Source organism: Lycium ferocissimum, unplaced genomic scaffold (assembly GCF_029784015.1).
Source record: "Lycium ferocissimum isolate CSIRO_LF1 unplaced genomic scaffold, AGI_CSIRO_Lferr_CH_V1 ctg7827, whole genome shotgun sequence".
NCBI classification, from domain to species: Eukaryota; Viridiplantae; Streptophyta; class Magnoliopsida; order Solanales; family Solanaceae; genus Lycium; species Lycium ferocissimum.
The window spans coordinates 61,245-133,333 of record NW_026726966.1 but is presented as its reverse complement, the minus strand read 5'-3'; the positions used below and the strand labels follow the sequence as shown (position 1 = coordinate 133,333).

At 38.2% G+C, this 72,089-nt stretch overlaps 1 protein-coding gene and 1 long non-coding RNA gene across 2 annotated transcripts; both read left to right on the top strand.

Annotated features, from left to right (window-relative positions):
• The first annotated feature begins 39,049 nt into the window (after positions 1-39,049).
• Positions 39,050-61,774, top strand: LOC132045757 (uncharacterized protein At5g03900, chloroplastic-like). Its single transcript, XM_059436342.1, has 13 exons — positions 39,050-39,522; positions 43,084-43,191; positions 43,288-43,388; positions 44,678-44,758; positions 47,956-48,028; positions 48,113-48,178; positions 50,168-50,254; positions 50,567-50,632; positions 51,869-52,011; positions 52,094-52,180; positions 57,652-57,715; positions 58,298-58,441; positions 61,268-61,774. Exons 1-13 carry the CDS (start codon positions 39,181-39,183, stop codon positions 61,409-61,411), a joined length of 1,506 nt encoding a protein of 501 aa, XP_059292325.1. The 5' UTR covers positions 39,050-39,180; the 3' UTR covers positions 61,412-61,774.
• Positions 52,190-53,092, top strand: LOC132045758 (uncharacterized). Its single transcript, XR_009412522.1, has 2 exons — positions 52,190-52,567; positions 52,648-53,092. It is a non-coding gene; the product is annotated as an uncharacterized LOC132045758 (long non-coding RNA).
• Positions 61,775-72,089: the final 10,315 nt, after the last annotated feature.

Genomic DNA, 72,089 nt, shown 5'->3' with positions numbered 1-72,089 from the left:
CAACCGAGGCAATCGCGCATAATATGGCCTGGCCGACCACATGCATAGCAAACCTCTGAACCTAGTTGACACTGACCCCAATGTAACTTCCCACACTGGAAACATCGTGGCCTGGGTGGCCTTGCCTGACCCGAATCACCCCTGAACTGAGAATCTGAAGCCCTGAAACTCTGACTCGGCCTGGAATAAGTAGATCTATCAAATATATGGCCTGTAAATCGTAGAGGCGCACTAGTCATAGCATGGCCTGAATGCCTAAAAAACTGTTGTCTCGGCCTGCCTCTAAACTCACTCGTCGGACCCGAACGTCTAGCCCTCTTGTTATACCCTCTATCATGCTCACGCTCACTTCTTTACTATTGTTCGCTTTCTCCCAAATTCTAGGCGTGGGCTTGAATGCGTGAGCTATCCATGTTGTCCTGAGGGACGCAGTTAGGCACCTATCCATCAAATGTGACCCTAGGCCTCTCACAAATCAGTGCACTCGGTCACTCATCTGTGCTACCATGGCCGAAGCATACCTAGCCAAAGAATTAAAGCTTTTGAGACTATACTCTAAAGCACTCATACCTCCTTGCCAAAGATTCAAGAATTTATCGACTCAAATTTCCGCCGAACCTACGGAGGCAAGTAATGTCGGAGGAAGGCATCCACAAATTCTTGGCATACCGGGGAGGTGCATTGACTCCCCGTGAAGCCATCCAACCGTATACCAATGAACCGCGACATCCCTCCACCCGATCATGGGATGCTAACTCCACCGATTCAACGTCTAAAGCATGATTAACAATCGAAGTGTCCTCAACATCTCATCAATGAAATTTTGAAGGTCCTCATCCGGCTTTGACCCGAAGAATTTTGGAGGGTTCAAGATAATAAAATCACGGGCCCTTGCACTAACATCCCTATCACCTTGCCCTGTACCTTGCCGTCGAGTCTACGGGCGGCAACCAACCGAGTAATTAAATGAATGGCCTCTTTACATCTTGGCTGGCATTGTCAGAGGAGCCGGAAGGTGTTGGAGCTCGGGCCGAGGCTCCTCATGCTCCTCGAAATAGGCACCGAGTGGGAGAACCGAGATCGAGCCGCATTCTCCGGGGACTCACCCTCCTCAATATCCGTCGCGGTGCTCTTTCACCCCCACTTTCTACGCCCACTCTGCCTTTTCCCTTTTGGGTCGTCGTAGATTTTCTTTTTACAAACATCTCTCGAAAATACACAATACACAGTTAAGGAAAAGAGAAATCCTTATATTATGGCTCTATCACACGATCTTATAAAGAAAGAAGTTCATTCATTCCTAAAATGCCCGCAGCCATTTATAAGTGTGGCGCGCAACACACCCATAAACAAGACTCTACAGGACACGGCTCGTAGACACACCCTAGGACAGAACTGCTCTGATATCACTTTTATCAGGACCCAATCGGAGGGCCACGACGGGTACCCGGTGCTAACCCACCCGGGCACCTCTTATCGTACATTCACATTTACGTCTAGGTGAGCCACATAGCTTAATCATACTTTCTATCCATCATTCATGCTAATCTCATTGGGCAACAATACATTTATATCATTATCAACACAATGCCCATATCCATGTACACTAGCCGACGAGGCTATCAAAAAAATATACAAAATATGTTTGACAAGGCTAAAGACATCTAATCATACACAACCGTTCACGAGCATCTAAGAAGAGTATGTAACATCATATAAGTGGACAAAGATCCCGCCGTGCCCATGTATGTACACAAAAGAATAATACCAAAGCCGTAGCTCCGATAAAAATGGAGCTCCTCTATGTAGTCCCCGAATAAGAAAGCGTGGATCGGGCTCGTCTCCGGTCCTGCGGGGCATGACACGTCTACAAACAAAAGGACGCGCACGAATAATGTACTAAGTATGTAAACCATAATTAACATCATAATAGGAGTATAAGAGACAGCATGAGAAATAACATAAGATGGGAGAATCGGGAGATAGTAAAGCCGTCATCACAATTACTTACTTGTCTTTCATAGGGACCTTCCATTTCTAATGTGTGCGCGTGTACATACATACAAACATATACATATTTTCTAAATCGCTTGGGCTAGTGCTACAGATCAGAAAGAAAGCAATGTAAACCCTAGTTCCATGCAAAACCCTAAATTCTAAACCTTTACCGCCGGTAGTATGGCCGTCGTGGCCTTTGGTCGATTATCTCGCGGTGGTGGCGCGACCCTCATCATCTACCCTAACACCTACAATAACCATGAAAGACTCCCATAATGAACCTACAACATCTAAGATGGATTATAGACATATACTTCAGCCGCAAAACCCTAATCTTATGCAAAATGGTACGTCGAAAATCTCTGTTAGAAAGGTGGAATGCCGTAATGGTGTTCATGTATTGCGATGGACTGAGAGGGAGGTGGATCAGATGGAGCAATTGGAAGATTTGAAGCATGCAGTCGTTGGAAAGTTTTCATATGGATGGCCATCATTGGAGGAACTAAGATCTATCATCCCTGTTCAATGTGGGATGAAAGGGAAATGCACTATAGGCTTGTTTCGTGATAGACATGTGCTTATTAGACTTTCAACAAAGGAGGACTTTGTTAATCTTTGTTCAAAAGGTGTGTATTACTTACAATCTAGAGATGGATACTCATACCAAATGAGACCTTTGATATGTGATTCTAAGTTTAAAGTTGATCAAGAAACATCAAAGGTTATTTCTTAGATCTCCTTTCCATACTTGCTGCCTACTTTATTTGTCAATGAGGCATTATTTTCACTTGCATCTGCTGTTGGTATACCTCTTCACGTGGATCTTGCCACTGTTAATCGCACAAGGCCAAGTTGTGCAAGAGTCAAAGTGTCACACCCCGATCTCACTAGGGTGTGATGGGCACCCGACCCCGTAACCGGAACCGAGCGAACCCACTGACTCTTTCTACGTTCTAATTTTTTTTGAAAACTCTACGTCAAGTATACATAACAAAGGCTCGAAATATTCCTTTGTTGCTTTAAAGTCAAATAAAATATGTAACTATACGAACTTGTATCGTAGTACAACCGACTCCATTTCGAAACCCACGACTGTCGTCCGCAAAGTCTCTAACTTCAAACAAGACATCATGGCATAGCACGCTAACTCGGCGACACCCCGTAACAAATGGAGTTTGCCAACTTCGCCGGAACATCTTCTATCCCGGCGTCTATCCGTCCGGGTGTACCGCGTGGTACGAACGCACCCCCCCCCGAAGAAGAGGGGTCGGTACGAGCAATGTACCGAGTATGTAAGACATGATAAGTAACAACATAATAAGAGGCATGTAGAAAGATATCATGAGAAGAAGCCGTATCGTACATATGGAACATATCACGTGTAAAACGGTAACTGTGCGAAGTAATAACTTTATGGAAACATAGACGGTATCATAGGATAAAGGGAGTAACTCGTACATGTGAGTGCCACTCGGTATGAGGCCATGCATGCCTAGTTTTTCCTTTTCGAATACGGTGTTTTTATTCTTGTACATAGAAAACGTATACTTTTCGGAAAACGGTACTTTTACTCACAGATTACGACGCCGAATTCATCGGCTCTCTCCACCCCCCTCCTCAACAAAGGTCCCAAATATGTCACATTATATATATATATATATATATCACATAAACGTACGCCGCGCACGGCTCTCCCATATCCGCGCGTCCGGCATCCCGCGCGTCCCGGATGATAAGCCACCGAATCGGGGACACGGTTGCCCTCCCATTCCCCACATATATATGCACATTCATCAATACCATGAATCATATACATTATTATATAGAACGTATGCATGGGAGCCCAAGGAAAGTCAGCGTGTTTATCGGGGTGACGTAAGGTCGTAACCTCCGATTGTATTATGGAATAACCATGGGCGCTTTGTCTCACCTTGAAGGAACAATTAATAAGGCGAGGCTGTCAATGGAGAATAACTTCATGAGAAATCATAGGACGGGATCATAAGGCATCATTTCGTTTACTTAAAACCTTTGAAGATAGTCGTGATTCAAAAATAGCTTGGCATTTCGTGTCGTCATTCGTAGTAAGAACATTTCTTTGACATATTCATCATAGCACCATAGTCGTCGTTTTAGTCATTAAGACTTTCAATATTGTAAAACTTGGTTTTTGAAGAAAAATGAATATTTTAGAAAGCACTTGTAAACTTTTAGTAAGGAAAATCATGCCTCGGGGTCAGGGGTTTAGTTAAAACAGCTATTATTTGGTAGTCGAATGATAACAAGAACTCACATTAACTTTAGTGCGGAAACAAGCTTAATGGGACAATAGGAAGGAATTCGGGAATAGTGGGCCCACCTCGAGTCAAATGAGGCGGCGTATACAATTTACGTATAATACGTTTCATGACATGACTTATGAGAGTTTTAGGGTGCACGGATCCTATTTATGCAAGTTCTAGATGTTTAGACCTTTCTTTCAACCATTCATGGACATTTACTTCAATCTTCTTTGAATAAATAGTAGCAAATTTTCAATCTCGGATTTCTTGGAAAGGGATTTTCCCCGAGGCCCGTGTTCAAGCCTACTACATCTAAGACATGCCAAAGAAGAAAGGTGAAGTCTCACATACCTCTTTAGTTCCTTGCAACACTCCGAATCCACGTTGCAAATTCGCCGGAATCCTACATTTTTGGTCATGTTCACCAATCCTTGATTAGTGCATTTAGAATTGGATTCTTAAAACGACACTTGGCTACCGAAATTTCGGCAGCATTTCCCTAATAAATATACCATGCCACCAAGTTTAACTTGGCCGATTTCAATCAACAACAATCCGGGAATACAACTTGACCAAACTAACAACATTACAACAATTATACTAACAATTTCAATCAACATTCTACTTCCTTCAAGACTTTTCATCTTCAATAAAAACAATAACAACCGGTGATTTATATTCCAACAACACCATACTAACATCATTGTATTCCATATATATGCAAGAACATTTTATTCCACCAACATAAGCCCTTAACATAAATCCACAATCAACTTTCAATTCATCCTACCCATACCGTTGCCCATGCACACACATGTATATTTTTCATGAATTTTCATCCTTTTCCTTTCATTACAACAACAACAACCAAAACACTAGATAAAATCGTTGGATCATTGTTCCATCAACCATACATGCATGCGGCCACAACAACAATATTCATATTCCATACACTTTCATTTATTTCTATACATTACAACAACTTTCTATATGAAATTGATTCATCAATTTTTCATACAACAACACACATACACACACGGCCTACACCATGCACCACACGGCCACAACCACAACTTCCATATTTCCATAAACTTTCATCCGTTTCTATACACTACAACATGTACCAAACATCACAACACATAAATAAAGATTGAATACATACCTTTCTTACTTAACTTTCCTTGCTTGGTTAGGCTCCCAACTTTGCGCAACAAGGGTTCTACTTCCTCCAACAATTACTCCATGTTAAAGGGGACGTGTCAATTAGTAGAGAAGCTCGGGAAAATAATTTTTTTCTCTCCAATTTCCATGAGCAGTCCGGCCAACCCCTTTGGCCGTGACTCTCTCTCTCTTTTCTTTTTCTTTCTTTCTTTCTTTCTTTCTTTCTCTCCTTCTTAAAATATGATCACCCCTTCATATATATATATATGCATATTGCATGCATGTGAGGGGCACATGCCCCTCTCTAGATTTTTCTTTCTTTCTTTTATTTTCTAGAATTCTCCTCCATTTTTTTCTTGAAATTTCCTTAAGTAAAAGATGACTTCTTTGTCATCATTTTCATCCCCTTTTTTTCGGCCACATGGCCTTTTCAAGACATTTCTTGAACACTCGTGAAATGACCATTTTGCCCCTAGACTTTCCACATTATTCCCATTTTACCCTTAGTCCTCCGCAATATTTTCCATGAACCCTTTTCCGAATTTTCCTTTTTTACCCTTAACCCTTCTCATTATTTCCATACTATCAACGTCCATAATTAATGCTCATAACCTACCAATGCATTAAAATAATTTTAGAACATAGTCTTGTCCTTAACTTCTCGCCATTAACTCGGGATATTCAAATGTACAAAAACGCGAGGTGTAACACAAAGTGCTTATGGACTTACTGGCAGATCTACCTAATTTTGTTAATATGGAAATTGAATATGAGGATTCTAAGGAGGTTAGAGTTGAAAAAGTGAAGATACAGTATGATTATCTTCCAAAATATTGTAAAGCATGCAAGTTACAAGGGCATAATAAGGCTGAATGCAGGACACTTCATCCAGAACTAGTAATATTTGAGAAGGACAAGGAGAAGGAGGATGAACCTGTAGTGAATGAGCCTGAGAAAGTGGTAAATGAGTCTGTTAACAAAGGGAAGCTATTATGATTGATGAGATGAAACATGATGGGGGTAACAACTAGTAAATCAGTTGATGCACATCAGCAAAGGAATCAATTTTTTCAGAATAGGAGGAGATTTAATGCTAGGAGATTGGGCAGTGGGAAACTACTTGGTGATCCTGGGAATTGGAATGTTGTTAAAGATAATAGGGATTTCTCGACTGCCAAACAAGATAACTTACAGTCAAAGTTGTCACAGATCACCTCAACTGAGATTAATCATACAAAGGTGATGGTACAAAACAAGTTTGAGGTGTTACAAAACCAGAATCATGGAGATGATCTTGAGGTAGAAGTGGTAAATAAAAATACAAATGAAGACCAGGAGCAGGTGTTAATTATCTCTGAAGAGCAAAAAAGGAATGGTGATCAAAATCAAAATTTATTAATGAAGGAGGACTCAGAAAAGAAATCAGATGTTAAAGTGCAGAACAAGTTGGAGGATTCACAAAGTCAAACGGTCTCAAATAACTATGATAAAAGTGCAGAAGTGGAGCTTATCAGTGTTGAAGGGCATGATGATATAGTCAATTCTCCTCAGGTGTTGGTACAAAGAAATGACATGCAATCTGATGATCTGGAGGCTAAGCCAAAAAGTGTAACTGATACTTTAAAAGTTATGGATGATCATGTTGTTCAACTCAAGGTGAACATAAGGAAATAGAGCAAGATAAGGTCCTAGATAAAGAAGAGGAGGTTGTCATGGGATCAGAGATGATTCCTAATAACAAGAGTGTTGATTCTGATAACATGCTCGAGAATGATAGCAAAATGGAATCTTCTTTGGATAAGGAACAGGTTTCTCAAGGTTTATTAACAAATGTAAGCATGAATGATGACGATGATGGGGATATGAGCATACGGGTTGATGCGGATAGGAGACCGAAGAGATTTCTAATGAGGAAGTAGATAATTCTAGTAGTAACTTGCAGTTGGTTGGTTATTATCCTGAAAAAGGTGCAGAAGAAAGGAATTTAGCTTTGGCTATTATTCCTGATGTGAAGGATGCACAGCCTCTGAAAGTTGTTGTAAGGATGTCACCTAATAAAGCTTTGCATGATGTAGTTTCTCATAATCTACAGGATGAAAAAGAAAAGTTGACTTTGGTTAAAAATAAGACAGAAGATGCTGATGGTGATGCTATTGATATGAATCTTCAAAAGATATGCACAGAAGCAGGTTTATCTCTAAGATCACAAAGTAAATGGCCAAGAAAAGGAAGAAAGCTAAATTCTGCTGATGTTCCACAAACACTGAGGTACTCAACAAGGAATAGCTCTAAGAAATCTGTTAAATGATTGTCAAATCCTTATTTTGGAACATAAGATCAGTGAAGTCACAACAAGCACTTTATAGAGTTCAAATGTTAAATAGGCATCACAAGTTCTTTTTGCTGGCTCTGATGGAACCTTTTCAGCATCAGAGACAGATTCAGAAATATAGAAGGAGACTTGGAATGCCTTATGCTAATTTCAACTGTAATGGTAAAATTTGGTTTTTTGTTCAACATAATGTAGAGGTGGAGGTACTTTTGGATACTAAACAATCCATTACTGTAAAGCTGAAGTTTCAAGAATGGAATAGAGATATGGTGGTTACAATGGTCTATGGTAAATGTTCAGAAGTGGAAAGATTGCAGTTATGGGATAGTTTATACTTCTTGGCTAGTACCATGACATCTCCTTGGCTGATTGGTGGAGATTTTGATGTTATATTGAATGAAGAAGAGAAAATAGAAGGTTTACCAGTTTTGCCACAAGAATATGAAGATTTTGCCTTTTGTCTGAATTCTTGTGAGTTGCATGAGATGCCTTTCAAAGCGAGTCCTTTCACTTGGTGGAATGGAAGTCTGCTAATGACTGTATTTTTAAGAGATTGGATAGAGTTGTGCATAATGATACATTCCAGAGTTGGTTTGGGCAGCTTCAAGTGGAACATTTGTCAAAAGATCGGTTCGATCATGCACCATTACTTATATCTTGTGGAGATCAAGTGGAGAATTTTATCAAACCATTGATTTCTCCAAATTCGGGTGGAGCATGATACCTTTCTTGATTTTATTAGGCGGCAATGGGAAGCGGAGACTTATCGATGATGTTTTCTTTCCTTTAAACTTAAGATGAAGAAACTGAAAGTTGCTTTAAGTTCATGGAGTAAGGCTACTTTTGGGGACATTTTTAAACAGCTGGTCATCAGAGAGGATATTGTTAAGATGAAAGAGCACTTGTTTGAGGAGATCCCATCTGAAGAAAATAAACTGTATCTTCACTAGTTAAGAAGAAAATAGAATGCTCATGCAAAGGGCCCAAACAGAACTTAAACTGTATCTTCACTATGAGGAAGAATTCTAAAGGCAAAAAGCTGGGATGGACTGATTCTCATATGGTGATGAAAATACAAGATATTTTCATAGTCTGGTAAAAGGGAGAAGGAAAAAAATCCAGATTAAGAGGATTCAGGATGCTTCTGGAAATTGGCTAGAGGATCTTTGATAGAGTTCTTTGGTGAAGCAATTAATTTCTTTCATAAGTAATTTACTCAGGAGGAGGTTAGTGAAGACTCTCCAATTCTTAATCATTTTCCTGAACTGATTGGAGAGGAGGATAATATGCTACTTGCTGAACAACCTACTATAGAGGAAGTGCAGAAGGCAGTGTTTGAATTAAATGGGGATAGTGTGTTATATCCCGTATTTTGGTACATTGGGATAATCCGAGTTAGTCGTGATAAGTCAAGGACAAGGTTGTAATTTCTTTCGATTTTTTTAAAAGTGAATAAGTTACACAGACTGTATGTAGTTTTGGACATATCCAGGTATGCAAATAAAGAGATCGGTGTATAAAAGTTTTAGGTCTCGAAATAATTTCGCGGATGAACGATGTTGCTACGATAAGTCGGCGCTACGAAGACATGAACGATGCGCTACGGTGACTTCGGAGCAGCTATAAAAAGGGGCTTAACCCCTCATTTTCAGCCAAAAAAATCAGACCAAAAACATTCCAAATATTCTAGAAAATTCCCCAACCTTCCACCACCAACTTTTAGCCCGAAACTAGGTATAATTCCCAAATTCCGGTTCGTACGAGCGTATAGTTGCGACTTCAAACTCGCGTATTGAGGCTTTGTGGCTTAAGTTCAAGGTGGAGAGTAAATATATAGCATTATTATCGAGGGAAAGGTATGAATCTCTTTCTATTTGTGTTAATATTGGTTTATTTACGGAGAAGGAGGCGTAAAATCGTTATAAAATGGTTCTGTGATGGAAATATGGGACAAACACCATATGGAATGTTTATGAAGTATTTTGAAGTTGGAAATATTATGGTTAATGTTGGTATTGTTGGAATTGTTGTTGGTATAGTTTATGAATTTGGAAGAAAGAAATGTATTGTTGTTGTTTCCATTGAAATTGGAAGGGTTCGGGTAGTGTTGCATAATGGTTTGGTTGTTTTGAATTAATTGTTGATGTTGTTAGTATGGTTGTTGGTATTGTTGTTGATGATTTGGCCGAGTTGAATTCTCGGGGTTGTTGAATTTATAGGGGAAATGCTGCCCAAATTTCTGTAAATAAAATGTCAGCCTAGAATTGAATTCCTAAGTGTCGATGACTAATGTTTGGTGTCTCATGACGTTATTGTAGATTTTGAGAAGCCGAGACTTGAGTTTGGATTAGCTTAGGAAGCAATCAAGGTATGTAAAGCTTACCTTTCCTTCTTTTGGCATGTCTTAGATATGACTAAGTTATGATATGTTATGAGCTTCGGGGGTAATTCTATTCTTAAAAATCCGAGCACGTTTGTGAGTCGTATTTGCTTTTGATGTTGGCATCCTTATGTGGACAAGCTATGGTTTATATGCCTTTGTATGATTGATTTTCAAAAAGTTGCATAAAAGTTTGGTTTTTAAAAGAGTTTTGTTCCTAAATAATTTCGAAAACTACGAACGTCCGTAACTTTCACAGACAGAACCGGATTGCTTCGATATGCTCAAAAATGATTCTATGACGTATGATGACTTAAATTTTTATGGGCGGGCCCGACTTGAGTCGACACCCCTCCGTGGGCCCCGCGACTTTCCTTATGTACTTCTGACGATTTTTGAAAGGATATGATATGACTACTATTCTGATTTCAAGTACGATCAATTTACTTATCTTTTGAGTTTATAATAATGATTTGGTAACATATGATGACTATGATTTTCGTAGGCGGGCCCGGATGGGGCTGACGCTCGTCCGTGGGTCCCGCGATCTTCTTCTGTACAGTTCTAGTGGCTTTTTGAAAGAACTTAATATGCTTATCATCCCGACCCCCGAGTATGATTACTTATTTATCTGTCGAGTTTGAAATGAGGATTTTATGCATATGATTTTGATACGTAACTATGGTTTCTAAAGCTCTATTTGATATGTTCCCGAGCGATCTTCAGAGGGAACTTGATTTGACTATTGTTTGGCTTTTAAATGAGAGTTCGACTAATGGTTAGCTTTACACGAAGGTTCAATTTGATTATTCTGTTGAATTGGTAAGGATGATTATGTGTGTGTGGCTTCTCACTACTCTGTTCGTGCGTATGATTATTGCCTCTTACACCGAGTCCCTCGATAGAGGGCCGGGACACGCTATACACCGAGTCCCTCATTAGAGGGTCGGGACACGCTATACACCGAGTCCCTCATTAGAGGGCCGGGACACGCTATACACCGAGTCCCTCACTAGAGGGCCGGGACACGCTATATGTATATATATGATGATGATATGATGATTCTATACACCGAGTTCCTCACTAGAGGGCCGAGACACGCTATATGTATGTATATGGTGATGATATGATGATTCTGTTCACCAAGCCCCTCACTGGAGGGCCGGGACACGTTATATATTATATGTGTGTATTCTGAAGTATGAGGTGTATTCTGAAGTATGATATGTATCCCGAAATATGATGTGACACGAGGTATGATGTGACACGAAGTCTGATATGATATATGATAACATGATGGTATGATGATTATTTACTCATATTCTAAGTCCCATGATGATTCGGATATGATATGGATATGCGAATTAAGGTTTTAAAAGTAAGTCTTGTGGGTTCGATTATTGCACTATTTTTTGTACTACTTACTTCGGTTATGATCCCGTTTTTACGTATGCCATGCTTTACATGCTCGGTACATATTAAAATCGACCCCTTTCTTTCGGGCTGCGTTTCATGCCGCGCGGTACCCGCGGATGAGTAGATGATGTTAGCGGGAGATGTTAAATTTGGATTGGCGAGCTCCATTTCCTCCGGAGTGCTGCCGATGTCAGAATGCTTTTGTATGGTATCTGAAATTATGGTAGAGACTTTGCATACAGTGTCGTGTGTATGATATGTCAGTTTTGTGAGCGGCTATGTAAGCCGATGTATTATTATGCATTATGTTACGAACTTCATATGTTTGTAGATTTCATACGATGCTAGTTTTATTTGATTTGGCAAAGATGAAAGGCATGTTCGTTTTCTGGAGAAAAAATTTTCATTATGTACTTGTGTCATGTTTTGCGGGCCCAGTATGATTATGAGTTTTCCGAAAGTCAGCGGGTTCGCTCGGCCCTAGGTAAGGGTCGGGTGCCCATCACACCCTATCGGATTAAGGGTGTGACATAGTGCCTGTGGCCCTGATGGCTTTTCTGGGATCTTTTATCAGAAGTGTTGGGAGGTGATCAAGGCTGATGTATTTAGTGTTGTTAAAGCTTTTTTTGAAGGACAGACTCTTCCCAAGTCAATCACTCACACTAATCTAGTTTTGCTGCCAAAGAAGAATGTTGTTGAATTTTTCTCTGATATGAGACCTATAAGTCTTAGCAACTTTATCAATAAGGTAATATCAAGAGTAGTTCATGATATATTGGACAAGCTACTTACAAGGGTGATTTCTCTAAATCAATCAGGCTTTGTCAAGGGCAGGAATATATTTGAAAATGTATTGTTGACACAAGAAATTGTAACTGATATAAGAAAAAGAGGAAAACCAGCAAATGTTGTGATTAAGTTGGATATGGCAAAATCATATGACAGGGTCTCATGGTTATATCTATGTAAGGTGATGAAGAAGATGGGATTTTCTGAAGCTTTCACTGATCTTATATGGAGGCTGTTGGCAAATAATTGGTATTCTGTACTTCTAAATGGTCAGGCACATGGTTTCTTTCATTCTACAAGGGGTGTCAAGCAAGGGGATCCACTCTCTCCTGCTCTTTTCATTATAGCTGCAGAAGTTCTGTCAAGAGCATTAAACTCTTTGTTTGATCAGCCTGGTTTTGTTGGTTATGGGATGCCAAAGTGGAGTGCTGAGCTGAATCATCTGGCATATGCAGATGATACAATCATCTTTTCTATGAACAAGACAACTACTTATTACGGATGATCATGGATACTCTTCAAGAATATGAGAAAATATCCGGACAAATCGATAAATAAGAGGAAAAGTTCTTTTTATATGTTCGACAAAGTTTCAAATAAGTTAAGTCGGCGGGTTGCTGTGATGAGGATTTGAGAGAGGGCAATTTCCTTTTACATATCTTGGAGTACCAATTACTCATGCCAGGAAAAAGAAAGTGGATTATACTCAGTTGCTGAAGAAGGTAAAAGACAAGTTGCAAACCTGGAAAGGAAAGTTACTGTCTTATGGGGGAAAATCAGTGTTGATTACCAGTGTCCTTCAAAGTATCCCAATTCATGTTCTATCTGCTATTAGGCCTCCTAAATGTGTTATAAAAGAATTACACAGGATCTTTGCAAGGTTCTTTTGGAATAATAAGGAGGAAGGAAGATGCAGACACTGGTCATCTTGGCTTAACATGTGCCTCCCTAAACATGAAGGAGGTTTGGGTTTCAGGTCTATTTATGACATGTCCAAAGCTTTATGTGCTAAACTTTGGTGGAAGTTTAGAACCACTAGTTCACTTTGGGCCAATTTCATGTGGAACAAATACTGTAAAAAGCAAATTCCTTAGGTGGTTCAATGGAAGGGAGGGGCACAAGTCTGGAAGATGATGTTGGAAGCAAGGGAAAGTATTGAGCAGGAAATCTGGTGGGAGCCAAAGATTGGAAGTTCAAATATCTGGTTTGATAATTGGACTAAGTTAGGAGCTCTCAGCTATGTAGTTCCCCAGTCCTGGCAAATCAATGATCATGCAGAAGATGTTTCTGAGCTTATCTCAAATGGAAGATGGGACATTAACAAACTCATGCAGCTGTTTCCTGAAGATATAGTGCAGCACATAGCATAGGAAATTGATATTAAACATGCATCAAATGAATGGGACAGACCTTGGTGGATGATGACAAGTACATGAAGGTTTACAGTAAGTAGTGCATGGGAGTTGTTGAGACAAAAAGCTAATGTAACAGTGCCATTTCAGAATATGTGGATTAAAGGTGTGCCTTTTAAAATTTCATTTTTCTTGTGGAGATTGTGGAAGTTTAAAGTGCCAATTGATGAAGTGGTGGCAAGTATTGGCATTCCTATGGTTTCAAAATGCTGTTGTTATCATTCTGCTCAGATTGAGACCATTAATCATCTGTTTTTATATGGAGATTTGGCTACTCAGGTATGGAGAATCTTTAATGCAGGGGCTGGATTGAGCATGAATTGTATTCAGGTGAAACATGCCATAAGGAGTTGGTGGGAAGCAAAATGCCATTTCAAGCTGAAGAGAATATACAAAGCAGTTCCTGCTTTCATTGTGTGGCAAATATGGAAGTGGAGAAACAATAGGCTACATGATGGCAACATGAATCTGACTAGAGTGATATATGAAATAAATCTGAACATTTCTAGGCTATGTAAAGTTCAGTTTCCTGGGCTAAATATTCCAACTAGATGGCATCAGATTGTTCAATTCTTTGAAGGATATAAACCAACTACTACATGCAGAATTATTAAATGGATGAGACCTGCATCTGGATTCTACAAATGTAATACTGATGGAGCTGCTAAAGGAAATCCAGGGCCAAGTTCTGCTACATTTTGTATCAGAAATGAAGAGGGGGATTTAGTGCATGCAGCTGCAAAAACTCTGAGTGATGGGTCAAATATAGTTGCTGAGGCTGAGGCTATTAGAATGGGTCTGCTGTACTGTGTGGAAAAGCAACTCTTTCCATTAATCATAGAGACTGATTCCATGACCATGAAGATGATCATCAATGCTGAATAGAGGATCCCTTGGTGCATTTCAATATTGATGGATGATATCACAAGGATGATGGAAGATCAAAGAGTGACTGTGGAGCATATACACAGAGAAGGAAATGGACTTGCAGATTTTTTAACTAACTTTGTTTTTGATTTTGCAGGTACAGTTCAGTTTCATAATTTTCAAGAATTACCAAGTCAAGCTAAGAAGATTCTGAATTTGGAAAAAATAGGAATTCCTAACTTGAGAATCAGAACTCTTCAAGACAAAGCACTCGATTAAAATCTTTGATCCCGTAACTATAAGCCATTGCTAAGTTCGCTTTTCAACGTATTGTGAGCTATTGTAAAGATATATGTATTGGTGGTATCAGTGTGCTTGTCATGCTCATTCCTTAATACAAATGTTGTAATGATCATGATCTAAGTAGCAGACTGTACTAGCTATGGATCAAGCATCATAGTGACCTGGTTTCCATGCAGAAAGTGATATACACAGCAATATACAACTACTTTCATGCTTGCCTGAAGAATGATTCATTTGACTTAAAGCTTTCCACCTGTGAGACTATGAGGTGTGATAGAAGTTATCAAGTCAAGGCTCTTGGATTCTAGTTGGTGTAATCAGGCATGTCTACTTTCGGCCATAAGTCACTAGATTTTTCTGTGTTCTCTTTCATTTCTGGATCAATCTTGTTGGATTGATCTTTCTTTTTTTCTTTTCCTTGTATTTTCTGGATCAATCTCTTCTGGATTGATGTGTACATATTTTCTTTATCAATAAAATTCCACCTTTATGGTGGCCTTTAATTAAAAAAAATACAAACATATACATATATCTATATCCGTATCCATATTCGTATCCGTATTCATATACATATTCATATCCATAGCATACCCGACCATGAAGTTTCGGTGGTTTCACATACCCGGCCATGACACGGCTCGGTGATTATACATACCTAGCCCTACCAAGGCTCAGTGTTATCCGTACCCAACTGTAGTGGTGTGCGCGCAAAAGGTATCATACCCGGCCATATAAGCTTGGTGTTACGTAATAGTCATACATACTTAGTCATGTATACCTAAGAGCCCATAAGTATCGTCAACATCATTACTATCATCGTTTCATTACATCTATCCTTAGAGGATCAACCATCATATAAGGAAAGTAGTAGAATCGTAAAAGTATCGAGAATCATGAGCTTTAGTAGCTTTAGAGATAGACTCATTTGGAGGACATTATAGAACTCATGAAAGGATATATATAGCCAAGGAACCATGCCTTATTGAAAGAAGGATTAGCCTTACATACCTCTTCGACTTCTTAATTATCTAGCGTTCACCGTCGAAGCTCGAATAATCTACATTTAAAAGAATTCATACCATGGTTAAACCTTAATGATACTATTAAACTCAAACTAGGATCATTCATGATCTAATGAAAATTGGACAGCATTTTCCCTATTTCTTCAACTTCCACCATTTAACAAAACAACTCCCAACAACCACTATAACATCCATAATACACTCATAATATCATAATCAAGTAATCACACTACATTAGCCTTCAACAATTCATCATTATGTTCAACTCATGCGAATAACTTCACACCCATTTAGCACATTTTCATATAATACTTCTTCATCACCATTATTACCTCCCATAACATGATTATATCCGTATCATACTAAGAATCATGACTCATTTTAGTTTACTACTCACAAACATCACAAAAGCTACATTTAGACTTCATTTTCTACTTTCTTCTTTTACCCAAGTTTTGTTACAACCAAACATTCTCATTAACCTGAAATAAGCATGGAAACTAGCCTTTTTATCCCATAGAAACAAGCTTTGGAGCAGCTATCAATTTGTGCAAAAACCCTAGCCACAATGCTCAAGTTTCCGTGAAATCTACCAACCCTAGGAAAACTTCTAACACATGAACACTTGATTTCTTGCTATTTGATCTTTGTAATCTCTTGGGTTTGGGTAAAATATGTTTGGAGAAGGGTTTTGGAGCTTTGGAGAGTTTGGATGAAATGTGGGAAATGAAATGAAGAGAGGGTCGTCCGTTCTTTATAAAATAAAATGTGACCCGACCCGACTTATAAGGCCTACTATACGGGCCGTACAACTTATACAGTCCATGTATCCGGCCGTATAATACCACCAAGCTGCACCTCTTTTCTAGAACAAACCTACGGACTATTACACGGTCCGTACAAATGGTCGTATAACTGGGAATATCCCGATTTTCATTCTCGTCGACTCGTTTGGCCTCCAATCCTTGAGGAAGCTTCTTGACACTCATATAACACTTCATTAACCATACAATAGGCCCTATAGCAGCCCCTTAAGAAATTTCTAAATAAACATTAACTCAATTATAGCGGAAACCTTTCCGAACATGACTTACATTTCGTTCCCTTCAACAACTAAACTTTACATATTTGTATGACTTCGAAATCTTATCGTATGCACCTTAAGCTATCTAATACTTCCCTTAATCTCATAAGAGTTTCATAATCACCTTAAGCTCACATTAGCCTATCCACAAGGCAACACAAAATCTGAAATTTCTGAGGTGTAACAGCTCTATAATCAACATTAGCATAACAAGAAGCCAACCAGTCCATGCCCATAATAACATCAAAATCAATCATATCTAACTCGATCAGATCTGCTATAGTATGGCGGTCACAAACTATAAAAACACAATTCCGGTATACTCGCCTAGCTATAACCGGATCACCAACTAGCGCAGACACCTCAAAAGGTTTAATCAACTCGGGCTCTATCCCAAACTTGCCGGCAACAAAGGGCGTAACATATGATAAAGTGGAACCTGGATCAATCAGTGCATAAACATCATGGGAGGAAACTGATAATATACTTGTAACAACATCAGGAGACGTCTCGCAGTCCTGTCTACCAGCCAATGCATACACGCGGTGCTGAGGACCGCTCGAGCTGGATGCTCCACTCCTCCCTCTACCTCACCCTGCTGGCGTCTGAAAAACTTGCCCTGAAGGGCGCACTGCAGAAGAAGAACCAACCACAGACCCTGTAGGCTGAACCATACCTGTACCAACCCCATCGGGCACTCCCTCATCCTGTGGCCTGACTGACCACAAGCATAGCAACCATCTGAGCCCAATCGACACTGACCTGCGTGTAACTTGCCACACTGGGTACACCGCGGCAAAGGGGGTCTCATCTGGCCTGAATCCGGTCTGTACTGAGAGCCTGATGCTCTAGAACTTTGGCCCGCTCCGGAATAAAAAGGTCGAACAAACCTCGGACCTAAAAACTGCGGAGGTGCGCTCCCTGCCAAATGGAATGGATATCGGGGATACTACGGTCTCTGTCCCCCCCTAGACTCACCCCCGATCTCTAAAATCCTGGCTCTCTTGCCATGGCCCCGGTCACGGTCACGATCTGTCCTTCTCTGATGCTTGCGATCTTCCAGATTCTGTGCATATGCCTGTATACGTGAGATATCCATGTCTGGCTGTAATGCAGCAATCGTACAAGAACCTATCAAATGTGGCCCTCGACCAGCCACAAAGCGATGAAACTCTATCCTCCATCTCAGCCACCATGGCTGGGGCACATCTAGCCAAGGAATCGAAGTACACGACTATATCGACAACCCGTCGACGATGACTGGTGTCTGCAGATTTTTCTGATTCGCTTTTAGATCGCGTCGATTCGATTCGTTCAACTTCTAACTCTATAAATTGCCAGGAATATCTGTTGGTACCCTTGTACACGAGGTAAGACACTTTTTATCTCCAAAACTCAAACACGAGTCTCAATTCCAAGGGCATACCCGACTAGGAAACCATAGGTTCTACTACTACGAAAGCGAGGGGTGTAACATAATATACCTGGAGATATACCCCTCCAAAGTTCACCCAAAATTCTATCCAGAATTCTGCCAACTTTTTTTCAAATTTTCGACAAACTTATTTTCTTCTATTTGCTTGGTCCCAGAATCTTCCGAAACTCTCCATACATGATATTTATCATTAATTATAATTTATAATGTTCATGTCCTTTAGTTTTAAGGTTGTACTTCCCTACACGACTTACGAGATCGTAATTCATCCTTTACTTCATTATTACGAACTTCCCATGGCTTGTACCTTCCAAAACTTCATGGGATGTCTCCGATACTCCATTAATACGGTGAAGTACGTGGCATGCTCATACTCTGAAAATGCGAGGAGTAACACTTACTCTAGGAAGAAAATGGCCTTCTAGAGCTCCAAGTCGCCTCCAATATTGCTCTCAACGAATATAGAACTTATGAGAAAGACTAAGGGTTTTATTTAATAAAACCCTACTGGTTCAGTGGCACCGCTGCAGCGGTCGCGTCACCGCTGCAGCGCTATCGCTCTAGTGCTCATATTGACCGCCTCAGCGGCTAAGGAAATTTTGCAGGATCTCCGCTCCAGAGGTACCTTCACTGCCCTAACGGTGCCGCTACAGTGGTATTGGTGCCGCTGCAGTGGACACCAGTAACCGAATTTCTGTTTTCGCTATTTCAACCCCGAAACTCGACTATCATACGGAATCCAAATTATACAAACGAAATATGTAGATATACATAAAAACTTGCTACGGACTCACTCGTGGCCTCAGAATTCCCATTGGAGGTCTCGTTGACCGAGTCAATCCCTGATACCTCAAAACTAACTTTCCAACCCAAGTCTCAAAATGCACCCGAGTACGTTGGGAACCGAACCAAATATGCACACAAGTTCTAAAAGACCATCCGGACCTCTCGGAATCGACAGATTTCCGAAAAAGTTCTGTTTACCCAAAAGTCAACTTTGAGTCAACTATTTTTCGCTTTAAGCCCAATTCTCACCAAAGAGTTACCCGTATCAAATCTAAACACCTCGGGAAGCGTGTCAATGGTCCTCTCGGGTCAAAAGTGAGCTAACCAAGCTTGGGAAAGGGTCAAAAGTGTTGGAGATACAATAACGACCAAACGGATCATTACACGTACTTTCGTACGTTACAATTCGTCGAGTGTTGATTATCTTAGTATTGGTATGGGGGTTTTGTTTTCAGGATTCATGATAGTAACCATGCCTATTCTACGTACGTGAAAGTTTAAGGCTTTGATTAGTAGGTGTTGGAGAGGTTAGGGAGTTAAATGAATCGGAAAGAATATGTTTCGTTGGAAAAATCGCATAAGGTGACAAGTTGATGGTTGCTTGGACAAACCTTCAAAAAATAACGGCCCGTCGTTGCACACTGTAGAACCACCCTAGGGGCAGTTTTGATATGCACTTTGACGGTGCAACTCGACGGCTCGTCCAGAAACTCAGCAGACCGTCGAGTGAACCGTCGAAGTAAGGCGGTGCCACCTCTGGATCCTATATAATTTTGATCCTTTGATCTTTTTACTCATTTTTTTCAACCCATCTAGTCCCTAGACATCCTCTCCAAACCGTCCCCTTAATATCTACATGACCCTTTGATTAAAACAAAGAAAGAAAGTATAATTCTAGTGATAAAAGTTCTCGGGTTCCTCGTTAGTTCTTAATTTCCTTTCTTGCGGTGGCTTTTGGAGGAAGCTTCTGTCACACCCCGACCTTACTAGGGTGTGATGGGCACCCGACTCTCCTCAGAGTCGAGCGAACCCTTAGACATTCGCGTAATAAAACCTGCCATTTCGAAAACTTCTTAAAAACATGGAACTTTTCAAACAACAATCATTATCTGAAAATACATACTCTTTTAACATTTACAAATTATTCGCACTTCCCGACGCACTATCCACAGGACACTGTCTGCAAAGTCTCTAGGATCTACAAATACCATGACATAAGTACTCGACCGGCAACACTCCGAACCGAGATGGAGCTCGCCAATCCCACCGGAACAAACTCTCCTAGCAAAGTCTTTTACTCGTTCGGTGTACCGCGTGGCATGAAACGTGCCCTGAAGAAAGGGGGTCGTACGAAGAATGTACCGAATATGTAAGGCGTAAGACAAATAATAACCGCAACTTAATTTAAGAGAGAAGAAATCGCAAATCAAATTAATACACTGGCGCACTTTCGCCGGAAGAAGCATAAATATATATATATACGGGTCTCATGTAATCCCTAATGAATAATGCAAATGAACACACACATCTTAAGTAAAGGATGCAATCTAACCCGTGCGTCGCTTCCGACATTCAATGAAATAGTCCCTTCGACGGCCGCTCGGCGTAGTAATAAAGATGGCCCCTTCGGCATTGCCGCTTCCGGCTTAATAACAACGATAGCCCCTTCGGGCATTGCCGCTTCCGGCATAATAATAAAGACGGCCCCTTCGGGCATTGCCGCTTCCGGCATAACAATAAAGATGGCCCCTTCGGGCATGCCGCTTCCGGCATAATAATAATCACGGCCCCCCTTCGGGCATTTTAGTAATGATAATGTAAACATAAGTAGTAAGTGAAATGAAATAGTAAAATCTCGCACCCCTTTCGGAGTGGTTTTGAAAAGAATAGCTCACTCGACACATAAGCCGAGGCCATAGTGCTCCCGCACGCGAGCCGAGGCCATAGCACACTCGGTGATCGGCCGAGGCCACGCTCGCTCGTACGTACCGAGGCATATAGCACACTGCATAAGTCGAGGCCACCGCACCCTCTTCGGAGTGGTTTTAGAAAGTCTAAATATTAAAACCTCACACCCCGTCTGAGTGGTTTTAGAAAATCAATTTTGTGTTCCTTTGTACAAAACTAGTTCTTTAAAATCATCGGAACCACAACCGCGTTTTCGAAGCCATTTTTGGAAAACCGAGGTAATAATCATATTAGGAACATTGTCACACCACCACGTACATTATAGAACATAATGAGGTAGCTAAACAACCGCCTTTGGTAGTCGGGTCCTACTCATGCAAGTTCTAAATGTTTAGGGAGCTCTTCCATCATTTCACACAATTTCTAATTCAATTCTATCGAATGAATAGTAGTTAATTTCAATCTCGAATTTCTAAGAAAGGAATTGTCCCCGAGGCACATATTCAAGCTTACTACGTCTAAGACATGCCAAAGAAAGAAAGTTAAGCCTTACATACCTTTTCCGCCTCTTACGCTACTCCAAATCCCAGTTCCAAGTTCGCCAAAATCTGCAATTTGGTCGCATTTACCAGCTTACTATTCACGAGACTTAAAATTTCAATCTTGCCTCAATACTTGTTCACCGAAATTTCGGCAAAGATTTCCCCCGTAAACACACCATCCCGAGGATATAACTCGGCCAATTTAACAACAACAAACCCGAGAATTCAACTCGGCCAAACTATCAACAACAATGCCAACCATCATATCTCCAACTTCAACAATTTATTCAAAATACATTCCAACGGTAGTAGCTCCTTTTACATAATCAAACAACATTTCATTTATATCCAATTCACAATTGTTCACACATTCAAATACTAATCCGAAACCATTCAACAATATTCTAGAACACTTCGACAACCCGCACAATATTTCAAACGGTTCAACCAACCCATACACTACCCAAATTCTTTCAAATCCAACAAGAATAATTACAACACATTTTCTTTCTTCCAAATTCATAAACTACACCAACATTCTACATATTAGCAACATTATTCCTACAATTATAAGAAACCATACTAATGTCATATTAACTTCTTCCATAATCCGCAAACGATTACAACTTTATTTCAAGCCATTAAATCTTCATTTAACAACATGAAATCCACAACACAACAACAATCAAAATACTAAATAAAATTAGCTCATCATACCCCACCAAAACAGCCCCCTATACGGCTACCACATCAACACCGACAAACGAATTTATATCGCTATTTCTTCCGTCCTAATCCGTTAAATCTTTAAATAAACTTGTTAACAATGGAAAGGAACCTTCATATTACCTTAAGTAGGCAGCCACCATGTTATCACTCTCCTCCTTGGTTGATTTTTAGCTCAAATTGAAGACAACGCAACAGACAACACTTTTCCTTCATGGGCTTCTGGATTCGGCCACGGATTTTGGTCAAAATTGGTTTTTCTTCTCCAAGGCCTTTTTTTCTCTATCTCTCCAGAATTTTCTGGTTGTTCCAGATCTTAAAAATGAGGAGGGAAGGGATGAAATATCACTTAAATAACATGGGTCATGGGCCTAACCCGGTTGGGCCCGAGTTGGGCCTAGCCCACTGACCTTTCGACCTTAAAACGTCCATATCTCCTTGTACCGACGTCACCTGGGAACCCACAACCTATGGTTGGAAAGCTAATTCAATTATCTAAAACTTTATCTCTTGGTATTTTTCCAAATTCCAAACTTATAATACCGTTTTTGCCCCTCGAAGTCAGGTCACCCGAAAATGTTACTTAAAAATATTCGTTTCATGGCTTCCACTTTGATTTGGCCCAAGGGTCCTTCATGAGTAGTGTTTAACTTTACATATGTGATTCATATAACTTGTCACATGTTCCAAAAAAAAAAATCTTAACGTGTGGGCCCCACCTCAGCTTACAAATAATCCGACGTTCAAAAATACGGGATATAACAGCTTCGTGGTGGAGTAACATTGTAAGCAGGCTGTCCCAAGTGTATTAAGGTAAGATTAAGTCTTTTCCTTCCTTACTTAAGTTATAAGAGTTGTAATCTTATCAAGAAAGCTAGAAATCACTAGTCTCGCAGTTATTGTTGTTGTTGTTGCTGTTGGTACGTCCATAGTGGACTGTTTTTAGAGCTTTATTGTAGATTAACTTGTCGATTATTGTTATTAAGAGTTGATTTAAGTTGTTAAAAGTGTTCTAGATAATTTGTTAAAGAAAGAATTAAAGAGGCTAGTCGAGAATCGATTCAAGAGAGAGTTTGTTATTCACTAGGTGGTTGTTGAGTATTATTGTTATTTTTTATTGGTTGTATTATGTCTTGGAGGTTTGAGGGATTAAGAAGATTAGGGGAAATGTTGTCCGTTTCATTCTTGGACAGGGTAACTTCCGTTTGTCACGACCCAACCCGCCATGACTGGCACCCACACTAATTCATATTGGGCAAACCAATACGCCTAACCATCTACTCATTCAAGTCCATTTTTAGTTTAACCAATTCATAACAGTTAAGCACAAGAATAATCAATAAATAGTCATGCCATAAAATAATAATGTAAATGCGGAAGTCCTAACTATTACAACCCCAAAATCCGAAAAGTCACCGTACAAGGACTCTAATGCAAAACATGTCTAAGGAATGTAGACCGTCTGAAATAAATAACCATCAATGTCTGGAATGGAAATAGACATTAGATAAAGAAGATCTTCGAGCGGCCTGGCATGGATAGAAGCTCACCATCAGTCTGTCAACAAACGGCCTCAACACTAAATATGAGGTCGGGTAATAGTCTCTGGATCACAATTTGCACTCAAAAGAATGCAGCAAGGTAGTATCAGTACAAACACTAGGTACCGGTAGATATCATAGGCCGACTAAGATTAGTATTATTCATGAATCACAAAATCAATAAAATAGACAGACCAGTCAACAACACATAATCAAATAACCCAACAATAAGTCAACCAATGATATTAGAAATCAATTCACCCAATGATGTGAAGAATCAAGTTAACGGAAGCAAACAACGGAAATAAGTCTACCTACAACATTCTCAATACTCAATCACTGACCACTCGTGTACACACATGCTAATTGGTGTCATTGCCCAATAGTCATGACCTGCAGGGGAACCATGGTGTCCATGTACCACTCGTTCCGGATTCACTCCTCAGACCCGAGCTCACAACTAGGCCACATCCTCACCCCCGGTCAAATGTGCCTGTTCATATCTAGGTCCCATCCTCACCCCCGGTCAAATGAGCCTTTTCATATATATACATATTTATTGCCACATCGCTTTCAATAATCGATTTATCATTTTGTACCTCAATTTCACCAAGAAGATCATATTAACTCCTCACCACAACATCATCAACCTCTAGGTCCCAACATATCGAATAGTGGCATTAAGCCCACATAGTCACTCAATCAATAGCAAATAGGAATTTCAACTACACACATTATGCTTGAAGACTAAACATGCTTTCTCCTATCAATTTCACAACGCATATAAGCAACTGGAAAAAGTCTAACTCAAGTAGACCGTAACCTATCTCAACTGTAGAGCAGGAACAATGCAGATCACTCCGCTATAGCCTTTCCCTTCCGTAAAGCCTCGGAACGCTCAAGATCTAGCAATTAAGATGCTAAATAAGTCACAATCACTCTAGTCAACTGTATCAATACAAAGAACACCCTTCCCTTTTACCCCATTCTAATGGGTAAATGATTACTAGGCGTAAATCATCCTAACATTGGTCTTAGCAACTACAAATTATCAATTTATCATATTATTCAATCAATTTATCACTTACAAGCAGTTTCTATGGTCAAGCTACCATTTTTATTAAACCCTAAGTCTCAATTCACTTAGTTCATGCCTCTAATGGTTCAATTCTTGATTAGAAAGTGATAACCCAAGCCATTAGATGATAAACACACAATAACAATCATAACCCACCAACTATTGAAAGTCTATTAAGTTCTAGGGTTACTATTCCCAATTCACCATTGTAGACCCACAAAAGGGATGATAATCATAGAGATGAGAGCGTAAATATGAAAGGAATGGTTGAGACTTACCTCACAAGGATATTCTTACCATAGCTTAGAATTTCGCCCAAGATGCTTGTTGGGAACTGTTTTGGAGTTTTATCAATAAAAAATTCCGAACTAAGTGTTTAAAACACAGCTACTGTTTTTCGTCGACCGCTGCAGCGGTGGTTCTACCGCTCCGGCGGTCCCACTATAGCGGGCAAGTGCCCGCCGTAGCGGACTACACCAAAACCGTCCCTCAGTTGTGGCGAGCCTGGCCCCGCTGCAGCGGCCCCGCTACAGCGGTCCAGTGCCCGCCATAGCAGACATCTCATTTCCCAACTGACTGTGGCGGCGAGATGACCGCCGCTATAACAGTCCCAACGCAGCGATATTTCGCGCTACAGCAGCCTCACAAACAAAAACAAAACATGCATTAATGTAAAACTACCATACAGGCTCACCCGTGGCCTCAGAATCCCCAAAGAGGTCTAATTTCCTACGTCACCCCCCAATGGACTCAATAACATCAACAATAATCACAAACAAACCAATTTCCCAACTCTTAAGCTTCTACATTTGAGTTTCTATTAGGTCCTTCTACCATTGGAAGGGTTCTATTTGGTAGGGTGATTCTAGATTTCCCATAATGATTGGGAGGGTCGTTACACCGTTATACGCTTAAAAAGTCATTTGTACATTAATGATAGTGTTATTCTTATATTCGAATAGGTTAAAGGGCAACCGAGGCAAGCTTGTATATAGTTGAGCAACGACAGGTATGTGAAGGCTATCCCTTTTCCTTCTTTTAGCATATCTTTAATGTAAATGAAGCGTAGTGAATGTCTTGCTCATAGTTCCATTCATGATAGCTGAGAATGTCCTTGATTCTTATTCACTTCTTGACAATAGAACTTTTAAGAGTATGGTACAGTTATTCCTCATATCTATGGTACAGTTATTCCTCATATCCCATGTACTCCGGATGAGTTGTTGGTATACTTCGTGATAGTGTAATATATATGACGATAGTGGAACATAGAGCTACCTTATATTATTCCAGTAAACCCAGACACTTGCTTTTAATAAGAGGATGAAGCTAATGAGATGAATATGGATAGTAGACTTCCTGACAAGGTGTAGTTTTTTAAATGTTTAAGTTACACTTCCCAGGGAACTCTTATGTACTTATTAGTTACTCTATATTGGGAGAACTAATGGTAATCGTAGTGCTACTTGTGTGAATTGAAATATGGATCGGGTTGCACATTCCGCAACACATGCATTGAATATGGATCGGGTTGCACATTCTGCAACACATGCATTGCACATGGATCGGGTTGCACGTTCCGCAACACATGCATTGCACATGGATCGGGTTGCGCATTTCGCAACACATGCATTGCATATGGATCGGGTTGCGCGCCGCAACACATGTATTGAGACTTGGGTCGGGCTGCACACCGCAACATAAGTTTGGATAGCGCTATATTAGTAAGCTAATCAATGCCACGATATTCTACATAGATATACATGAGGTTACGAGAGTATAAAGAGGTACATGAGTATATGCGTTAAGACTTATATTAATAGGTCGGGAGTGCTAGGTTACACTCTCACCTTTCCTCTTTACACTATATGGTTGTTGTATTATATTTCTCCCTTACATACACAGTACATTCTTTGTACTGACCGCCCCTTTGCCTGGGGGCGCTATGTTTCATGCCACGTAGGTTTAGACAGACGAGGTGAGGACCATCACGATGAGGATCGCCTTCGCAGTATAGTTGTTTGGTTGGTGAGCTCCATCTCTTCCTGGAGCATTGCCGAGTCAGGGTTGTATATTATATTTTGTATTAGGGGTATATCGGGGGCCCTGTCCCAATTTACATACTTTGGTTATGTCCTTAGAGGCCTTTGCAGACAGATCCTGTGTACAGTCTAGTTATGTCTTGTCAGTTGTGATGTTGGCCTCGTAGGCCCATATATATATATATATATATATATATATATATATATATATAAGGGAAGTAGGTGTTATTATTTGTTATTACCGAGACGTAGGTTGACCAGGTGGCCAAGTCTTTATTTATGCATGATGTCATATTTACAGGTTGGCCTCGTTGGCCTTACTTATCTTTCGGGACATAGATGATGCGAGTTACAATTTGGTTTGCTCGACCATAACCAGGTGCCGGGTGCTAATCATACCTCACCAAGGTTGGGGTGTGACAGGGATAAGTTATTTGTGATAGAGGGTGGAATAACAATTCGAAGATTAGTTATCCCAGGATAAAATAATGAAAATGACAAAATAGCCCTGAGGTCCCTCAAATCTTTTTTTCTACTAAATAAGATAGAGGATACTTTTGTAAACAAATAACTTTTTCTTAGAAATTTTGTAATGCATGGTACTTTTATAACGACAAACCAAACGATCAATAAAAAATAATACCAAGACTAATCCCAAAGTAACTTTATCTTTCAAACCAAACGACCCCTAAGTAAGGTGTATCAAGGGCTAATTAATTAAGGGTGACAAAAAAGTCCGAAAATTGAGTTGGGATAACTCTAGTTTTTTTTTATTGAGTAGGGGTGATAAAATTTGGATTAGTGATAAGAGAGTTTTGAACTTGCCCCAAAGTTATATTTTTAACACTTTGACCCTAAGCTTTGTTTTTTGCACTTTGCCCCCAGGTTTTGTTTTTAACACTTCGACCCAACCCATATAAACCCTAAAATACCCAAATTGAAGAAGAAAAAGATGCGCCAAAGGTTCCCGGTTCCCCCCCCGCCATTTTCACCATTTTTGCCTCTTTTTTTTGCTTCTTTTCTTCTTCTTCTTGCTTCTTCTTATTCTGCTGCTTTCTTCTTCGTCGTCGTCATCCATTGTTCTGCTTTTTTATTCTTCGTCCACCATTGTTGCTCAAGAAAGAAAAAAATGAGACCACCCGATTTTGCAATTTTTTGACTGGATTTCGCTCGTGTACCATTGGGAATTACTTCATAAGTGTTTTCCGCTCATTCCATTGCTCTACTTTCTTCTTCTTCTTCTTCGTTCGCCACTGTTACTCAAGAAAGAAAAAAACGAGACCACCCGATTTTGTAATTTTTTAAATGGATTTCATTCATGTAGCACTGGGAGTTACTTCATAAGTGTTTTCCGTTCATTTGGTAAGTAAAGCAATGCTGTTTTATTTCAATGTTTCATCAGGGTATAAATCTACTGATTTTCCAACAACTTACAGTAGATGTTGTAGTTATTGCAACAGATAATGGGGTTGTTGCAACTTCTACAACAGATTATGTAGTTGTTGTAATTGTTGCAACCGTTGCTAAATACGTTCTATAAATAACCTGCAACAGCTGATTGAGTTGTTGCAACAGGTAGTCCACTTGTTGCAACAACTCAATGATCTGTTGGAGTCGCCTTCGCTTTTGTCTAAAACGAACCCAAAAATCGAAGTCGCTTGCACGCATTATTTACTTGCCGCAACAAGTGGACTACTTGTTGCAATGTGTAATACACGTTGCAACAACTCAATAACTGGTTGGACATCTTCAACGATGCGAAACGAACCCAAAAATCGAAGTGCTTCCAACAGATTATTGACTTGCTGCAACAAGTGGACTACTTGTTGTAACAGGTCATACACCTGTTGCAACAACTCACTAATCTTTTGGACATCTTTAACAGTCTGAAAGTACCCCAAAAAACTGAAGCTGATTCTAACAGATTAGTGACCTGTTAAAATAGGTGGTACCTGTTGCAACAAGTAGTCCACTTGTTCCAACAAATCAGTAATCTGTTGGAACAACTACTGTAGCTATTTCATTTGTTATAGTTTGGTATGTACTCTCATGACCAATATTTTGTTAAACAAAATATCTTCAGGTACCTCGAACACCACTAATGGGGGACTTAATAACAATAGGGGCTAATTGCCATGGTGAATGGATCGAGAAGAACAATCGATATATTTGGCGATGAAAGGATAGTGACATATTAGAGACGATAGCGATGACTGTCCAAAAAGATGTTGTGTTTGATGATTTTGTGAACCTAATCATCAGCTATTGTGAATTAACTTGTGAACCAAAAGATCTTGCCATCACTTACATGCACAGCTCTTTTGAAAATTAGAGGGTCTTACCATTTAAGATAACTGATTAGGTTCGTTTGCGTGCTTATTTGAATAATGTAGCTAGGCCCATTTTAAGGGTATACGTTATTGGAAGCCCGATAGAGAACCACAATTTATCTCAAGACCAACAAGATGTGTTAAATAATGAATTGGATGGGGTGGATGTGGATGTCCCAGATAATAGAAGTGGGGCTGACCAGATTCCTATACCCGAAGTTGCAAGCAATACAGTGGGCACTACACAATCAACACAGTCTAGCCATGTTCAAGATCATGAAACAGGTTTTTATGAAGGAATGTCATTCAAGAACAAGGAAGCACTAGCAACTTCGTTGAAACTTGCTTGCTTGAAGAAAAATTTTAGAATCAAGAAGGTGATTAATTTGCATACTGTGTATTGCTTCAGATGTGTGAGTGCAAGTGGTGGCTGAGGGTGGTGAAGCTTTTAAGTTCTGACAGATTTTGTATCAGAACCTACATAAAGCATCACACATGTGGTTCTGAGCACATTACAAGCCATAATCCACACGCTACAGCGAAAGTCATTAGCGAATACTTCAAAGATAGGTTTCCTGACAGTAATGGCCCATCTACAAAAGATATGAGTCACTCAATCCGTACAGAATTGGGTTATAAGGTAAGTTATTGGAAGGTCTGGAAGGGCATGAAGATTGCAAAGGCTTTGACAAGGGGGACACATGACCACGGGTATGCGGTGCTTGATGTGTATCGTTATATGCTTCGTTCTGCAGATCCAGGAAGTAAGACGGCATTGAAGGTTGATGAAAATGGGGAGTTCAAGTACTTTTTTGCAGCCTATAAGGCTTGGATGCTTAGTTTTGCGCAAATGAAAAAGGTCATAGCTGTCGATGGGACATTCTTGAGGAGCAAGTACGAAGGAGTGTTGTTGTCAGCTGTCGCACAAGATGCGGAGAACTATATTTTTCCGGTGGCATTTTGTGTAGTGGACAAGGAGTGTGATGCTTTGTACAAATATTTTTTTGAACAAATGAGAAGCTATGTAAAGGATACCCTTGAGTTGTGCATAATTTCCGATAGACATCCAAGTATCAAAAAGGCAGTTTCAATTGTCTTCCCTACATCTCATTATGGTTTTTGCATGAGGCACCCTAGGGAAAATTTGAGAACCACCTTTCACAATGGGGAGGTCGTATCTTAATTTTATAAAGCAGCAAAAGCGTACAATATTGATGTCTTCAATGACCATTTCAATCAAATCATAGATATGGTTCCTGAGGTCGCCGGACATCTTGAACATCTTTGGATTTCACAGATGGAGCAGGGCATTCTGCCCCGGAAATATATATTTGCACATTTCTGTTTCCAACAAGTAACACATCTGCTGCAACTAATATGTTACTTGTTGCAACAGATGTTCTACTTGTTGTGATTTTTCCAACAGCTGAGCCACTTGTTCCAACACTAATATGTTTGTTTTCTTAGGTATAATTTTATGACGACAAACACTGCTGAGTCGTTGAACTCAATGTTCAATGTTGAAAGAGAATTTCCCTTTTACTGCTCTATTTGATTCCATAAACAGGAGGTTTGCTGAGAAATTTCATGAGAGGCGTATGGAGTTCATCGACTCACCATCTTTGTTCCCTCAATGGAAAAAAATATCAAAATTTGTCAACTTGGGGAATAAGTTATTGGCCCATCAAATTGCCAACTACAAGTTCAGCGTCATTGGTCACGGTTCGGTTACGCAACGGTACGTATCCGCAAAGAAGATCTTGTACTTGTAGAGTTTTTGACCTGGACAAAATACCTTGTCCACATGCTATGGCAGCGCTTCGATTCCAATATGGTAAAGACTTTGGAAGGCGGATTTATGACTACTCATCTCCATATTATAAGGTGGAGAATTACATAATTGCATACTGTGAGAAAATGAATCTTGTGCCTTCTGAAGAATCTTGGGAAGTTCCTATGGAGATTTTAGAGAGAGAAATACCTCCTCCACATGTTGATCCGAGCAAACCGGGAAGAAGACGGACAAAGAGGAGGCGTGAAATCGGGGAATCATTTCCAACGAGGAAAAATAAATGTTCCATATGCAAAACAGCTAGCCATAAAAAAAACTACATGCCCAAACCGAATTGGTCCACATTTTTAATCTTGCAATGTCTTGTAATAATAATTACTATTGTTGGTGTTTGTGAAATTGAATTTTATGACATTTTTATGTTGTTCTTTCTTATAATGGAAAATTCTGTTGTTTGTGTTTGTGTTTGTGAACTTGGTTTATATGTTGATCTTACTCAAATCACCAATGTATGTTCTGTGGTTTTGCAATTTCTGAACAGTTTGCAACAAGTAATAATTATGTTGCAACAACTCTGTAAGTACTGTAACTTGTTGGGATTTTCTCCCAACCATCGGACTTTGTCGTTAAATGTCCTCGTAACTTGTCGGGATTTTTTCCAACCAAATAATCGAACTTGTCGAAAGAACTAAGTTACTTAACTTGGTTTTCCAACAAGTGACACGACTTGTTACAACAAGTTATTTGGTGTTTTGAGTTTTTATAACAAATGGAATGAGTTGTTGTAGAAACTCCATTACTTCTTGTGTTTTATCCAATAAGTGATATGACTTATTCAATGTTTATGTTACTCCGTCGTAACAAACATTATGTAATTGCTCGTACCGTATACTTCAATTGTTGTAAATGCATACTCACAATTGCTGCAACAACTATGATATGAGTCACATATATTTAGTGATCAACAATGGGAATCAATTATACTTATTGTTAAATAAAGGGATTCAATGATATTTAGTGATCAATATATTTATCTACTAACATCCTTAATGGATTAGACTGTAATTTCATTAATTAGATGGGTAATTCTAAGGTTATTTTTCGTAAATCGAGCGATCGTTGGAGTTATTTGATGAGAACTACTTGATTCACCCATATTTAGTGATAAACAAAGGAAACCAATGATATTTATTGTTCAGTATATGCACCTAATCAATTTGATGGTATTCTCAGTCAGGACATATGATCAACTAAGTGTATTCTTCCCAAATTGAGTGATCTTTGGAGTAATTTGATGAGAACTACTGGATTCACCCATATTTAGTGATAAACAAAGGACACCAATGATATTTATTGTTCAGTATATGTACCTAATCAATTTGATGATATTCTGAGTCAGGACATATGACCAACTAAGTGTATTTTTTCCAAATCAAGTGATCATTGGAGTAATTTGATGAGAACTACTTGATTCACTTATATTTAGTGATCTATATATATATACACATTTACAACATCTAGGTATGATTTTGTAACAACTAAGTAACTTGTTTAAACAGCTGAGCCATTTGTTGCAATAGATAAGCAACTGTTGCAACAGATAAGCAACTTGTTGCAACAACTGGCCCATCTGTTGCAACATATTATAAACTTGTTGCAACAGATTATCAACTTGTTGCAACTTCTTCAATAGCTGTTAGATATGTTGCAACAACTGACCCATCTGTTGCAATAGAGTATAAACTTGTTACAACAGATTATCAACTTGTTGCAACTTCTTCAACAAATTATCAATTTGTTACAACGACTGACCCATCTGTTGCAGCAGATTATAAACTTGTTGCAACAGATTATCAACTTGTTGTAACTTCTTCAACAGCTGTTAGGTTTGTTGCAACAGCTGACCCATCTGTTGCAACAGATTAGAAACTTGTTGCAACAGATTATCAACTTGTTGCAACTTCTTCAACAGTTGTTAGATTTTGTGACTTGTTTGAAACCATCAACATAATGTCCTCGCAACAAATTGTTTGTTTTTTACCAACGATCGAAGTATCCGTTGTAAATGTTAATCATGACTTGTTTGAAACTACGTAAAACAACTTAAATACTTGCTGAAAATGTCTTAGAAAGGTACTGAACACCTAATATATACTTAGATTATATAATGTCATCAATATCCACCATAATTGTCCAATGACATAAATTAGAAAGCTTAAATAAATTGTTCAACAGGCCACATTTGGGCTCTAAAAAACACAAATTAAATAAATTATTTATCAGCCCATCTTAGGGCTCCAACACCTTTTCAATCACACCTAAGGCCCATTTCCATTGCATCCTCCCCACAGATTTGTCGTTGATTAGACTTCCGGGTTTTGTCACAGTTGTGCCGGTAAGCAAAGCCTCTATAAAAGCAAGTGACTACGAACCACATGCCCTACTAGTGTCACTGCGGGGGAGATTTTCGCTCCTATAGAATTTCCACGGTTCATTGAGTAACTTTGCAGGCAAGTGTGCGAACATGCCACTCTGTTTCAGTAACTTGGGCCACAATTCCAATACGGGCTGTATGTAACAAAAGAAAGCATCATCTGGGTAGACAGGAACATTGCAGTCATAAACATTTATCACTCCCTCTTCAATTTTGAACTCAAGAGTAACAAAATGTGTGACATCAATATTCATCACTATTAAAATCCTCTTTGCACCAGCCCACGAGCAGCCACCCGGGTAGGATCTAATACCTCTACAATAATTGACCACTTCATCATCCCACCGAAATTCAGCAAGTCTAACCTCCAAAGGCACGACATTCGGACCTGTACTCTCATTTGTCAAATCAGGTACCTTTTCGAGAATGTTATTGTAAAAGTCGAGGTCCGTGATTATGTTAGTGGAATCATCGTACTTTGGGGAAATTGATTGGCCTCATACGCATTAAGCAGTGACTTCATCTACGTGCTAAAGTAAAAGTAGTAAAATGCTTAGTTACTTGTCAGAACAAATAAGTAACTTATTGCAACAAAATAAAGGACTTGTTGCAACAGCTATTTAACTTGCTGCAACATATTCAACAAAATAAAGGACCTGTTGCAACAACTAATTAACTTGCTGTAACAGATTCAACAAAATAAAGGACGTGTTGCAACAACATACTAAATTAGATAGATATATACAAGTGTTGAAAATTACCCAATCCTCCCACCAAATATCCATGCTTGTCTAAACCTTGAAGTTTGGGGCCCCAAATTCATGCATTGAGTACATTGCTTTCCCACTCCTTTTGGCTTTAAGCACAGTGTCAAGCTCTTTCTTTCTTTGAGCATTTACAGGCTTGAAAATGTGCACCCTCTTTAGCACTTTTGGCCCAACATCAGGAAGAGGAGTCTCAATTGACTTACTGGGAGTAGCAACAGGTTTCCTTGATCTAACTGATGCAAGTGCCTTGGCAATTGCTTTGCCCCTCCTCCGAACATGACTAGGAGTATAGGGTGATGCAAGTTTCTTTGATGGATTGATACCCCACTTGGATATCAAACTCTAGATAGAAGTGTTTGTGGCTTCTTGTGCTTGAACCAACTCCTCAACCTTTCTAACCAAATTATCCATTTTCTCCTTACAAGTGGTGCATTCACAAGCACATGTGGGCACCTTAGAGAAACAACATCAAATCTTCTACCACTCAATCCACCACTACTAAAATTACCACTAAATCCTCCAACACCACTAAATCTAGCAACTGGAGTAAATCCACCAAAATCAACATCATCATCTTTTATTTTTTCCCAGCAATACTTGCCGGGACATCATCACCAACAACACCACCACCACCAACAGCATCAACAGGTTGAACAACACCACCACCAACATCAACACCAACATCACCACCAGTAACACCACAACCAACAGCATCAACAATAACAACACCACTAGCAACAAGACCACCACCAGCAGCAATAACACCATCAACCCCAGTTGATTCCCTTGTGATGGCTATCACTCCAGCCAATTCCCATTTGAACCCATCAATCAACTGGCTAAAAGTACGTATTCTACGGGCACAGAAAAGGTGACAAGGCATGGGCATCTCCAACTCTCTTATTGTCGGACAAGCCACGGTGCACAACCTATACGTTAAAGTAGATATATCAAAAATTTGCTAAATCATGAAAAGCAAAACCTATTTAAAAGAAGTTATCACTGTAGTTTATTCTGCAACATTGTCCAACAAATGGGTAACTTGTTGCAGCTGGTTACCTATCTGTTGGATATTGTCCAATAGATTAGTAACTTGTTGCCACAGATTATTGTACGTGTTGTAAAAACTTACTTTAATAGATTCAGAAGTTATCAAATTAGCAAATAAAGTGATCTGTTGCAACAGGTATGATACTTGTTGGACATTTTCCAACAAATGATTAACTTGTTGCAACAGGTTACTCATCTGTTGGACATTGTCTAACCGATAGGTAACCTGTTGCTGCAGGTTACTCATTTGTTGGATATTGTCCAACAGATTAGTACCTTGTTGCACCAGATTATTGTGCCTATTGTAAAAACTTACTGTAACAGATTCAGAAGTTATCAAATTAGCAAATAAAGTGATCTGTTGCAACAGGTGTGATACTTGTTGGACATTTTCCAACAGATGGGTAACTTGTTGCAACAGGTTTCTCATCTGTTGTAAAAAACTAGCTGCATGTTATAACCGATTCATTTGTTGGATATTTTCCAACAGATGGGTAACTTGTCGTTACAGGTTTCTCATCTTGTTGACATTTCAACCGTACGGGTAACTTGTCAGCAAAGTTACTCATCCGTTGTAAAAAACTAGTTGCATATTATAATAGATTCATTTGTTAGGTAACTTGTTTGGTAACAAAGTTAATGTCCAAGCATTCATAACTTGTCATAAATGATGTATATTTTGTTGCAAAGACATACAAAAGTTGTTGCAACAACTAGTTATCTGTTGTAAAATATTTAAGCTTATAGAAGTTAAGTTTATTCTATCTGAATGTGTTCTAATGCTTACAACTTCCTTAGGGGGGTTGAAAAGGTCAACACTCAATTTTGTGTTGTTCCTGGCAGTCAGCCATCTAAGAATTCTTGGAAAAGTAACTTCTTCGGAGTATTCCTTGACTTGATGCCGGAGGTGAGGAATGGCTTCAAATGCCCAAGCCTAGAAAAGAAGATGCCATCAAAAATCAAAATAGTAATTGAAATACAACAACAACAACAAAAAAAAGATAAAACATTGAAGAAAGTTTACCATAAAAGCCCAAGGGAAGCCATATAGGTTTACCGTCTTCCCCGTTGGCTTCAATTCTTTCAACAAATATTCAACAGTCAACCTAAAGCTTATAAGACCCCAGGAATAGTTGTTGAAGGCATCATAGTCCTCCGCAAGTTTAATCAATCCAAGCGCTATGTTGTTGTTTATGTATCTTTCCCAAAGAACACTGTGCACAAACCAAACTAACCCAGTGCCTCCTTGTGCTTTTTCGAGAAAGTTTTGGACTCCAAATCTTCCAAAAATTTCTTCTATTTGTAGCTCTTTTCCACTAAGTCTACCTAAGAGACATCATTCTTAGCTTTGGAACCCTTTGCTTTCTTGGCTGGCTTAGTTAATACAACAGTAGGAAGAGGCTCACAAGAATGACATCTCAATCCTAAGAACTATGGAAACTCCTTCATGCCAAAGCAAACAGGCATGCCACAATAATTAATCCAAACCTCATCCTTTCTATCACAAATAATCCTACGCTTCAAAAGCCCAGACACCATTGTCATTTGAAACCGCGCACCAGTTTCTTCAAGCAAATCTAAATAGAGCCCAAAGCAGCTAGCCCTAAAGAAATTCTCCAACCCCTGCTGCCGTAGAATGCCCCTAAATTTGTCAAAGCCCTTGCCCATGTTGATTTGACCACAATATCACCAGACAAATCATTATTTTCATTCAGCGGCATCCTCATGCCGTACTTTTCAATGCTGAAACTCTTGATGATCTCGTCAATGGAAGGTCTATTGGGATCTGTGGAAATACTAGAAGACTCAAGAATATTGGCATCCATATTATGTTTCCTTTTTTTTCTTAACTAGGCCAAGGTCGTCGACATGTGATCTGTAGTTTCTTCTTCGTCTTCTTCATTACCTTTTTTCAGTTTCTTCACCTCCTTCATCTCATTCTTCTTTATCTCCTTCATCATTTTCTTCATCTCCTTTAGTAGATTTTTCATTATCTTTTTCACTTTCTTCTCTAGTTTCTTCATCTTTGTCTACTTCATCATCTCCTTCATCTACTTCGTTTTCTTTATCTTCTTGTTGTTCTTCATTTTGTTCATTTTTATCTCTTTCTTCTTCATGCCCAACGAAAACTTCTACCTGAGAGGTTTCGTGGGTTTCCTCTCTTTCTGAAGCCCCAGTTTCACTAACTCTTTCATCTACATTTGTTGATTCACAAATAGCACTGACAAGTTCATCTAATGGTGTTTGCACCTTGGCTCTTTTACTTTCTCCCTCAGTTGGTTTCTCTCATTTTCTTTTAACTGGAGCCATTTTATCTACACACAAGAGATAAAAAAAAAAACAGTTTTAATTGATCAGTGCAACATTTAAAGTAAAAAGGAAAAAGGAATCTGTTGCAACAAGTAATCGGTTGTTGCAACAACTTCATATTTTGTTGCAATTTTAATCAAGGTAACAAAATATGAAGTTGTTGCAACAACTTATTACTTGTTGCAAGAGATTCTACGAAATTGGAAATAAAAAAACAAGAGTAACACCTTAGCAATCGTTTTGATTTTTTACAATAATTTTGTTAATATGCTACAACAACATCGCTTTAGTTTGGCCGTAAAAACTCAACAATTGTTTTGATTTTATCCAACAGCTGTTGGAAAAAATCAAAACTTTTCCTAAACCATACCATGACAGCAACAACAACAACAAAAACATCTAATTTTGACTACAAAACATCTATATTTCACTACAAACACACAACCATCACAAATCTCACTCACAACTTAAACAAAATACACCAAATTGGGGTTTTTTAACCATGCAACCTCAGTAGATGTTTGCAACTGTCAAACAAGTGCTAAATTTGCTGCAACAGGTAATTTCAGTTGTTGGAAAACATCAACAAAATTGCAAGCCTTTTTTTCGAACTCACAAACCCCAACAAGTGCAACAAATACCCCAAACTATATAATTTCACAACCACAACCACTATTTACAAACTCACAAAAACCAACAAGTGCAACAAATACCCCAAACTACAACTTCTCAAAAACAGAACAACAAAACAAACAACATTCAAGACAAAACCATGTTCTTCTTTATCTTCTCTAACCAAAATCATCACTTTCACACTTTGATTTCAAAATCCTAACTTTTGAACCAAGTGAAAGAAAAACTTTACCTGAGAATGAATAGAGAAGCAGTAGCAATGGAGAGAGAGAGAGAGAGAGAAACGAGCAACAGCGACGAGGAAGAACAAATCTCTTGATTTTGAAGAGGAAAAACGAGATGAAGGCAGTGGCGCTGGTATGCGTGGTGGTTTTGCCGCCTAGAGGAAGAACTTATTTTTTTTTGGAAATAATGAAGTGGGGGGCGTAGGGGTTGGTTGGAAGATATTGTATAATGTGTGTGGGCTTTTGTGTATTTTGTAAAAGATTAATAAATTTTAAAAATTATAATTTAATTCCACTTTAATTTAATCACATTTTAAAGATAAGTTTGACCTTGGCTGGTCGAACTTGTCACTGTTTCTAATTAGTGAACTTTTTTTGTCACTTTAGTTTATTTTTTCTGTATCAAATTATCCCTAGTTATATTTCACGCCAATCCAACCAGTGGCTTCTTCTTCACCAAGCAAAAATTCCAAATTCAAACTGAAAAACCTCCATGGGAACATCTTGATTAGGAAGAAGAAGAAATTGTATAGTCAATGGCAGCCATTTCAACATGCTTCTTCTTCACAGTGAGACCCACCAACACTCAATCCATTGTATTCTCTCGAAAATCGTTTGTCCTAAAACCTTCACGAATACACTCTCAGGGTTTGAGGTATAGGAGTAAGAGGAGGAGTTCAGTTAATTTTGTTAGGGCGAGTGGTCTTGTGGAGAGCGATAACGTGCCTTCTGATGTAAGGAAGAGGGCTATGGAAGCTGTTGATGCATTGGGGAAAAGGGTTACAGTTGGAGATGTTGCCAGTAAAGCTGGCCTTCAGTTGACTCAAGCTCAGAAAGCTTTGCAAGCTCTTGCTTCTGATACTAATGGCTTCTTGGAGGTTAGTATTCCATTACTCCAGTAGTTTATTGCCCTTCAATTTCTGTTACTATCTTCGATTTCTGTTACTATCTTGTACTCCCGATTATTGTAGTTTTTGTTGTTGTTACTGTTCAGAATGCTTTGTCATGCTTTCCATCGGATTCTACCATAGCTTCTTCATTTCCTTTATTTCCTTTTCCAAACTGGTTTGAACTGTGTTTCCTCGAGCCAAGGGTCTATTGGAAACAGCCTCTCTACCTCCAAGGTAGAGGTAAGGTCTTCGTACACTCTACCCGTTCCCGGACCCCACTTTGTGGGATTACAGTGGCTATGTTGTTGTTGTGTTGTTAAATCAATTGCTTGGTTTGTGAAAAATTATTGGCTTTTTGTCAATTCATTTGTTTCCATGTAATTATATCATGTTATGCAAAGTGACAGCTACTTCAATTGCTTCCTTTTCCACTATCTGTCCCTTGAGTTCTCTCTCTTTTTTTTTTCTTTTTCTTGGTAAGGTAAATTTTTTGTAAATGTATAAGCATCAAGATAATGCTGGTAGGAACATAAGTGTATGCCAAAAAAGTTGCTATAGAGAACTAATAAAGTCAACCATGGCTTCTACATCAGTATCATCTACACTTACCATGTTGCTCCAAAAGAAAGCAAACAAATACAATGAAATTTAAGACTAGTAACATTCTCCTTTTGTCTTAGTTTTCTTTTTGATTTCTCTCTCCATATAATTCACCAAATGGTTGCATTATAGATACTTGTATGGATACCCTCATTTCTCTTTTCTGCCAACCTTGTAGCGATTCCACGGCATAGTCCATTTAAGGCCATTAAAAAAGCAAATCCCGCAATTCTACAGTAGTTTTGCAGTCCAGACTGCAGAGGCAGGTGGTTTGTGGCCACTGAATGCTCTTCACATCTGCTAGAAATGCTCATACCTCTTCTTTGTAGATTAGACTTTGTTAGGCATGCGTTCTTGCTTGCTAACCAGGTGAAAAGTGAGATATTTCTAGTTCTTGAACTAGCCTTCCCCAGCTTGAGGTCAAGTGAGGAACTTTTTCTCTTTTATAGGCAAATGGACCTTGTAAGGGGCATAACTTCTCCAAGTCTGTTTCCAAGGCCACATGGGTCCTGCTGCATCCATTGTATTTGTGTAGCAATTAGCATGATGTAACTATAAATAGACCATCTTTCTTGCCCTTCCAACAAATGCCGTCCTTTCTGTCTTACATAAGGAGTTAGTCTCAAGTTGTTGAGCAAACTGCAGGTATTGTCAACTTCTCTATCGTTGCAATGCCTTCTAAAAATGATGTTCGGATTAATAATCTGCTAGTGTTGCATTTTGGTTGGCTTCAGAGGAACTTGTAACTTGAGAGCGTTTCAGTCCCTTGAGTTTTAACTATGCAACTTTCTTTTGTCAAATCTCAACTTCATTCTGTTGAAAATAAATGAACTTCTCCAGATTGAGACCTAATATCTTACTACTTAGCGGAGACATCAGACATGTGTTAATATAAGTGGTTATTGGACGGTATGCAAGATTGAAGAGATGGTAACACTAAGGGTGTGTTTGGAAACTACAATGTAATTACAAGGGTAGTTATTACACTGCATAGTAATATCAAAGACATGTTTGGTTGCCATAATGTAGTTACAGTATAATTTTGGCTTTGTCATGTTTGGTTGAACAAGTGTATTTACACTGTCAAATATTTAGTTTTAAGAATAAAAATTAATTTTAAAAACATTAATGAGCTTTTTTTTCTTCAGATGAAGTAGTAAACAAACTTTAAATGTGTGACAAATACACTTGTATATAAGAAATATCAGATATTGATGTTTAAACTACATATTCTTATTTGATAAAAATATTACATATTTATAAATTTGTAACTAATATTGTAAAAAAAAAAAATCTATATCTTGACTATCTTGCAAATAAATAATATGTTAATATAAAATAATTAATAAAAGTTAATGAATTTAATTTCTTTTTACCAACTCATATGAATATAATATGAAATTTATGATTTGTGCCACTTTTTAAATAAAAAAAAGATAGATATGAGTTTAGAAGGTAGTTTTTCATAACAGGCTAGTAAAATATGAGTTTAAGAACTAAGAACAAACACCCCCCCCCCCCCCCCACCACCACAAAAAAAAAAAAAAAAAAAACAACAACAACAAAAGAAGCACAATATGAGAAGCTGTAAAACTATATAGAAGCACGCCATAAGCAACATGTTGGAAGGCTGAAAAATGAGAATAAGAGAAATGGAAGGGAAATATGTTACCTTAGCTTGTAATTACACAGTGTAATTACCAGTAATTATCACCTTGCCCTTAAGAATTGGAGAGTGTAATTGCGCCCTTCCCTTACACCCAATTTTATGCTGACCGAGTAATTACTGGGTCAGACAAACATGCCAAACTGTGTAATTACACCAACTTATACACAAATCCAATTCCCAGGTGGCTCTCCGAACATGCTCTAAATGAGTACTAATAGAGTCACCAAATTTAGATATATATAAATTTAATTAGCATTGAACTTAAAATATTCTAAGTGCAATGCTATCCCTATAAAATGAGATCCTTTCGTCTACTTGTTTGGCACTGATAGTCCTTATATTTGTTTTTCCTGAGGATGATTCAAATAAATCGTAGATCTGAAAAAGTAGTAATAGAATCGCCTAATACAGCTGAACTGTAAATTTAACAAATGGCATGGAAGGTTTTTAAACTATTTTAGTTAGTGCATTATGAAATATGAGTTCCAGCTCTCAGGTCCTCCAAGTTCTACTTGTTTGGTGTCGATGGTCATCACATTGAATTTCAGCCGAAAGAACCTTCACAACTAAAATCTCTAGCTCAAATGGCTTATTAAATGTTTTCCTGTAAATATTAAAAGTGAACAAAGAAAAGGGAAATAAATGCAAATCATACCTTCCTCTACATCTTCTTCCTTTTATTTTGTGGAAGATTTTAATTGATCTTCAGCTAAATATCATAAATTCCACTGTGTGAGCTAGACATTCGACTTTCCAAAGGTTGATGAAATTTATATTTGGAGGCTAATGCCAAGCAAGTAAAGTTTGGAGGACCTAATGGTTGGATATATTTATTTAAGGATGACACTGGATTTTTCAGAATAGTGAAGGACCTCTCTTGGCATTGGCTAATATTGCCTGTGACGCTCAAATTGCCAGAACACATGAAGTTCTCTTATTTTGATTAAATCAACCGGTTAGAAAAAATAGAAAAGGTTAACCCAAAGGATGATGAGTATGTGCTTAAGAGTGACTGACAATGGTACCTGAAAAGTTTGCAACATCCATATGAAGGTTCATATGCTGTATCTGTTGACTATTTTTGTTCAAGGCTCTTTATTAGAGTTTTCTGTTGGAGTCCCTCTTAAATATTTGTGGAATATAATATATCATTGAACTTTTTAGTTCTTTCTTTGGAAGCTGATCACCTTTTTAATGGATGACTTGTAGAGTTGTAGGGTCATGCATTTATGCCACATTTCGGTTGTTTAATCAGATTTTGGCTAATATGGTTTTGGTAGGTATCAGATGAGGGTGATGTCCTTTATGTATTTCCTAAGGATTATCGTTCAAATCTCACGGCTAAATCATTTAGGATGAAGATTGAGCCTTTGCTGGAGAAAGCAAAGGTATTAATCCTATTCTATTGGTGATGTTAATATGTGTTATTTAGAATATGTCTATCCATAATACTTATCTTCCGAGGGAACGTCAATACTTTGCAGCTTGCAGGTGAATACTTAGTGAGGGTTTCCTTTGGTACAGCACTAATTGCTTCGATTGTCATTGTCTATACAACCATAATTGCTATCCTCTCTAGTAGAAGGTATTTGTAGACATTATAAGTCTTGAAATCATTTTGTACCTACTTTTTCTTGAGATACCTATTTTTCTCAAATCCATATTTTCCTAAGGGCCTGTTTGGAAAGCCACTTTGTAATTGGAATTGGGTGTAATTATTCAATTTAGCATGTCTGTCTGACCAAGTAATCGCTTGGTTAGCACGTAGTCGAGTTTAATTGAGAGGGAGTTACATTCTTCACGAGGGATTGAGAATTGCTGGTAATTACACGGTGTAATTACAATTTTATTTTTTTAGTTTCTTTCTGTTTTGGTTTAATTTATATTCTTTTTAATTTATTTTTTATTTCCATTCTCTTTTCTTTGTAGTTTAATTTTTAATTTTTTACTTTTAAATATTTTTTAATTTTTTAATATATAGTTCTTTTTACATTATCTACCTTTTATTTCTTTACTTCTCATATCCAACCTTTACTTCATGTGCTTCCATGAAATTTCTCATATTTTGTTTCTTTCTTATTTGTTTTCTTTTATATAAATTTTGCTTAGCTGTGTTATTATTCTATTTTCTTAAAACTACACCTCCTAATTATAGAAAGAATGAGTCATCTACAAACTTGGCTTATAATGAGTGATGTCATTAAAGTTTGATTGCCTTGTAGAATGAGGTTATAGACAAACTTGACTTATACTGAGTGATGTTAGAATTGATAGATTATTTTTTATCAAACATTTGAAAAATGTTATTAACTTATGGTTGTAAATATTGATTTTTTGTCAAACATGCATCCCCATGATGTTTTTCAGAATGTGTGCTTGGCTAAATTTTTTATTAATTAATTCTACAAATGTTGTTTGCTTGAAAATACACAACAACAACGACAACAACTTACCCAGTGTCTTGAAAACTGAATATCAGTTACTTTTTACAATATTAGTTACAAATCTACAATTATTTATTTAAAAAATAGTATATTTTTTGAATACCTAGTAATAAATAAAATTTAGTAATATTTCTTATATAGACACAGATTTGCCAAACATTAACATCTAGCTTTTGATAGCTAAATTTTATTTTAAAAATTTAAAAGATCTAACTGTGTAATTACACTTGTGCAACCAAACACTGCGTTCGTAATTACTCTATAATTACGTTATGAAAACAGGTCTTCGTAATTACTATAGCTATATTGTGTAATTACTAGGATTTGTAATTACTACCCTATTAATTACACCAAATCCAATTACAAGGTGGCTTTCCAAATATACCCTTAGTTTTGGGCCATTTGTTTCTGACATTTGCTTTCTTTACAGTGAAGAAGACAATCGGGGAAGACGAGGCAGATCTTATGACAGCGGTTTCTCGTTTTACTTAAGTCCAACTGATTTATTCTGGTAATTATAATTTGATCCATTGTTGTGGAAGAAGCAATGTCGCTCTAGGTGCAATTTTGCTTATCTTTGTTTCGCTTCTTGAAGTTTATAAAGGGCCTCACTTGTGGCCTCTTTTGTGCATTCATGTCCTAAATTTCGACTGATTTCATGGTTGTCTTATTATGTTTATTTGTTGTAACAACATGAGATCATTAATTTAGAGATAATTGAGTTTTTTCATTTCCTTGATTCGATATTAACTTATTGCCCCATCAGAGTCAACCTTGGTGTTGTCCAGCTTTGGGGCTTTAAGCGCAAAGTGCAAATAAAGTGTGGGCTTTAATGAAAAAAGGCGCAACTGGAGAAAAGATATTTATGTATAGTCCAAGATTAATAATCATAAGCATAAATGACAAATATATGGACAAAGAATTTGATTTTTTTTTTTTTCGATAATGTGAAATATCAATCTTTAATGTCTTTATCTTCAAGATTATGCTCATTGGCAAGGAAAAGTATGCCTTAGAGCCTTGATGACGACATTGAAGCGCCCATAAAGCAAGGCGAAGCGCTCATAAAGCGAGGCGAAGCGCTCAACACGTTTTGCGCCTCGCTTCAGGGCTTAAGCGCGCCTTTGACCACACTGGCTGGAAGAGTCGATACTTATTATTGGAGGGAAGATTAACGTTGATCAATAGTGTGCTTGATGCTTTGTCGACCTACATGATGCCTATATTTCCAATGCCTGCAAATGTGAGAAAAAGAATTGATGCACTAAGAAGAAAATTTCCTTTTGGAAGGAAAGATAAAAAGAAGATACATTTGGTTAACTGGAGCACTTTGACAGTTAGCAAAAAGAAATGGGGTTTGGGAATTAGAGACCTGAAGATCCAGAATCAAAGCCTGATGGTGAAGTGGTTGTGGAGGTTTGCTCCAGATGAGAACTCACTGTGGAAAGAGGTAATTAAAACCAAGTATGGGATTGGAGGTAATTGGACAACAAATCCTGTGAACTCTTCTTATGAGGTCAGTGTGTGGAGATCCATAAGGAACCTTTGGCCATTAATCAGAAACAAAGCAAGATACAAACCAGGTAATGGGATGAAGATCTCATTTTGGGTAGACAATTGGTTAGTCCAAGACTCTTTGAAGCAGCAATTTCCAGATATCTACAATCTCTGTCAACAAGAGGCAACTGTGGCAGCCGGCAGGTCTATTGATTGGTCACAACAAAGGTGGAATCCTAGCTTCAGAAGACTATTAAATGACTGGAAGATTGGTAGATTCTTAGAGTTCTACAATCTATTGGCACAATTCAGAGGTACTACCACAACTGAGGATTGCATGATTTGGCAAAGGGGTAGTAAAGTTATATTCTCTGCTAAGTCAGCTTATAGGGAATAGTACAACATATCCAACAATCAGGTTAGATGTTGGCCATGGAAAATGATATGGAAAGTTAAGATCCCTTGCAAAGTAGCATGTTTCACTTGGCTGCTGGCTAAGGAGTCAGTTTTGAAACATGATAATCTGGTAAAGAGGGGTTATCAGTTATGTTCAAAATGTTACTTATGTGAGAAAAGGCAGAGACAATAAACCATCTCTTTTTACTCTGCAAATGGACAGATCAACTTTGAAATTTTTTTCATTAACCTAAGGGAAATTAGGTGGGTGAAGCCTGGAAGAATAGTTGATGTTTTAAAAAGTTAGAGCAGGGATGGCAACCTATCCCGTCAGAAGGAGAGATGGAGGATTGTCCCTGCATGCTTTTGGTGGACAGTTTGGAGAGAAAAATCTGAGATCCGTTGAAGACAAAAACAACAACATTCGAAAGATAAAGATGAAATGATTAGTCCTTTACTATTTGGTGTAAATAAGAATATTTAGAAGAAGCATAATCTATCTTTGATGTCCTAGATTATTTGTAAGATGACTCATATCTAGGAACTTTTTTTTTTTTTTTTCTGGTTCCCCTGTATTTTTTGTGACTCCACAACTTGTGTAGTGCACCCTTTTAATATATAAAATTGTTAACATTCTAAAAAAAGGATATATTATGGACAGACAACTTGTGTGTCTGGGGCTGCAAGTTTTTGGTGTTTGCTGCAGTCATGGTTTAGCTAGAGCTTTTACCATTATTTTGAGGCTAGGTGTTTTTTTTTTTTTTTAGATATGAGAAAATGTGGTTCTCTGCTTAGTGGTTTGTCCTAGCATTACAACGGAATTATTTTACTTTCTCTCGACGGTTTTTATCAGGGGTGTTGGTGGCCTGGCCTATATTTTTACAAAAAATATCAAGATATAGTTTTTCTTGCTCCAACAAATGGATGTAAAAGAAGCACCTCAGATACAGATCAACTGCGACTTTTTCATGCAGAACCTTCTCTGACAGTGTGCTCTGGTAGAGTTCCTTCTTATTTCTTAAGTGCGAAGATCAAATGACTGATCTTCAAAGCATGTAACTGTGTTGTGAATGTCCTGAGTCCAGACCCTGCTCTTTGGCCTTCTCAAGGCAAGCAAAGGGAAGAACTAGGAACAACTAGCTGTCAGTGGTTGTATTGCAACACGTTCTTGTGCCATTTCCTTCTTGGTTTTTTAGTATCTGCTTGAGTGGCGTTTTACCTCCCCGGTAATTTTTTTAATCTCAAACCTAAGCAGTTAAACTACCAATTGCAATCCATACATTGAGGGGAATCTGGCTTAGAATAAATCAACCTTGATTTTATGTACTGGAAAATAAGAGTTTCCCTTTAGTTTTGGCAAGACCCCGTGAAGATGATTGTGGCGGAAATATATGACCATTAGAATCTCAAAAAGGGAAGAAGATACTTATTTGAGTTGTATCTTTTGAGTTAATCTAAATAAAAGGAACTTTATTTATTTGAAAAAGTAAAGGTAGTAGCACTAAGATGGTTGGTTTCGTCCTTTCCTTTTCTTGATTGATTAGTGATCATGACAGCTAGCCTAATACCATAAAAGTATTATCTTTTGCTCTAAGGTATTTCATGCAAGAACTTCTATTTCTGGAAAAAATATACTTATTTCTCACATTTTAATGTTCTAACCTAACAACTGTGATACATGTTCAATGGGATAACTTTATCATGACCCATATATGGGTGAACCTTATGCATTTTCCATTTTGAAATATTATGTACCATAGCTAAAAGCTTCATGAAAGCCTGGGGACCTTTCTAATCTAGTTAATTTTCTTCTAGGTACTGGGATCCATACTACTATAGGAGACGACGAGTTCGCGAAGAAAGTGGTGGGATGAACTTCATTGAATCTGTATGTGGTAAAAGGCATTGGAGCTGATGCTTTTATATTTGCATCTGAGTCTGTCATGACTAACAGTTGTTGCTAAATTTGCAGGTTTTCTCCTTTGTATTTGGTGATGGTGATCCAAATCAAGAGATTGAAGAGGAGAGGTGGAAGTTGGTAATTATCGAGCACTGAATTTAGCGGTCCGTTGCTTTTATTTTTCTTTCTTTTTTCTATGGTGGGGATGGGCTTGGGGCACGTGAATAACGGGAAAGTGAAGTAGAAGAGGATGGCATTCGGTGGGATTAAAATCTTTCACATTCTGGATAGAATTGCAACCATTAAGCTACTACTCCAAGTCAAGTGGTCTATTAATTCAATTTCTCATTCCTGGCATTGTATAACTTCTCTACTTTTTATGTTTTCCTCTTTTCTTTCCTGCTTCTGGTAAATCTTTGTTCATGCTTTCTGGTCGGCGGTTAATCTCTACCCGCATAAATGACATGAGATAGATGTTCTCTTTTAATTGTTCTGCATTACAGCGTCTTTCGTCGACAATAAGTTGTTCTATTTTCGTTGTTTCATTACAATTTCTTTTTGCAGTTACGAATTTTTCCTTATCTGCATACCTTATTGACACCCCAGGACGTCTTTGGGGTTACGTTGTTTGGATAAAGGGATAGATGTCCTGGATGAAGTGACCGTTGCTTCAGTCTTTTAGTGTCTATAACATAGATGACTAAGAGACTTGTAGTCATACCTTTGTGTCTAAGTTTTGTGGGAAATAATTTGATGGAGGGGATGTTTGATTTTTTTTTTTCCGGTAGAGGAGAGGTGTAATTGCCAATGCCCTCATACTCTCATGTTACTACTTGGTTATTTGAGCAATGAACCGAAGAGAGTGAGGTACAGTTTTGCGTGGTGGCCAGTTAGGATTTTCCGTGCTTAATTTAACTTTGTTGGTAGGTAAAGAATAACTTTTATTGATATACCAGCAAAAAGAGAATGCTGGGAGAGGCTTAATGTTAACTTTTTCTTTCTTCAGGACGGGGGATGAATTAAAATTGGGTGACCATTGGGTGTATAATTTCCCAAAATAAATAAATGGCTGAAAATTGTCTTCTTACTTCATCAATCATTGGCTCTTAGATGCAATAAATTAGTGCCTTCATGCCTGTTTCTAGGCTACCTCGTTGGAATAATAATATTGTATTTAGTATTTGTGGTTACATAAATATCATTTATGATATTAAACAAAAAGGACGCTCAAGGAAGTATAAAGTCGAAGAAAGGAATCTGCAACTGTTGATCTAGATATGTAGAAGAATAACGAGAAAAATCTTTACAATGTTTTTTTATTATTGCACGCCAAAACATGATATGAAGATGAAAAACATAAAACAATCTTGGTATAATTATTTTTGCATAAAATCACGTTAGATGTTGTATTGTTTTGCTAGTTTTAGTTACCAATGGCTGCTGATTTTTGAATCCTAGTTTAAAAAGTAGAAAGAGATTGGAGTGAATTTTGTTGACTTGTCGTAGCACCCTGTTTAATATTCACTTGTACTTCTTGCCTTAGATGCTACTGGAGAAATATTGGCTAGAAAGTGTCTAGTCTGCTAACCAAATAAGAACTCTTCTTTTAGCCGGTCTTAATTCATCAAGTGATTTCATCTGGGGAAGTTAAGTTTAAGGCCTTATTTTGTATGTAAAATGGTACATCTGCCCAATGTTTGAGCTATTTACTTTGTGACTTTAGTAGTTTCTGTATGTGCTGTATTTTTTGGTGTAATTGGACAGAGTAATCCCATCACAGATGTTCTGGTGCCTCCTCAAAAGCAAGTTGCTCCCTGAAGGCTAGATGTTTGGTTCATCTTTTTAGTTGGGTTAACCTTTCCCCTATAAATAACCCTGATCTTTTTTTTGGAGTTTGTCAGCTCCTTAGTGTTATTGAATCTCTCTTTTGTAACCTTTGCATCTGCTTGACGCTTTTTTATGATATCTACTTCATCAAAAAAGAAGTTTAATGTAATAGTTACCAGTTTCAAAAAAAAAAAAAGAAGTTTAATGTATATGCTGTCACTAACTTTTACAATTTTTATGTTAGAATCAGATATTTATAGCAACATATTATAATTACCGCTGTCTAAAAAAAATTTGCAGATAGGGAAATATATATCATCAAATGGTGGCGTTGTTGCTGCTGAAGAACTTGCTCCCTTTCTTGATGTGGAGACTCCTAACAAAACGGTACTTGTTGGGTTCTACACGAACTATATGTTGGATTTCTTGTCCATTATCCTTTTGCTTTTTCTTTTCCCTTCCACTGCAGAAGTAATGCTATAATTTTTGTTCCAATGGCCTTTTCAGGAAAATTATTTTTAAATCAATTGAACATTTGGTTATTTCGTAATCCTGAGAGTCCATGTTTTCGCGTTTCAGTCCTACTTAATATCTTGTTAATTGTCTATCTTGCTTTAGTTTTGTGCTTATTTGCACTTCGTTAGCTTACTCCTGATCTGAGAATTGACTTTTGAATTACGTGTGGGTTTTCTCTGACAGGATGATGAGTCATACATCCTTCCGGTGCTTTTACGGTTTGATGGTCAGCCAGAAGTAGATGAGGAAGTATGTGAAAGCTTTATTCATGATATGTTTTTGTTTGAATTCTTCCTTCAGATTAGTATGGGTGATGTTTTCTGTGCACATGGCTTTGGAAAAGGATTTGGGTCTGCCATAGTGCAACCTTGGCTTCAAGAATATTTTGAGGATCAGTTTTAGCTTCTGAATTTTCTTGCCTGAAGTCTCTAGTGTCATTTTCTGAAACCTGGTTCTGGGGTACAGACATCAGAAGTTATTAAACTTCCATAAATTTGTCAGTTGGCCCATCAATTTTTATCTCCTCACTTCAATTAACCCCATTACCGAAACTCTTGCTTGGCCAGCCGTTTCATTTAGACTCCTCGCTCTGATTCCTGGAATCTTCAACATGCGTCGTACTTGTGTTGATTAGTTATAATATGGATATTGTAATTGTATTGATAGTTCAAATTATTCTAAAGAATCTGCCAAAAGTTTAATATATTAATCTCAAATTCACACCTGAGCTATATTTGTAGCCAACTCATAATGTCGAGCTGTTTGAGAGAGCATTAATTATCATATTTTGACCCTATGAGTATATCTAAATGGTCAAATATATCGTCCAAGCTTTGAATGGAGCCAAGTCTTACTCCTTATCTATAAATTTGGATAACAAAGCTCAACATACATGATAAAGAAGTCATTTCTAAATTTTTGTTCAATTTTATGAGGATTTAGACATCAACTATTTAAATGAAATAAGGAGTTGAACTAAAAAAAACAAGAAAGGGATTATGAAAGAGAGTCAGTGTTATAATATGCAAGATAATGTAAACTTCTGTCTCATTTCGGCTTTCTTTTTTCTTTCTCAATATCTGTTAAAGAGTTGTTTCTGCATTCTAGTACAAAGAGAACAGATCACTGCGTAAATGAGTTTCTCCTCTTGACTAAAATTTCAACTTAAGGGTTCAGAAAATTTAAAAAATAATGGTTAATTTGAGCTATTGCGTGTATTATTGGTGTCGTTGACATCTGCGTACAAGTTTGGTGCCAAAATTTAAATATCTTTATAGTGTCTCATGGGAGCTAACAGCATGGGGTGCTGTGATAAAAGTGATATAAAGGGCTACTGAGGCAAACATGGTAGTTTAAAGGGGACTGTATGCATAACTTCGTGGTTGTTGAGGGGATTTTGATGTCTCTTTCCCTACGTTGTGCGCCCAAAGATCTCTTTACAGCAAGATTCTAACATTCTCTTTCTATATAAATTATTTTTTCCAGGGAAATATCCTGTACCGATTTCCATCACTTCAGCGTACGGCTGCTCCACAAAGGAGTGTAAGGAAGGAGTATGTAGGGAAAAGATGGACTGACTGGGTTGGACAGGTTGAAAGATTTCTTCAAGAAAAGAAGTTGCAATTTAGGTATCATTTGTCTTGATTGCTGGTAAATTTAGATTTCTTACTTGTGGATTTGAGATCTCTAACATGAGTGTTTACAATGCAGCAAAACAAGCTCATCGGAAAGGGCATTGGTCATTGGATTGGGTGGGCTCAATCTGTTTGGCGTCATTGTTCTTGGTACCATGTTGAAGTAAGGATCTCCATGTGGTGCTTTAGACATTCTTAAGTTTGGCTTCTATATTTTGTCACGACCTGAAATTTCACAAGGATCCGTGATCAGCACCTGACAACCCCTAGCCGAGCGAACAATCCCTTTAAGCATTTTCATAAAACTTCTAAGTATAAAAGCTACAATTTAATGAGAAGGAGTTCTTAATATCATAACCCAAAAGATAATCAACTCCAAAGTACATAGCTGAATCCATGAGCTGAATCCAACAACAGAGTCAAAGCCTAAAGGAGCATCTTAAAGTCAAGTGGGACGCAACCACAGGACTGGGGTGGTTGACTCACCAATGGATCACAAATGCTGATCTGCTCACACACTCAGTTTACTGGCACTTGGAACTGTCAGTGCGTGGATAGAAGAGGCGAAAGAGGGATGACTATGGGAAGTAGTGAAGTACTCAGTAAGTCTCATCGGCCTACTGTTGAAAGGGTTGTGGCAAGACTTCCCAAAATCATCAATAGAATATGACAAGTAAACCAGACAATTATCAACATGAACTGAAAATCATGATATAATTGAGGCTACAGTGGTATGAAGACAGAGTGATTAACATGAATGAAAAGTTGAATCAAATGAAAGCATCAATAGGGTTAAAGAGGAATATGCTGAAGATTAGTAGACTACTGGGGATAAAATTTTCGGATATTGAAGATAAACTTTTAGAACTTTTGTTACGTATTGAAGAGGGAAGGTCCAAGAAGCATTCTTCTGTGTGCAAGGCATCTCCTGGCAGGAAGGGTGAGAGGGAATTGAAAGCCTTAGAATTCGGAATGGGATTTAAAGGCGAATCCAGCAATGGCGGACGAAGTAGGGGCAGGAGGATTTCAATTAATGATAAATGAATTTGAAATGCTTTTGTTGGAATGCGAGGGGACTAAATGACCAGGAGAAAAGAAAGATGGTTAATCTTTTATTGAGAAGATGGAATGCAGTCATAGTTTGCTTAACGGAGACAAAAATGAAGAAAATTGATCTACCTTGTATCATTCAAGTTGGAGGCTGTAGATGGTCAGACTGGGTGGAACTTGGAGCCCAAGGGAACAGTGGGGGGATTCTTACGGGATAAGAGGAGGTGGGTTTGTTTGGATAATCATTTGGGGCAACATTCAGTTACCATTTTACTAGAGGAGATTAACAATGGGTTTCAATATGCTTTCACAGGGGTCTATGGTCCTTGTGATAGGAAACAAAGGAAGTCATTATGGAAAGAACTTGCTGGTATCAGTGGAATTGTTTCACAACCATGGGCTGTTGGAGGTGATTTTAATGTAATTAAGTGTGTGGAATAAAAAATGGGAGTAGCTACAAACACCAGAGCGATTAGAGAATTCTCAAACTTTATTAATGATCTATCTTTAGTAGATCTTCCTCTGCATGGTGGAAATTTTACATGGTTCAGGAGCAGGGACAGTTCATGTGCATCCTGATTGGACAGGTTTCTTATTTCAGTAGGATGAGTGATCAGTTTAAATGCATCAAACAAAGAGTATTGCCCAGAACCACTTCGGACCATTGTCCAATTCTTTTAGAATGTGGTGATTGGAAAAAATGAAAAGGATATTTCAAATTTGAAAACATGTGGCTGGAACATGAAGGTTTCACTGATTTGGTTAAAAATTGGTGGGATTCTTATGTGGTGGAGGGGGATGATGATCTTATTCTTGCAAAAAAGTTGAGGATGCTAAAAGAAGACCTAAAAAAGTGGAACAAGGAGACTTTTGGGAAGCTAGAAGACAGAAAGAGTAAAGCTTTGGCAAGGTTGCAGTAGCTAGATCACAGTAGAAGAAATATATCATCTGAGCAACAAGCAGAATATGAGATAGAAAGGATATCCATTAAGATGCAGTTAGAAGAAGTTTCTAACTGGCAAAGGCCTTCTTCTAACTGGCAAAGGCTGAAGAAATTTCCTAGAGGCAGAAGTCTAGATGTTTGTGGATTAAGCAAGGGGATAAAAATACAAAATTCTTTCATAAGCAGGCTAATGCTCATAGAAGATTTAATAATATCGATAAATTGAAGATTGGAGATGATCTGGTGGAGGATGATTGAATTATAAATGCTCATATCTTGGATTTCTATAAGAATCTGTGTAGTGAGCCTGAACATTGGAGACCAGTCTGGGAGAATGAAGGCAGTCATTAGCAAGTTGGTCTCTCCTAATCAAAATGCTTTCATTAAAGGAAGACAAATAGCTGATGCTGCACTGGTAGCAAATGAGAGTCTAGATAATTTGTTTAGGAGAAAGAAAAAAGGGGTGGCTTGCAAGCTTGATTTAGAGAAGGCATATGATCATGTTAATTGGCACTGATTACTGTATTTGTTGAAGTTGATGAATTTTGGTGAGAAATGGATAGATTGGATAAGATTTTGCATCTCAACAGTGAAGTTTTCCATTTTAATCAATGGTAACCCTCAAGTTTTTTTCAGCTCGCAAAGAGGAATGACAGGGAGATCCTCTCTCACCTTATCTTTTTGTTTTGGTAATGGAAATTCTCAGCTACATGTTGAGGAAGGCAGAATCTCTAGGTTGGATTAGGGGGCTCAAAATCGGCAGAAATGACCAGGAGGGTATGATACTTAATCATATTTTGTGTGCTGATGATTCTCTCTTGTTTTGTGAAGCTGATAGAGATCAAATTCTACATTTGGGGCTTCCATAATGGAGGTCTCAGGTTCGAAACCCCCTGCTTACAACAGTAGGGGATTTGCCTTCTGGGTCCAGTGTTATCAAAAGCGAAAAGCGCAAAAAAGCTCTAAGTTTAGCTGGGGCTTTAAGCGCAAAGCGCAAATAAAGCGTGGGCTTTAGTGAAAAAAAGCGCAGTGGTGCAAAATTACAAATATATGTATGTTTAGTCCAAGACTAATAATAGTAAGCATGAATAACAAATATATGGACAAAGAAATTGTAAAAACATTACGATAAAGTGAAATATCAATCATCTAGTGTCACCTCTTCAAGAGAGGTTCAATGGCAAGGAAAAGTATGTCTTAGAGCCTTGATGACGACATTGAAGCGCACATAAAGCGAGGCGAAGCGCTCAACAAGTTTTGAGCCTCGCTTCAGGGCTTAAGCGCGCCTTTGACAACACTGTCTGGGTCGAGCTCGTCGCACGGGGCTTGCCTAGTGCAGGTTATCTCTCCTGTGTGGTTTGCGAGCTATTGCACAGGAGCGGGGTTTACCGTGTGCGCACCCGAAGGGTAGCGGCTGCGGGTTCCCTTGTCATCATAAAAAAAAAAAAAAAAAAAAAAAGGCAGGAAAATTGTATTTGGGAGGACAACTGGTTGAGAATTTTGTAGCCTTGAGCAACTCTTTCCTGACTTGTATGAGCTGAATCGAGAGCAGGGAGCTATAGTGAAGGAGCTTTGGTCCTTACAAGGATAGAACATCGCATATAGAAGACCTTTATATGATTGGGAACTGCCATGTACAGCAGAATTCTTTAAGAATTTGGAAGAAACATAGCAGGGGGGGTTCTAACTTCTATATAGTCAGCTCAGCTTACAGCGATCCGAACCAGGCTAGAGCTCAAGTCAATTAATGACTTTGGAAACATATATGGAGAGTAAAGACACCATATAAAGTGGCATGCTTTACTTGGCTGGTAGTTAAAAAAGTTGTTCTAACCGAGGATAATCTAAGGAAAAGAGGTATATCAATTTGTTCAAGGTGTTACCTGTGTAGCCAAGGGGCAGAGACAATCAACCATCTATTCTTATATTGCAAAGTGACTAGTCAGCTGTGGGACTTGTTTATTAACCTCGAGGGTATTAGATTGGCAATTCCAGGAAGAACAACTGAACTTCTGTCATGTTGGGATGGAGGAGGTAAAATTACTACCAACAAAGCTGGAGAATATTGTCCCGGCAGCTATTTGGTGGACTGTTTGGAAGGAGAGAAACGTAAGATGCTTTGAAGATACAACTAGCAATATGCAGAAGATCAAGATGAACTGGATTTTTTTGTTTTTGGTGTAAAGCTGAATATATTAATGATATGGATTCTATTTTACAGGATTTAGATTCGTTGTAAGAAGAGCAAGGACTGTTTACCTAGTAATCTTTTCTTGATCACAAAAAAAAAAAAAAAAAAAAAAAAAAGGAGCAAGGGCTGTAGTTTGGTTTTTGTTGTATTCCAGCACAATTGCTGAAGATTCATATAATATACTGGAATATGTTACTGTATATATATATATATATATATATATATATATATATATATATATATTGGTTTTCATGTTCAAAATAATAATAATAATAATAATCACATAGGAAAATACACTGATAGCTCAAATTGCAGTTGACACGAATTCACTATTTCACAGCTGCCAGTTCTTCTTCATTGTGCTGCTGAGACAAAGCAAGCATTCGATCAGCTTGCTCTCAATGTCACCTACTGTCCAAACCCATTGCTTTCTTTAATCCCGATTGTTCCTCAACATTAATATAGACAATTACAACCAAGCAAATCAGCTTGTATTCTTTTCTATATGCCCCTTTTCCGCCGCCGCTGCCACTACTTTAACAATGAAGTCTCTGTCTCTTGCTACATTGTTTGTCTCGCATACCCATAAAAGTGGCTGATGTACGAAGCCAAACAAATCAACACACAATTTCTTATAATCCACACTTTAATGATCATAGCCCTTGTTTGGAATCTGCCATGTAAAGCTAGTTTGGGCTTGGCCCACTACCTTTTTAGTTAGTGATCCAATTCTTTTCAGGCCCAAATTGTAATTTATTTCGGGTCATTCGCATGAATGCCCCTATTCGGAGGTGGTCTTTAATTTCCCCCCCTCAAATTGTTGGTCTTTAATTTTTGCCCTTCGGTACTTTTAAGTAACAAAAAAATGGCCGAAAATACCCCTGACATTTGGATCCTGGGTTTGAACCCCAACAAAGTTAAAAAAAATAAAAATAAATCGCAAGGCATAAGTTCATATGGAACTATGCCTATTCGCTATGTTGTTGCATAGAAACTATGCCGGACACGGCAAAGGTTTCTATGAAACTACATAGAACTATGCCTGTAGGCATAGTTGCGAAATTAAGGCAGAACTTCATTTCCTCGAACCTTTGCCGGACAAGGCATAGGTTCTATGTAACTTGGCCCGAATAGGCAGAGGTTCATAGAAACCTATGCCTTGTGAAATTGCTCTGGATCGAACCCAGAATCTCTGGTGCGAAAAGGGTACTTAAGCCCACAAATTTTCATTAAATGAGAAGTAGGGGCAAAAATTAAAGACCAGCGAATTGAGTGGCAAAAATTAAAGACCAGTCCGTATGAAGGGCTATCCACGCAATTTTTTGATTTGTTTCCCCCACCTAAATTATATAGTTATGTAAGTAATTTCCTAGCCATTAATAATTATAATCATTACTTTGGGTCATCGCAATGTTTCTCTAACATCTACCACTTGAGTTGTATTTTGAAGGAACATGACAGTCAGTCCGAGTAACTTCATCTCATTTGTGTCCGAGATATTTCCGTTACTTCAGGTATCAACTGTAGTATAATTCGTGAACTAATTTTTTTTTTTTTTTGTGTATTAAATCATCCATGTATTGAGATCATTCACATGCTGCAACTGGATTTAGTTCTCACTTGAGAATATTCATGTTGTATGCAATCACAGAGTATACAAAGAGTTTTTCACATCTTGATTACTTTGTTTGATGATTTTGCTCTTTCTCTTTTAAGGTTATTTAATGCATCTGGAATTTAATTTTCTTTTGAAACAACGATGTGCTTGATTAACTACGAAACAACTTGGTAATTGCAAAACATTATCTTGAAATATTGCCTGATTGTAATTAATTAAACTTTTCCATGGACGAGCCTGAATTTCCATACACTGGGTATGTTGTTGTTTCTATTTGTGAATTTTGGCCTGCAGTTAAAAGTAAATTATTGCAAACTCCAGTGTTAATTGATTATCAATAATTGTTTTGAGAATTTGATGTCTTGATTGATTCTTATATCATACAGAAGTAATCTAATTCAGATGTATTCCACTTGTTATTTGGAAGTAAATAGTGTTGCGAACTGCTCATTTATTAACTGCTTGATGTTACTTGTAGATTTATGCTGGCTCATTTTTCACCATTCCATTGATCCGATGGTTTCTTGTTCGCAAGAGAAATGGTGAAATTGAAAGAAGAAATCGAGCAAGGGAACAATATGCCCGAGCACTTGAACGACCCAATGTCTCACTGCGGCGGAAGGTATGAAGAGTTTGCTGCTTTCTTTACTACTCCCTCCGTTCCAATTTATGTGTTAGTATTTCCTTGTTAGTCCGTTCTAAAAAGAATGACAGATCTCTAAATTGGAAATTATTTTAACTTAAAACTTCCGAGTTTACTCTTAGGGTGTGTTCGGTGTGGAGGAAAACATTTTTCAATTTTCCCATGTTCGGCTGGTCAAAAGTTTTGGAAAATATTTTCGGTAGGAAAAACAAGTTCCTTAAAAATGAGGAAAATGACTTCCCTAGTGGAAGTAGGGAAAACAAGCTCCACAAGTGGCATTCCACATTGATTGTGTCCTCCCCACCCTCCAAAACAGCTCATCTTCACCCCCACCCCCACCTCCCATAGTATTTGTCTAGATTATATACAAATGCTTTTAGTATATAATCTAAAATCATATATTTTCCTATAAAACATTTTCCTTGAAAAATATTTCTTTCATACCGAACACACCCTTAATGACAAGATTTTATAGCCTCACATATGTTATGTGGCATGTTTAACAACATTTTAGCTGTGTATTTTGGTTACTTAAACTTGTCTTTGCTTATGCCAGTAGAGTTAATCTTGTCCTAGGCTGTAAAAGTAGTTTTATGTAGTTAATATTTTATTATTTTTTTGTGGGTGTGTGGGGGGGGGGGGGGGGGCGGCGCTAGAACTTGGATTGCATGATTATGTTGTCCTATTCTACCATATATTCATGGAGGCGTATGCATCTGGACTTGAAATGTCCATTAGGTAAGGACTGAAGAGTTGGTAGATATAAATTCTCATATGAGAGTGCTGCTTGTGAGGAGTGCCATGCACAAAATATGTAGTAAATGTTACATGTTATTAAGAAAAACAAATGAAAATGCAGGTAAGGCAATAGCCAATATATTTGGCTGGCTAAGTTGCTTATATTTGGTTATACTCTGAAACTTTATTAGTTGTGAGTTGTGACACATAAGCTACAAGGCAAAGGGAACAGAAAAAGAGTAGAGGGGCCTTTTATATTAGCAAGAAGGGACAGTGTCTTGTGGGGGATGTTTTTTTTTTGAAACTGGTAACTATACAATCTTGTGGGGGATGTTGTGACCCATACAATCTTCTACCATGCTAAACACTCCAGTATTTAAGTTTCTGTAAGTTTTCTATCTGGTATCCTAGGATTTCATCAACGCTTTTTTTGTTTTGTTTGTTGAAATAGTAAATACTCCCTCCGTTTCAATTTACGTGAACCCATTTGACTGGACATGGAGTTTAAGAAAGAAGAGAAGACTTTTAAACTTTGTGGTCATCACATGTATTTTGTGTGGCTATAAATCTTTGCTTAAAGGTAATTTGTTTCCAAATGCAGAAAGGGGTCATTCTTTTTGGCACGGTCTAACAAGGAAATAGGTTCATGTAAATGAAACGGAGGGAGTATATGTTATAAACAGAAAGGCACAAAGATAGTGCAGTACATTACATCAATAAACCAAAGCATCTCCGACTGTTTATGCAGTAAATATATGAACTATAACAGGGTCTTAGCATCATCTACAAATTCTAATTTACACCACAAGAAATCAAAAAGTTGTTATCAGTTTTATCTTCGGGAATTCGAGGTGAGATTAGATGGGCTTGTGGTGTCTAAATTCAAATACTTAAGTTTTCTAGGCTCGTTGTTCCAAGGGACTGAATAATAGATTAAGATGTCACACAAAATCAAAAATCGGATAGAACTGGAGAAGTGCTATCGGGGTGTTATGTGATAGAAAGATGTCTTACCAAAGTGAAAGGTAAGTTCTACAGAACAATTTTAAGACCAACAATGTTATATGGGAGTGAATGTTGGGCCGCTAAAGTCCAACACATGCACATGATGAGTGTCGCAGAAATGTGGATGCGAAGATGGTTTGCAGTCATACAAGACTAGACAAGATTAAAAATGACCACATTCGTGATAAGGTCAAGTAGCACATAGCGAGGATAAAATAAGAGAAGTTCGCTTGAGATGGTATGGTCATGTCCTGCGTCAACTGCAAGACTTATCAGTCCTAGATGTAATACCATGGTGAGTAAAGGTGTTAGGTAGACCTAAAGTCACCTGAAAGGAAGTTGTGTCGAAGGACCTACAACCTCTTGGGATCCATGCAGGCTTAATGAAAGTTAGGACAAAAGAAAAAGATCTATATAGACGATACCTATATATATCTTAGTCATGTTGTCATTTTTACTTTACGTTCTATGCTTTTCTAGGAGTTGTTTATCCTTTCAGAAATACATCACCAGAAAATATAGAGAACGTAATCTCAAAAAGAAAATATAAAGAACATACTTTTTTATTTTTGTTCTTATTATTATTATTATTATTTTTATTTTGTATAATATTTGGTTCTGAGATGAGTTAAATGAAGTATCGTATTCAGTGAGGATTCTTATATTTCTTTCTCTCCATATACACCACCAAATACGTACTGGAATGGTGTTCCATATGGTCTTCGTTGCTTTAGGCAAGCCTTTTCTGTTCCAGCTTTTCGAAACTTCTGTAGTGGCATTGGCATGCCATCATCTATCTGAGACACAAAATATTGTAAAACATTTGCCAAACTTGAGCTGCCAAAGAACAGTGTAGAAAAAGATGGTTAATTGTCTCAGAGCATTCTCGATACATGTAACATTTATTGCTTAGCTGAATGCCCCTTCTTGGCAAATTTTCCCGAGACAAGTCAATGTTGGTGATGTTTGATTCCTAATATTATGTTCACAGCTTTTGCTACTTATATCTAGTGTCCACTTTCAAGATGTACCAGCTCGCTTAACTGTATCTATAATTTTCAGCTTCTGAGTGCCCGGGATATGGCACAGAGAACTTTTATTGGCCAGGAACGAATTGTTTACAGTACAGACAAGGACTTATATGAGCAAGATTATGATGCACAACAGTGGGAGCAGAGATTCCGAGAAATTGAGAAGTCCGAATAGATGGTGTTACTTAAAGATTATTTTGTTTTGTAAATTCTCGAGTTCCATACGCACAAAGACTCAGGATAAATTATTCCTTTCATTGCCTCCAGCCATGACATGAGGCAGGCAAAGCTGCAAATCCACCAACTGTTAGCCGTTTTGTATACTCAATTTGCTGAGAAGAATCGGAGCATGCCAAACAGTAGATTTTGATGTAATCAACAACATTTAGGCTTGAGAACTACAACATTCAATGAGTAGTTCATTAAGAATGTAGAAGTTGTGTAATTGGTACGACACTTGATAACGACACTTGATCTGCTGCAAATGGCAGGCTTTCACTATAAAATTAGCCTCAATATGACACATTTAGTTCATTAATTTGTTCCTGCGGTTACTCTGTATGTTGAATTTGAAGACATTCTTTCGAACACAATTATTTGAATATTTTCTGAAAAGCACTGAACACTGTTTTAGACTATTCCGTGCAAAACCATGAATAAGAGCTAGTGTAATTAACAATGGAACCTGCGAAAGAATTTTCTTAATCGTTAGCCTTGTCATTTTAAAAATTGAAATGTTTTTACACTTGTGCATTATGCAGTGGACAGGATCAGTTCACATATGAAAGTTGGTTATGGAGTGTTTTTGTCCTCAAAACTAATCTGATGTAACAATAATGGAGCAAAGTTGAGACACCATTGGTCCCTATATGGATTCTGCTACACCAACTCCCTTGTCATTTGTTTCAATGTGACTTACTCTCTTAAGATGGTTAGATCACTTGGACAACCCTTGACACCTGGGCAGGCTACTTACAGAAAATCCCAGGGGAGTGTTGCCAAAATCAGAGTTGAAATTGGCTTATCCAAACTAAAAAAAGATGAAATTTGGGTAGGATACAAGAGATTAAAGGATAGTAGAGCGAATGATTATTGGCTCAAATTAGAATATGAACAAGTTCCAGAGTATCGTCAATATTGTTGCATGAATGGACATTAAGAACAAATATGTTATACAAAGAAGGATGCTTTGGGGGCAAAACCAAGAAAGGACAAGGAAAAGGAAAAGGAACATACCACGGAAATTAAGATTACCAATACTATCAATGATAATGAGGAGACTCCTTTTCGAACTGTTAGAAGAAGTAGGAATAATATTGTCTAGGAATATAACCCTGCTGAGAAGAAAAATGGATCAAGGAACTCAAGATAAAGGAAAAAACCAAGAGGGTCACCAAAACCAAAACCAGCAAATTCATAAGTCTAAACGCACAAGGCACCAAAGCAACCTTTAAATAAACTCAAACTTAGATCAACCTCAGTAAGACCTACCAAATCATTCCTCTAACCAAACTAAGAATATAAATATCCTCATAACACCCTCAACCATTAACACCATTCCTACTCAGCCACAGACACCCCCAGTCACTATATATATCTAGCTAGGGGTGGGCATGGTATGGTAGATACCGATTACCATACCGAAACTGAATTTTTTTATACCGCGATTTCGGTATTATGGTATTTGGTATGCATTTTTAAAAAGTTTGGTATTCGGTACGGTTTGCGGTATTCATAAAGAAAATACCGAAATACCGAATACCATACCGAAGTTATATAATTACATATACAATTCATATAGCTTAATATTATAATAGTAACAAATATATAAACTAGTATTATTAGAAAACTAATTGTTTAAACGTTGGAACTTTGACTACACTATCTTTATTTAAATGTCTTTTTTGTGTATTTGATTTACGAAGGGGATTGCTTGTACTTTCTTTTGAATATTTTTACATGTTTAAGGTGTTTAGTACATAATAATTAAAACCTTTCTTAAGTAGCGGATGTCATAATTCTCCACGATATGAGTATATGTAAGTCGAAGTCGGAAAAACTATGGTACCGATTTACCGTACCGTAAAATACCGAAACCGAACCTTAAAATACCGAACCATACCGAATTAATTTGATACGGTAATGGTATAGTATTTTTAGAAACCAAAAACTGAAATTACCATACCGAAGTTTCAAATACCGTACCATGCCCACCCCTATATCTAACTAGTCAGAGTCCACCAAAACAACAAACACCACTTTCACATATCGCAGGCAACATATTGACCTGAGCTCCTCAATTTAATAATATTTTCAAGACACCACGGGTAATAATACCATACTCATTCCATCACAACATAGACAGGATCCAAAGGTAGACCAAAAGAGATGTGTAATACCTCTAATATAACATTATCCTTTGTTTATGAATACCAGACAAAAATGACACAAAAAATCCAAAGCCTTGACACAACCAAAAGTCAAATGCAGTTAGTTATACCTGTATACGGTAAAAATCGGATCAATTTGAGACCGATCAGATCGGAGCAAAAGGCAGATTCAAATGGGCACGAATGCGTTCGATCTTGCTCCACACCGGGGGTGTTGTACCGGACACAGCAGATCCGAGCCAAAATAAGCGTGTCCATTAGTCCGGATAATCTGAGCCCGAATGTTCATGTTCGTTGGTCCGGATAATCAGTTGTGAGGCTGCCTCGCGTCATAAAACCGTTTCGCCACTTGCGCTGACAATGAAGGGTGTCAGACCGTACAGCTGGGCCTTATCCATTTTAGGGTTTTTAGAAAGGCTTTTTTACATTGTACTAGAGGGCCCATAAAGGATCACCTATAAATAGAGGGCAACCCTTTGCTTTTAGAGGTTAGCTTTTTCCTCATATCACAACATTGTAACCAGCTGAAATATTAAAGTTCTCTTCAAGCATTTTGGTCCGAATTCGTGGTGTTCATCCAAAACTGAGCTAATCTTACATATTGTTTGGCACTTTCAATGTACCTCATTATCATTATTTAGCAAATTTAGCACATATCATCCGCTTATTATATACTATATATACACATATATATAAATATAATCGTATACATATTCGTTTAGATGTTACACCTCGGAAATTTGATGTCGTTGTGTTGTAAATAGACTAATGCAAGCTCAAGGAGAACATGAAGTCCTTATGACCTTAAGGAGAGTATTAAGTAGTTTTGAAGTATATACGATAAGATTTTGAAGTTATATGACTCGGAGAAACTAAGTTCGTCGAGGAGAAGTGAAGTATAAGTTGTGTTTAGGAAAGGTCTCGCAAGTTATCGAGTTAAGGATTATTTAGTAATGTCTTGAGGGGAAGTTATAGGGCTCCTTAGTGTTACACCTCGGAAATTTTCCCTTAGCATACAGTGAATAGAATCACGAAAGATATGGCGTATAAGAAGTACGGACAAGCAAGAAATAGTATGCGATGACTCTAATTAAGATTTCCAAAGATATTAGACTTGAAGAAAGAAAGTTGTTAAGGGAATCGAGTTATAAGTTAGTGTGTTGGATGCAAACTAGGAGTATTGAGTTATTGATGCCTCAAGGTTATTATGGAGAAGAGTTTATAACATCCCTAGATTTATAATGAAGTGGTAAACAAGTGCTAAGAAGGTTCCATAAGGATTGGAGATCAAACGAAACGACGAGAACAACTTTGGCGGAAGCAGTGATTTCCACGATCACTTCCACGGCCCATATAATGTTCCACGGACCGTGGAATAGTTCGTGGAACTGCCAGCAGAAAGGATGGCCAGCTGGTCGTGAACCACGACCAGTTTCACGACCAACCTTTGGGTTCCACGGACCGTGGAACGTCCGTGGAAGTCCCGACGACCGAAGATGTTCCAAGTCTTTAAATGTGATCTCACTTCATTTATTTCATTTCCATTCACGTCTTCAACCCCCCTCCACACCTCTAGAACCTTCCAAACATTTCATCCACAAGAAAACTAAGGAGATCAAGGATTGATAACAAGATTTGAGGAGAATCAAGCCTAAGAAACTCCATTAAAGCTATTAAGGTCAAGAAATCTCAGAAGGAAGAACTAGGGTTTTGTGCAAGAGGGTGTATTATCATTCAAGGACTATTTCTCTACCATTTAAGGTAAACTTCATGACCTTTGCATGCTATTTGAAGTATTTATAAATTGAGATTCACGGATTGTAGAAGAGTACCACAAATGGGTCATCAAATGGATGAAAAATGTTATTATTGAATAGTAGTTGGCTTGAATCATAGAAATGAGTTTGTTGATGATATAAATACGTTATAAATGACTTATAGAACATGAAATAAGTATTGGATACGAAAGAATGCAACGATGGACTTTTAGTCATAATTATGGGGAATCGAGATAGAATTTCGAGATGCGAATAAGATGAATGAATGACGATTGTTGTTAGCGATATTATAATGATTATTATGAATGTTGGGAGTTGATATGGAATGTGGTGGGAAGTAGTATAAACAAAAGAGATGCTGCCCAAATTTCTATAGCTTTAGTAAGTATGTTTTTACGATGACATAGCTAATGTCGATATGAATTCCATTGAAGGTATAGACAAGCGCATTAAGGAGAACGAACAAGTGATAGAGTAGCTAAGCGACAAAGGTATGTGAGGCTAATCCCTTTCCTTCTAAGGCATGAGTCCTATGGCATGAAATTCCTCTTTTACTATGAATGTTCCATCTCCAAGAAATTTAAGAGTCCTCTCTCATGAATAGCTATACGAGATAAGAACTATAAGATGAATACGAAAATGATGATAGCAAGCTAAAGTCTAGAAATGCTATAGCCTATGATATGATGCTCCTAAGAAGCTAATGATGTAATATATGTAATTTAATGATATTGATCATTGTGCACACTCACCTTATGCTTGTTCCTTCAAGGTGAGGCGAGAATACGTAAGAATGCTCATAATGACATCGGGGGTCCACGACCTTACGTCACCCCGATAAAAGTATGAATAGCTAAGAGTCCCTATGCATGTATTGTAATACGTATATGATGTCAAGCATACCATGATGAGCTATGATAAGCATGTTATGATAAGTATGATGTAATGAGCATATGATGATATCTGCTAGCCTATATGGCGGGCGTCACCGCCGAGCGGGCGGTATACTGCCTTGTGGCCAAATGGCATGGGCGGTCACCACTAGTGGGCGGCGTGAGATAATATCACGGACGCGGGATGCTGGACGCGAGCTATTGATGATGCTAATGATATTGATTATTACACACGCACCTACATGGTCGGGCGGTTATTACGATTATGTATATATGATATGATGATGAGTACGAAAGTAAGTCGGCATGCATGATCATCCTTATGATTCGATCGATTCGATTTGCTCGCTTGTTTTATGCCTCTCGGTTTATTGATGCTTCATTATTGTTTATGCTTCACATACTCGGTACAATATTCGTGCGCGTCGCTTTCTTCGGACGCGTGTTCGTGCCCACGAGTGAGACGAGGAGGTGTCCCGGACTCATAGGAGCTAGCGGTTGATTTGAGAGCACTCGTATTCCGGAAGTGCCCGAGATTTCTCTTTTGGTATATATATATATCGTATATTCATGTTTTTGGGCATGACGGGGTCTGTCCCGTCCGGATGTCTAGTATTCCGATGAGGCTCCTGAGATACGCGGTGTGGATAGTATGGTCCCATGGCTTTTATGTATATGTATGTATATACTATTTTGGATAGCGAGAGGGCTTATGTTTATAAAAGCAAATGTATTTCGAGAAAATTACAGTCTTACATGATTATGAGCATATAGTATGAATAATAGCAGATAAGCAGTAAAGTGAGCGGTATTCGGTGGTTAGCCCCGGATACCCGTCGCGGCCCGTAGCTTGGGTCGTGACACTTAGATGGTTGAGAAAGTGTTAAACAAGTGCCAAGAAGACTCCATAAGGATTTGAGATCAAACGAATCGACGAGAATAATTTCAAAAAAGTGGAGTTATACGACCACTTATACGGTCCGTGTAACTTCATACGGTCCGTATAAGGGTCCGTATAACCTTTACAGAAAAGAAAAATCCCTAATGGTATTATACGGTCACTTATACGGACTGTATACAGTTATACAGACCGTATAAGTGTCCATATAACTCAACTGGGTCACTTTTTCCAGATTTTTCTATTTCTATATATATATGACCCATGACCATTTAAATAATTTCCCACACTCTCCACAACTCTTGAAAGCTCTAGAGCATTCCCCATATCATATCCACACTAATCTAAGAGGAGTCAAGGATTAATTAGCAAGAATCAAGAGGATCAAGTGTAAAGAGGCTCACTAGGGTTTGTGTGAGTCAAGAATCCCTTTTGTGTTGAAGTTGGGGGTTTTCTCAAGTGGAGTATCTTCATCCAAAGATCATTCCTACATAATCAAAGGTGAGTTTTATATCTATTTCATGTTATTACAAGTATTGAGTGGTTGAAAGACTTGGATTAGAGAAGAATGTAGGATATAAGCTCAAATATGGGAATAATGGTATTTTGAGTAGTAAATTAATTTGAGTCATGATTCTTAGTATGACATGAGTATAATATCGTTATGAATGATGCTAGTGACGTTGAGGAAGTATTAGGTGAAGAACGAATATGGTGTTGTATTGTACTCATAGTTATGGATGGTTTGAAAGTGAATTTGAGAAGTGAACAATATTTAACTTGAGAAATCTATTGATTATGATATTGTGAGTGTCGCTATTGATGTTTGGGAGTTGTTATATTATATGGAGAAAGTTGTCGAAACAAAAAATCTTTTGATTTTCGTTAATACTTAGTCTTTTAGTTAGACTCAAACGTATTCGAGAATGATCTAACATATCAAAGATTCTCTTGTATGTAGAATTGGGAGCTCGGAAGGAAAGCGTTTAGTCGTTAAGAAGACATAAAGGTATGTGAGGCTAGTCCCCTTCTTTCAAAGGCATGACTTCTATATTAGAATTTCTTTTCCATATTTCCATGATCTTCTTACATCCCGAAAGATGAAAGTTAAAGATTCTAAAGAGCTTCTTATGAGATAGTGATGAGATATATTCTGTGATAATGATGATGATAATGATGCTACTATGAGCTTGATAATCTTATCTTTATGATTTCATTGATGTTACCTCTTGTTGTTGCTGTCACACCCTTAATCCGATAGGGTGTGATGGGCACCCGACCCTTACCTAGGGCCGAGCGAACACGCAGACTTTCGTAATACACATAATCATCTTGGGCCCCGAACGTGTCAAAATGCGAGAAGGAAAATTTTCAAAACATCATACTTTCGTCTTTTTCAAATCAAATAAAATCTGTAGTCATAGCGAATACGTAACATAATGCGTGCGATGATATAAAACTACATAGCCGATTACAAAATAAATCTGCAGCATAATGCATAATAATACATTGGCTTACGAACGCTTACAAAGCCGACGTATCACACACACGACACTGTCTGCAAAGTCTCTACCATAACTTCAGATACCATACAAAACACTCGGACTCGGCAGCACTCCGGAGGAAATGGAGCTCACCAATCAGCTGGAACATCTTCTGCTAACATCATCTACTCATCTGTGTGTACCTGCGCGGCATGAAACGCAGCCCCCGAAAAGGGTCGATGCGGAATATGTGCGAGTATGCAAAGCATGAAATACAGAAAACAGGATCATAATCGAAGTAAAGTGTACCGAACGCGACATAATAACCCGAATACCAAAGTACTCATCTAACATACAAATCATACATAAGGGGTTCGAGAAGGCAAATAGGATAGTCAGAATGCCAAAATGCTTCGCTTTCTTTGAAAAACATTTCTAGCTCATATATACGGAAAATCAAACATATCATATGAGCTGACAATTAACCGAATGCCGAGGAATGTACGGCCCGATCCATAAATAATATAATAACCATAAACATACCGTAGCGCATCATAACATCATGACCGGTCATAGGAGATGCCATTAACCGATGTGGGATTGGCCTAAACCAATGTGGGATTTGCCTAAACCAGTGTGGGATTTGCCTAAACCAATGTGGAATTTTGCCTCATCATTGGGTTTGCCCCACCATTGGGTTTGCCCACCATAAGCTACGGTGCAACAGATCACATTCCAGAATCCATACATATAACATATAACGTAGCACATACACACAGTACCCGGCCGAAAGGGGCTCGGCGTACCGGACACACCATAACACCATAATATATACGCGGTTCCCGACCGAAAAGGGCTCGGCGAGCCGGACACATCATATTCGAGAATATGCATCGGTACGGACCATCATATCGTATCAAACTCCGTATCGTCATACTTGAGTACACATTTTCAAAGGCTTAATAGGTTTATCGAAACGAACCGTCATTTATAAGCCAAAACGATGGTCAAATCAGATTTTCTTCCGAATATCACTAGGAACATATCAAATCGAACTTCGAAATCATGGTCACGTATCAAAATCACATACATAAAAATTCTTGTTTCGGACTCGACAGATAAATAAGTAATCATACTCGGGGGTCGGAAAGATAGTCATATTGAATTCTTTTCAAAAAAGTCGTCATAAGTACACTAAAGGAAAGTCGCGGGACCCACGAACGGGTGTCGACCCGAGGCGGAGCCCGCCTATGGAAAACATAGTCATCATACATCATGGAATCATTTTTTGAGCATATCAAAGCGATCGGTTCTGTCGTGAAAGTTACGGACTTTCGTAGTTTCGGAATCATTTAGGAACAAAACTCTTTTAAAAATCAAACTTTTATGCAACTTTTGAAACTTAGTCATACAAAAGACGTATAAACCATAGCTTGACCATATAAGGATGCCAACATCAAAAGAAAATACGACTCATAAACGTGCTTGGATTTTTAAGAATAGAATTACCGAAGCTCATAACATATCACAAACCTACCCAGGTTCCCATCTAAGACATGCCAAAGAAGGAAGGTAAGCTTTACGTACCTATGGTCAACTCCTAAACTTATCAGAGTCTCGGCTCTCGAGGTCTACATAATGTCAATAGATATCGAACATTTTGAAAACATTTAGAATTCAATTTCCAAACGAACATCAAATTCTCGATATCTTACCCGACATTTCCCACAATAAAATACAACAACCCGTACTTTGTAGCTTCCAATATCGTTGATCGCTTTCTTCATCGACAACAACACCAACAACCTGAAATAGCAACATTAATAATCAATTCCATTTCCTACAACATTAAATGGCACGATCTAATTGTCAAAGAAGAGTATTTTCCATTCAGATGCCCCGTAGCATCCAAACCAATATCGCGCTTCATACCTTATATTACTAATCCACCGGACATTCGACAATATTGCGCTTCCAACAATCCTAAAAAGACAACACACAGCCCAAAACATGTTCAATTTGTCACAACCTTGATCCATAGGTGTGATGGGCACCCGTTTCTTTCTTCCTATTTAGGCCGAGCGAACAATCGACTACTTTAACAACATTAATCTCAAAAATAGACCTTTAAATCATAACATAGATACACAATGAAAGTTCTTCGAAATAAGCATGCTTTATCTTTTACAAATCAAATCTACAACACAACATCGTATAGAAACAAATAGAACTTATTCTTCAATGTATAATGATATACCACACATACACGGCCACGACTTACATAACTTGACTCGATCTTATACCGTTCTCGTCACATAATCCGCAAAGTCTCTAACACGGAATACGAATCCTCGTGTTGTCATAATATGGGATAAATGCGCCCGCATATGTCGTAGGATTGGATGATTATTTGATTGACAAGCTGAACATCTTCTCGGCGGGCGCTAACATCTGCACGGTATCCGGGTGTACGCCCGGGGGCATGGAGGAGCGGCACGGGGGACGTGGGTCAACGGTGATAGGCGCCGATGTAAAGGGCATGAAATATAGTAAGGGGGATTCACGGGGCGGAAAGAGTCAGAAATCATAAGATATTCGGCTCGAAAAACATATATCATGCTTGTCGGGAGGTTTAAAATCATCGTAGAAACATTCGTGTCCCGGCTAATCGGGGCCACGGATGGATGGGGTTACATATATACGAGGCCACATATGCCCCGGTGCCCTCGGTGCGGCCGGCGCCATTTGAGGGGAATGCGCCAAAATCGCGTCACGGGCGCTTGCTTTACATACGGCCATATATATATATATAAGGGATTGCCCGCGTCGGGACGGTTCGGGTGGTACCGTGGCCCGGCCCTCAGCAAGGGTCGGTCGGCCATTCGTCCCATCCCCATCTCCGCCGGCATATATATATATATATATATATACGGGGCGGGTAGGAGGGACGCGGTGAATAATGCGTAGAATCGTGCACTGTACATGATCGAGGCATTACCGGATGCGCTACGGTACATAAATTTATTTTTTGCACGATGTATGTGTGTTTGTGATATAATTGTGCGTAATGGTGGTGGACGGAAACTTGAGGGGTTAGTAATACGGTATTTATAAACAACGGTAACTAAGGCGTGTCCATTGTTATTACGGACCGGGAGTATAGGACGAAAAGTAGGAATGGCCATGGGTGATTGTAATTGGGTAAAAATCGAGAGAGGGCAAAATGATAATTGTGTACGAGAGCGTCGGAAAGTTCGACACTTTATTTTACTCCCGAATTACGTGGCGAGGGTCCGGTGGTCGGTGAACGCGATTATGTTAACGTTAGAGCATCGTATTTCCTCGAGGTTCCGAAGTTAAGCGTGCTAGAGCGAAATTCTAGGATGGGTGACCCCGCAGGAAGTTCATAA

Bases quoted from the DNA above. Each gene is read 5' to 3' on its own strand.
- LOC132045757 (XM_059436342.1), top strand. From the start codon at position 39,181: ATGGCAGCCATTTCAACATGCTTCTTCTTCACAGTGAGACCCACCAAC. The intron at 48,029-48,112 runs GTATGTGGTAAA...CTAAATTTGCAG, and splicing joins GGATGAACTTCATTGAATCT to GTTTTCTCCTTTGTATTTGG. The intron at 57,716-58,297 runs GTATCAACTGTA...TGTTACTTGTAG, and splicing joins AGATATTTCCGTTACTTCAG to ATTTATGCTGGCTCATTTTT.